The 71,883-nt window shown below is 42.4% G+C and overlaps 4 protein-coding genes across 6 annotated transcripts in view; 1 reads left to right on the forward strand and 3 right to left on the reverse strand.

Annotated features, from left to right (window-relative positions):
• Positions 1-6,944: 6,944 nt before the first annotated feature.
• On the reverse strand, positions 6,945-7,998 carry LOC119652439. Its single transcript, XM_038056582.1, has 4 exons — positions 7,823-7,998; positions 7,625-7,755; positions 7,454-7,566; positions 6,945-7,366 (listed from the first exon to the last, which is right to left on the reverse strand). The coding sequence occupies exons 1-4, from the start codon at positions 7,913-7,915 to the stop codon at positions 7,215-7,217; spliced, it is 489 nt and encodes a 162-aa protein (XP_037912510.1). The 5' UTR covers positions 7,916-7,998; the 3' UTR covers positions 6,945-7,214.
• An 11,076-nt stretch (positions 7,999-19,074) lies between these two features.
• LOC119652282 (serine/threonine-protein kinase ATR) lies at positions 19,075-39,754 on the forward strand. The gene is made up of 6 exons (XM_038056275.1): positions 19,075-19,465; positions 19,524-22,005; positions 26,663-26,755; positions 26,811-27,011; positions 27,074-31,714; positions 39,502-39,754. The coding sequence occupies exons 1-6, from the start codon at positions 19,215-19,217 to the stop codon at positions 39,628-39,630; spliced, it is 7,797 nt and encodes a 2,598-aa protein (XP_037912203.1). The 5' UTR covers positions 19,075-19,214; the 3' UTR covers positions 39,631-39,754.
• LOC119652285 (pyruvate dehydrogenase E1 component subunit beta, mitochondrial) lies at positions 39,748-54,019 on the reverse strand. Of its 3 annotated transcripts, none has more exons than XM_038056280.1 (7): positions 53,564-54,019; positions 41,398-41,559; positions 40,933-41,344; positions 40,763-40,882; positions 40,610-40,690; positions 40,392-40,543; positions 39,748-40,260 (listed from the first exon to the last, which is right to left on the reverse strand). In XM_038056280.1, exons 1-6 carry the CDS (start codon positions 53,750-53,752, stop codon positions 40,440-40,442), a joined length of 1,068 nt encoding a protein of 355 aa, XP_037912208.1. In that variant the 5' UTR covers positions 53,753-54,019; the 3' UTR covers positions 39,748-40,260; positions 40,392-40,439. The 3 variants fall into 3 exon arrangements, with proteins under 3 accessions (XP_037912208.1, XP_037912207.1, XP_037912206.1); XM_038056279.1 differs by having other exon boundaries at positions 39,748-40,331; XM_038056278.1 differs by having other exon boundaries at positions 39,748-40,543.
• A 9,292-nt stretch (positions 54,020-63,311) lies between these two features.
• The window catches only part of LOC119652283 (melanization protease 1-like), a 21,823-nt gene continuing 13,251 nt past the window's right edge, over positions 63,312-71,883 (reverse strand). The window contains exons 3-6 of the mRNA XM_038056276.1: positions 70,467-70,789; positions 64,803-64,987; positions 64,255-64,350; positions 63,312-64,187 (exon numbers count right to left, since the gene is read on the reverse strand). Coding sequence (XP_037912204.1) covers positions 63,874-64,187; positions 64,255-64,350; positions 64,803-64,987; positions 70,467-70,789 — 918 coding nt within the window. The 3' untranslated portion in view covers positions 63,312-63,873. The remainder of the gene's footprint in view (positions 64,188-64,254; positions 64,351-64,802; positions 64,988-70,466; positions 70,790-71,883) is intronic.

The raw sequence follows: 71,883 nt of genomic DNA on the forward strand, positions 1-71,883 counted from the left end.
CCTTGCCACTTTAGCTTTCCGATCACATCCCCTAGGAAAGACAGACCTGTGAGCCGAACAAGTTCTCAAGCTACGCCCATATAGCAGCACAGAAAGATCATAGACACATTGCGAAAAATGAAGCGTAATTTTGTGTTCGGTTGGAAACACAGCTCAAAGTTTAATTCATTAAGTAATAGCGGCATCCAAGAAATACATACAACAAGCATCTGAGAAATACACGCTGCATTCTGTAGAATCCCTGAAGCCTACTCTTGTGTGAGACAAGCCGTTGCACAGGCATTCGAAATTCTAGGATGGTAGCAAATAATCTCGCATCAGTGGTGCTGTGCTCTGCTGTGGTGCGCCATTTTGATGCACAAGCTCCTATGACCATGACTGCTGATATGGGAGCAAGGAGGTAGAGTCCAGACAGCCCGTAGCATTAACGAAGGAAAGCAGCTCTCGCCTCCCGCTCCCCTCCCCGATAGAAATCTCTTTGAGGTCCTCAAAGAATGGTTTATCTAGTGTGAGGGCACTATCCACACTCTAGCTAAAACTGGGCAATCCCAAAGAAAGTCCCTCAGGGTTTCCCCGTCTTCTCCACCGTTTCGGAAATGTAAATTGTAGTGTATCCCGAGCCTAGCAGCATGGTCTCCTATAGGCTAGTGCCCAATGCAGACCGCGGGAGATGGAGTTCGGATACCCTTGTCTTGATGGTGAATAGCATCAGTTCCATTTTGGTTAGATTTATGTCGAGTCCGCATCTTGCGACACACAGACACACCTTCCCCAACACTCCTCCCTCTCTTCTCTGCCATCAGGGTGAAATCTCCCTCGAGGTTCAAGAGCAATCCCAACTAGAAAGTATATAATTTCCAGAAACGGATCGTTTACAAAGACCAGGCTCTTTGCGTTCCAACAACTTCGAGAATTATATCTCAAATTAACAACGAGATTACATCTTGACAGTGTGCTATATAACATGTCTTTATTGCAACTACAGTCAACTTTGTATAACAGAAACCTTCTACCACATTCAGTCGGTTCCGATAACATAGCGAAAATTATTTCAGCCCTACTCATAATGCAACCTACGTACATTACTCAACGAATCGCATGAGAGTCCAGGGAAATTATCCCACCAACACTACCCAAGACACCGGCCATACCGCTAAGCGACAGAGGAACGTCTTGAAGAAGTAAAAGGAACCCAACTTGAATTAGGTGCAAAATTTCTGGTAGAAACATTCTACCAGTACGCATCATTAGTCAGCGAGAGAAATTTCCCCCCTCACTATGATAATTAACTACCTTCTCCTCAAAGAGGACATGGTACTCCCTTTGCAAATTCATAACGTCCATGGTTAGTTGACGTTTCAGTGCATACCTCTAAGTTAACAAAATTCAGTCCAAGGAACAAAAGGGCTGCCGAATTCTAACAAGACGTCACAAAGAGCAACCCACTATCGAGTTGCTATATGGATTATACCGTTTTCCATACGTGACTCAATATCTTATACCTTATAATAATAATAATGTATTTCTTATCCCTTCCATTAGCTTATGCATTCGGAATATTCGGGTGGACGAAAACCAATCTGGAAAACGTCCAGGGGCGGATGCTAGCTACTATCTCAAAATTTCATAACATGACCCGAATTCAGCCGTGGAGCGGATGAACCTACCTTGTAACATCGGAAGCGGGGGCGAGGTTGACGTGAAGGCACAACACCACCTCCAAATCGACTCGCTACGTGCTCAATTTTACTGAAGGGAGCTGACGAATCCCTTATATGCTGGCTGCACTATTTCTGGCTGCACTATTATGGCTCCCATGTAAGATACGGACAACCATAACGCTGTATGTAAGGTGGCCCAAAACCTTGCATATGAGCATGGATTGATCAAAAAAAGAAAGCGATGGCGGCTTTACGGTTTCTTACCAGGACAGAGGCAAATCGTCAGACGCTGTCTCACCTCTGCCCTGGGAGCAGCGTGACCGTAGCGGCTCGCAGATGTTTGCCTCTGCCTGTTAAGAAACCGTAAAGCCACCATCGCTTTCTTTTTTTGAAAAGTTTGGGTGCAAGCCCTAAGCGAGGGGTCCGTGGACCAGGAAAGAGGGAGTAAGTTGCTCCCCATTTGGTCCGGTCCAGCATTAAGTTGATGCGGACTTAGGACCCCATCATTCTCAAAACATGGATTGATCATATCGGATTTACAGATATGAGTCGCAAACAGTACCCGATAGTTCTGCTAACAGCATGTATCGGAACCGACAAGGCGTATATTATTGATGTTGCTATCCACCATAATACCAACATTGAACGGAAATACTCGGGGAAGAAGGTGAAATACGAGGAAATCGTCTTGAAAGAATGGTTACAGTTCCCATAATATTGTCAGCTACAGGTATTGTACCCAAATCCCTCACGACTTCCATTTGTCCGAGCCTAAAAATTTTCCACCTAATGCAAGTATTAGCCAAAGTCACCATCTGTCGAGATTCTGACAATTCGGGGAAATAATATTGCCAAGGTAGTCAAACTGCGTCCTAAAAGAACTATTGTGCCCCTTTGCTGCTTATAGTATACCTATTAAATATAGTAAGTTACACAAGCCTATTACTAAGTGACTGACTGCCTTATATAAAAGTGTTTCAACCTCGCATCTAGTATTAAGTATTCTCCCAGGTGCCATAACCTACTTTGCACTAGTACCAGACACAGTCCCAAAAAATACATAGAGGTTTCGGCACTCTGCCAACAGAGTCACCCTGGACAGTTCCATTCCTGGGAAATTCGCCCAATCAAGTTCCCTCAGCTTTCTCTCTGTTATTCGGTGTAGCAGCCTTGAACCCTTTTTCACAGAAATCCGAGCCTGCATCTGTAAGATGGATGGATAGGAGTCAATCCAATATGGACCATCGACAACGTTGGACATGTTCGCATTGCCCAAACTGATACACACGCAAACTTGTCTTTGAAGTTTGTGTAACTTCCAGTCTGTCGAGCTGAGTTCAGTTTTTCTGTCAATACTACCGCCCCCTTAGTCTTAATATTACAGTGTATATCCAGTACAGCATTTTCGCGGAACATCCCCACTTTTTCCTTGCCATGAACCTGCAAATCATCAGAGCCCTTGTAACTTTTGGAAATATGTTCAACATATGCTTTCCTGAGTAGTTTTGCCTTCCTTCCTTCCTTCTTCAAACAGGCAGAAGATATGTTCGATCTCTTCACTGAATTCCCTGAAGCTGTTTCGTTGTGCAATTCTGTACTTCCACCAGTCCCCGGTTAGTTGCCTCAAATCTTCGTTGTTACTCAATTCTTTCTCTCACTAATAAAACCTAAGGTGTGCCTTTTGCTGGGAATTGCATAAGTCTTTTGCAGGGTCTGCCTCTTCTTTAAACGAAAGCCAGACTACGTATTTCCCAGATACGTGGTTCCTTTGCATCTCTCTTCTGCCGCTGTCTCTGCTAGTGTTAAAACATGACTGATTGGTGATTCCGTGTATTATTCAGTTCGTCTGCTCATCGGTGGCAATAAGAGATACTATCCTTGCTAGATAGTTTGTAGTTGATGTTGACCCAACCAGCACCCAACCATATTTCGTGTTGAGTGCACATGGAGATCCTTGATGAATCCTGACAGTACCACCGAACGGTAGATGTCTGCTCCTAGCAGGATATCGATGCGGAAAGGTGTGTCGCAAGATTGGTCTGCTAACTCATCACGGGATAACTTCTTTGGGAGAGCCACTTGAGTGTGGACCGACCGGGCCAATATTTGTAATATTTGGTACTACCAATGCCGATGCGCTAATCACTTCACGTCCAGATCTTGCATGATTTTTTAATACTACAATGCCTTTGGTTCGAACTTTCGATACTACTCCAAGAACGCAAATTTTGAACCTAGCAAACTTGCGTTGTGAGCCCGAGTCGATAAGAGCTCTCAGCGTTACCAGTACATGTGAAGCATTTCTCACCTTTAATTGAGCCGTGGCCAATAGCACTGGTCGTGACCGAGCATTGAGAATTGGTGGTTGGAACAAAGGATAATGCGTCGGTTGATAGCTTGTTAGCCTGGGTAGTAGGATTATTATTGTAGAGTAACGTGTGGTGTGGTTTACTGTAGGTTCGGCATCTCGAAGCAGATGGGCATTTGCTGAACACATGTCTTTTCTTCAGGCAATTGAAGCACAGCCGATGTTTTTCCACCGAGTTTCTCCGCTATTCCATGTTCAATGCCTTGAATGTGTCGCATTGATTTGCATAATGTGACTTTTCGCAGAAAATGCATACCTCAGTGTCTTGAGCAGTTAGTCTATCTATCTATCTATCCATGTACTGCCTTATGATTGAGTCACGTTCTTCCCTGGCAGTAGGCAGTTTGTAGAATTTGTGCAGAATTCCACTTGATTGCTAGTTTGTTGTGAAACCTACAGCAGCAACTCTATAGCTGTATCGTAGTTGTTAATATCGATGTCCATTTGCTGGATAACACGTGCTGCTTCTCCAACCAAATGAGTCTTGAAATACTGCATTTTCTCGACTGCAAACAATGACTTTTTGTCCACCATCCAGGTGAACAAGTCGATGAACATCCTCTACTGAGTATAGTTCCCATCGAATCTCGGGATCACTAATCGTTCAAGCTGAATCCGGTTCGTTCATAATCCGACCTCTCCAGTGTAGCTTTCTTCGTTGTTCGTGCCGCTTTGATATCGCCTGATACCGTCTTTGAATGCTAATAGAAGATCCAAATAGTACTTCTCATGTCGTTTGAACTCGTCGAGGTACGAGTCGTGTCGGTCGGAGTTGGTGGCAGTCTCAGCAAGAATTAGCGGATGTTGCCCCTGACATGCCGTCCAGAGTTCCTCCAGTCGTTGGAGCCTTACTTCAAAATAAGCAAAGCTATGTCGCTCTGTGCTGTCTTTTCTATAGTTCGTCTTCAACCTGGTGATGCTGGAAAAGTTGTCGTAAAGCACAGTGGTGCTTGCTGATAGCGACTTGTCAATCCTTGTTTCTGGCATACTGAATCGCTCAGAAACCATTACTTTCTCGTTCTTTTGTCGACGGAACCAAGTAACTCGCCTGCACCTAATTGCAATATTGTCAATTTGTCGGCGGAGAAGATCAGTATTTGTTGCGTCAGAACTCGAGATTGTCTGTATCCGGCTCGACGGCAAACTGGCTAAGAGCCAAGAAATGTGTATCAAGCGCTAGGCCATGCTACCGCTAGCTTTAAAAGAACAAAAGTCTTGCTTACTTGATCAGCATTAAAACATCACTGTATTGAACTGTACTTTTATACATAAATTTTCCTTACGTTGCTAAATTCTTACTTTACTAAGCGCGTCATACATTCTGCCAATGCCCCAATCAATGTTCTCCGGCAATATTAGATGGAAGAATGTTAACCTCTGTTATACAATCCAAAAAAGGATTCAAATTACTCGTAAACGATAAACGAAATATGAGAAGTTAATTTGTGTTGGCAGTACTCTCGAATGCAACCTGTTTACGTGTTCAAGTCTAATATTGCTGTGAGTGAGCTTTATACTACAGGTGAGCTGCATCAATCGTACTTCTAACTAATTCCTCTTACTTATGATACTTAATCCTAAACATCATGTTTCCCCATTACATGTTCGAGCAAGGTATTATAAGAGCCCAACTTGATATTCATATCACCTATCATGATTACAGTGTCACCTTTAGGAAGGGTCTTCTCGAGTGCTTTGGGCTGTCATAAAAAGCCGTCTTCTCCTCTGCTTCGGAATTCTTGTTGGTTCGTAACACTGCGCTATTGAGATATTCTCCATTCTAAACCGGAATCTCACAGTTAGTATACTGTCTGATAACAGTCCACAAAATAATAGGATGCGCTTAACGAATGCAGTTAGAATTATTCCAACACCGGATCCACGCTCGCTTCTGGCAGACTTACCAAAATGCAAAACCACAACAGGGAGAAAAGTGTTCTCCAGAAAGTACCAATCTACCTCGCTTAATCCCAGAATGTTCACTCTGTATCCTTGAAATTCTGGCTGAAGTTGGAGCAAATGAAAATTCTGGGATCCTCAACATTCTCGTCGGGAAGTCCTCGCACATTCGAGATTCATTAAAAGAAACAAAAAGTCATAGCCGAAAAATCAGCTCGATTCCGAGGCGAGGTGACGCTTTTCCGAGGCAAAATTCAGTTCGAGAGTCAGAGGTTGGTTCACAAATCTCCATCCCTTTTAGTCGCCTTAAACAGCGAGCGGGAAATACTTTGAGTGAATCGTAATAGAAAATACTATTAGTCCGGATGGGGTTGTCACCTAGGATGCAAAGTTGTTACACGGACAACCATTCAGACTGTAGTGACCCTTCAATCTGCCTTTTTCAAAGGGGCTTGAGACGTCTTTGTTGACACCGAACTCGATGTAAGCCGACGCATTAACAACATTAAATCCACCTTCACTGTATTATCAAAAATTTGCATATATAAATACTTCAACAGCAACATTAGGTTAAGATTGCTCCGCGGCAATGTTGTCTATATGCTGTTATATGGGACCGTGAGGTTCAGGTCAGAGCTTGATGGTAAAGCCATCGTCATCGGAACCTGACTATATCATCAAATTAAAGGAGTCTCCGCACAACTCTTCCTTTATTAGTTGGTGTATCTACCATATTGTTGATTGATGGATCCATCTTCCTCACCTTTGAAACCTTTACACTGTCCTCACCTAATCCTTGGGACGTTTTTGTTATGCAGTCATTCCACCTGACCTTTCTTATCTGGTTTCCTTGGTTTCTGGTTTCGAACTATTACAAATTAGTAATTAAAAATTATTGACCAATCAACGCATGGAAAATTTTAGTTACGCATAGGATCCTCCAAAAGACTTCCATCAACTGCGGGAGGAAGTGATACTTAAGCCCTGACCAATTCAATACAATGCAGATTGTTTAAATGGTTTTGTTATTTCATTATGCACAATTTTTGTTACACTAAAGATATAATGATAAAACATTCCCAATTAACTGTTTCATAATTTTAAAGGGAACTCACAAAGATATATCTTAAATCACAATTATTTTCCTACAAAACTATGCCTCTTTGCTTTTTTTTATATTTTTTCGGGCTTGAATTTTTACGCTTTCCAAAAGATAGTTAGTTTTATTTTATTCGTTTCCTTTTCTAAGTCCTTTCGAAATATTACAGCCAAATGAATCAGTTCGTTTAACATTTATCGTCATACGCCTGTCGTCCCATTCGTGGTGTCAGCGGTGCTGACTTCTTCCCGAGTCTTGGAGCGAATGGTGGTCTGGACCGTTGGCACTCAATGTTATCTTCAATATCACGACCTAGTCGAGGGGTAATGTAAATCTCTCCTTTAAATAAAAGAATCATTTCAAAATTAAGGACAAGTCAGGGGTAGAAGAATTATAGCAGAATGCTTTGATAAAAGAGACACGTACTCAATTTTTTCGCGACATGTTGCAGAACTAAGTTCATGTGTTTCTCGAACTGCTCGTTCGCACTAGGGTTGGAATCTCGTACATCCACAATTTCGTTGTTGGTCCGTTTCTCTCTGTAAAAATTTGAATTTTTACCTTTTTATAATTATAATTACTCAAGCAAGAAATTACTTCTCCAAACGGCGTGAGCCCACTTCCAGAAGGTTTTGCAATTCGTCCTTGGATTCGTGCGTGTCCATTCCTTCCATGGTTTCGTATTTTTGCAAAGGGTACGGTAATAGTCTGTTCAAAATGTTGTGTCCCTTGAATTTGAACCAATCGTGATTATTAACTGATTGTTATTATAAGTTGCCTCGAAGGACTGCTTACATCGTCAAATGGAAACCGCTGTGTTGAGACAATCTGGTTAGCATAAGTAACCAACAACAGGGTTGGCACCCAAAACCGCGTTATACTTGTCATATTTCAATAAAACTCGGATCACTTTACTATTTAACTATTTGGGTTTATCCTCTCCCAGGCCCGGTACTAAGCACTAGATGGATGCTAACTGATTTCTGATTCAATCCCGGCTACAGTGTGACTTTATATAGTCTAAATCATTTTCAAAATCTCAAGCGCATGAGTTTCAACACCTACATCCCTTCTGAATTTTAAGTGTGAAGAAAATTCGAGTTTAAGCGTGCCTTAACACTCATTTACTTATGTGATCAATTCATCAATCTTAATCGACAGCAAAATATCCTGTTCAAGGGAATGATTTACATTCTGCCACTTATTTTTAGTCATGTTTGTCACCTAGTAGCAAAACAAAAGATTAAGAGGGATTAGGAAGGAATCCTTCCCGTCAATGACATGCCAGTTGAACCGAAACAGACACCTTTCTTGATACATTGCTAACCTGTTGCCCTAGCTCCATATCGTTTCAAAGCCATTGCATTGCAAGGCATTTACGCTTCCTATGAGTTTTATATTGCGTCATGGTACGTCCGTTATCCGTTTCTTGGCTTATCAGCTAGGGGAAAGAGGGTTGGCAGAATTCTTTGAAAAGCTTATCATTGGAGAAACCACCTTAGCTTCAAAGGGATACTCACGATACCAATCGTACTTCCCCATTTTCGTGGTTATTAAATCACATTAATTATAACCTTCATTTAAGCTTAGGGTGGGGTGTCGATATCAAATTAGAAATGAATAACTTATAGTTATCCTAATTCAATTTGGAATCTGCACCAGGAGGCATCATTCCCCTATTCAGTAAATGGTAATATTTTTCCTTGAGAAAGTATAGTATGCAACCAACCAATCGGAAGATATCAGCTGAACAGATTCAGATAAAACGAGTTAAGTCATTGAAGTAATTATGTCTGTATTATCGGAGGGTTAATCGATAAGGACTGGAGCGGAACCGATAAAGAGTGATTGACTTTCACCTCTGCAGTACTCTGATGAGAATGTTTGTTTGTCTGTGGTGAAAGTTCACCGACCGTACTCTCCTAAAGACGCTATTTGCACCTTGCTCTGCATGCTCCTTAACCTTGGAAGTTCAAGTTTTACATAAAATTTCTCCAGCTGATTCCCGTATTGCTTCTATTTGGTCAACGACTTTGTAGTTTGTAGTTTGGGTTTAGTTCCTTGGGAAGACAGAATGAGATTTGGAGAATATAATGAGACGGTTCTGCTACAATATTAGTTGCTGATAATTCGTTTACGCCATTGGCTAGACAACATATGACTGGCAGATTTAGTGTATTAAACCAACGACCTTCTCATCCTGATGTGAAACACAACTTTGATTGTCATTGTCGAGTCTCGCAGTTTGGTTTTTGATATATTTTGAGCATCAGTTTCTACTTTTAGTGCAATAGTAGTTAGGATGAGTCTCACTTATAAAAAAACAAGTTGTGAGAAATGAGACTGCATTTAATTAAATTGAAAAATTTAATTTCTTTTAAAATATGAGGGAGTTCTGAGTTCACCAGCCACTTGATGGCGGATCGGACCATATGCGAGGTAACTTTCCTTCATGTTTTTTGGTCCACGGACCCCTCTGCTCTGGGCTAAAAACCCAAAATTTAAAAAATCCGGTTTCGTCCAGGGCGGAGGCAACTCATCAAACGCTGTCTCTGCCCTAGGAACAGCGTGACCAAAATGTTTACTAGGTGCTGTTTGTAATTGTTCAAACTCTTTCCGATGCAACAGCAAGCTTCTGATAGTACAGGACCCACTTTTCAGAAGATTTGGGGAACTAGTAGTGTTGATGTGACGCTGGACATCATGCTTAACTGGGTAAGAAAGACTACATTCGGTAGTAATATTGCGATATTTTTTGAAAAATGAGCGAATGCATTGATCGACAACATCTTCAAAAATAATAGAACGAATGTTGTTGTTAGAGTAGGTTGAAATTTTCCCTGATGACCAAAGAGAGAGAGGTCTATCAGGGACCTATTTACCAGCAGCCCATAGTGACATAGGAAGTCTACGCCTAAAGTGGGGACACTGATGTCAGCCAAAATGAATCGCCACGAAAAGGTCCTACGCAAGCCAAAACTCACATGTACTTGCCTGCAACCGTAAGTTGCGATGGACGTGGAGTTTCCTGCCGCTAATCTTAGCTCCTGGGGAAATAGTTTGTTGGGTCTGGAGACGGGGATGGCCGAGACTTCCGCGCCTGTGTGGGGGTCGTATACTGTAAGACATCGAGTTGCTGCACTTCGGGAAGCCGTCGCCACACCCCCTAGCGAACTCAGTTTTTTTGAATCGCGTAAGAGTGCATGGAGTATTATTCGCGGCTTGATCTGAAACCTATGGTGGTACCACCACACGCCGGAATTCTATGTGGACCGCGACACGCGACTACCCGAACGCGTGTTTCTCGAGGCGGCCGTTGAATGAGTTCAAGGCCGCTCTTTCGAACGCAAAACATCCACCGCCGGCGCATTGTTCGCAAGCACGGCCAATTGTCTCCGAAGTTCCGTCACGTCGGCGGATTCGCGTGATACCTCCATGATCATGGGGCCCGCGTACGCTTCGCGTATCTTATCCGCAATCGCGGCTAACACCTTAAGAGAGTCCCGGTCTACACACGCTAGGATTGCCTGTGTGCCATCCAACAGTCGCTGAAGCCACAAGGACTTTAAAAGCTCCGTACCGGCCTTGTCCCCACTCAACTGCTTCATTTCCCAAAGCAGCTGGTTGGGTGTGCCGTCGCCAAGCGTTATCTGTCAGTAAGTGATTCAGCTTGGCTGTCTCACTTACCGACGTCCAGGCCGACTGACGTGTGATTGAATTTAGTGGCGTCCGTCGTAACGCTCGTCAGCGCAAATTGCGCCTCGAATTGAAGAAAAAACGTATCCGGATTTCGCCACGGCGGTCAAGAGGGCAAAAGGGCCTGTGATATCTTTCGTCTCGCATGACATTATTAGCAGAGCAACACCAGTAGAACCCGAAAGAGGTCGGACAAGAAAAACCTAGACCACCTTTTGACCTGGAAGATTCTTGCGGCCTAAGGTGTTTTACTTTCATTTCTGAATATCTATATATGATATGTATACCGTTTCCACAAGAAAAATTAATATTACTGTCTGTTATTGTCTAAGTTCAATAGAAATGATTAAAATTGATAGACACGGGGTAGCCTCCTCCGAACTACAACTTTTAGTTTTCAATGTCAATATATATTTCGGGAGCAACTTACCCCCTTCATCGGTACAAAGCTAGAAATGCTCTTATTTCACTAATTCTTGGTACGACCGACAAGCCCAGATCAATTTTTTTTCAAACAGGGGCAACAACATTAGCCGCAAAAACAGCCCACGATGCTCTTCCTTTTTATTTTCATCGGGGGCAGGTTGCTGGAATTATTGTAAATCCATAGACGATGCTTATAAGTTAAAAACGGGTCCAGTTTGCGTAAAATTGCTTTGTTCAGAAATCGATGAATAATTGACTTCACTCGTTTGCAGTTGAGGGGGAAATGTGATATTCGATTTTGAAGTTGGCGACAGCTCCGGATTTGATGGTCCAGAGACTGCTAAGCTTGTGGCCACAGTTTGCGATGATTCCAGAACTGTTGATAACCTTGCCACCGCTTGCGTCCTCGAAATTAGCAGCCTTATCTACGTCGACAGCGAACATGAATAGAAGAAAATATTGAGCTGTATCTATTTGTTCTTAATGCGACCTGTATCCATAAGTTGTGTGGAAACTTGAATTGCTGGTTGTCTGATGTTCTTGGTTGGGCTAATTCGCCATCGATTCCTGGTCCTGCTGATGTTTCTTCTCACCTGACGTGCAATCGACCTTCCCCTTGATTTCGAAGAATATGCAGGCGATGTGATGTTCGAGATCGCTTTAGCTGCGCGCCTCGAAATTCACTTGCTCCTGTGGTACTTCTCCGTTCAGAAACCATGGTAGAAGCTGCTGTCAGCAAAAAAACGATGCAAGCATTCAATACAACTTCTCATGGAATGCACGGCCCGATGCACAAGCAAGCCCACGTAGTGGGAAATTATGGCGAATTTTCCATAGAAAACACGTTTTCCACAAATTCTGCGCTACTATCGATTGACCAATAACTAAATTACGAAGGTCTCGAACTAACTTGAGACGGCCCACCGATGACCGCCGCTAACCTTGCAACTGCTGGTGATTTCCTTTGACTCTTGGCGAAAGTTTGTTTCTTAATCGGAGTCAATAATTGTAATTTTTCAATTAAGAACACATTTTATTCAATTAAAATATTTTACTTATGCTGTTTTTAATTAACTTAAACTATAACTATAAAACTAAATTTAAAGAATCACCCATTCCTCGAGTTCGGACTTCTCCCATTTATGTAATTATTTTTTCAAAACATTTTTAAAAATCAATTGAGGCCTACTTCAAACGACAGGGGTTATTCCGCGTGAAGTCTCGCTTTTCAAATCCGCCTCGTGCAGGTTGTGCCCTTTTCCAGTGCACCCGATACCGCTTCGCCACAAAAGAATACTTTTGGGATGGCCCCCGTCAAGCTATATAATTTACGTTGTCCTGAAGATACTATTCTCCACAGATTGTTCTCTCAATTGGTTCTATTTAAGATAGGGACAATAGGAATAGATACAATTACGAGCTTAAGAGCATCTTCATAGGCAAGAAATTAGTTTTTCAGGATAAATCATCGAATGACAACCACCATCTGTAGTATAGAATTGACTCACAGCAACTTGTGTATAAGGTATTAAACGAATATTGCAAACACAAACTGACTTCTCAGATTCTGTTTATCATTTTCAAGTTATTCAAAATCCTTTGTATCATCATCATCATCAAAGGCGCAACAACCGGTATCCGGTCTAGGCCTGCCTTAATAAGGATCCCGGTTTTGCACCGAGGTCCACCAATTCGATATCCTTAGAAGCTGTCTGCCGTCCTGACCTACGCTATCACTTCATCTCATTCAGGGTCTGCCTCGTCTTCTTCTTCTACCATATCCACAACCGGACGGTCATGGTATCGCTCATAGATTTCGTCGTTATATAAACTACGGAATCGTCCATCCTCATGTAGGGGGCAACAAATTCTTCGAAGGATTCTTCTCTCGAACGCGGCCAAGAGTTCGCCATTCTTCTTGCTAAGAACCCAAGTCTCCGAGGAATACATGAGGACTGGCAAGATCATTGTCTTGTACAGTAAAAGCTTTGACTCTATTGTGAGACATTTTGAGCGAAACAGTTTTTGTAAGCTGAAATAAGCCCTGTTGGCAGCCAACAACCGGGCGCGGATTTCATCATCGTAACTGTTATCGGTTGTGATTTTCGACCCTAGATAGGAGAAATTGTCAACGGTCTCAAAGTTGTATTCTCCTATCTTTATTGTTTTCGTTTAGCCAGTGCGATTCGATGTTGTTCGTTCTTTGCTTTTTGGCGCTGACGTTGTCCCCATATACTTTGTCTTGCCTTCATTGAGCCCAAGATCTTGCACTAGTCGCCGCCTGCTCGATCTGGATGAAGGTAGATTATACCTCTTGGGTTGTTCTCCCATAATGTCAATATCGTCAGCGTAAGCCAGTAGTTGGGTGGACATAAAGAGGATGGTGCCTCTCGCATTTACGTCAGCATTGCGAATCACTTTCTCCAGGGCCAAATTAAAGAGGACGCATGATAGGGCATCCCCTTGTCGTAGACCGTTGTTGATGTTGAATGGTCTTGAGAGTGATCCTGCTGCTTTGGTCTGGCCTCGCACATTGGTCAGGGTCAGCCTAGATACCGAATTCTCTCATGGCCGTGTACAGTTTTACCCTAGCTATGCTGTCATAGACGGCTTTAAAGCCGATGAAAAGATGGTGCAACTGATGCCCATATTCCAACAGTTTTTCCATCGCTCTAGGCGTTCTAGGCGTATGGGGCTATCTGGCCTAGCAAGATAGAAGAGAATAACTTATAGATGGCATTCAGCAATGTGATACCTCTGCAAAGCATTGTAAGATACGTGCTTTTAGTGTTTTGTATCTCTCGGCTTCGGGAGGTGGGTGGAAATTTCCTGAAGACCAGGACAATCTAATGCGCCCACTGTCAGATGGTACTTCAAATCGTCGGACTTAATACGGTTTACCACGAACCATGAAACCATAACTGCGACTTGTCATCCCAAAATGGTTGAAGCTTGTACGACGCTACTACTGCGACATCTCTGCCTCATTTCACATCATCGTCGCCTACCGTGCGTGGGATGCGCTGAAATGGTGCGATTCTTTTGCAGAGGTTACTGAACTACAGGCAGCGGGATCACTTTACGTCGTGTAGCCCTGCGTCGAAATGTAAATTAACGAGATTCGATTTTTGTTTGCTACTTGCAGTCTAGCCTAAAATTGATAGACAAACTACAATTTTTAATTTTAAGTGTAAATATATATATTTCGGGAGCGACAAAAAACAATTGCGATTATAAGGTTCTCTTCTACTTATTCACCAAATACTTAAATTACTTTTAAACATTTTTGTAAACTATCAACCTAATTACCTGCTAATTACCGCGGCGAGTTTTGTTAATTTCGAGGGGTAGTTACTTGAATCTTTGTTTAATAATGGCGTCGTGTCTTCTCTCAAGATTTCTAAACTTTCCCAATCGTCCAAGGTTGTCGTTCAGTTTACATGACGCAAGAGCTCAAGATTTTCCCGTTGAATCGTATGGCCTTCTTCGACTATGTGCGCTGCAACTGATGATCTTATGCACGACTTTTGTTTCCAATCGAGCGTTGAAGGAAGCTAGTGCGGTATTCCTGAACATTGGGTGACTCCGAATGCCTAATCTTGCGGTTCCAAGAATCAAATGTCAACCGAAAATCCACAAGAAGGGGGACGAGATGCGAAAAATCATTGCGGACTCAAACCCCCCGACGTAGAACATCGGAAAGTGGTTGATCAAGGAGTTAATAATAAGTATTCAGTGGCCAACTCCCATGAACTAATACAACGTTGCGGCCCATTGAAGGATGGGTGAGGACGAGATGATGGTATCATTCGAAGTGAAGCATTGTTTCCCAACAAGCCAGTGAAAGAATCAATGTTCGAACTCGAGAGATGGCTGAGCCAGTTTGGATCTGGCCCGGAATGGAGAAGAAAAGTTTAAATCTATGCAAACCTTGCCAGACTCTACATGAACGAAAACTATTTTACGTTTCGGGATAGATTCTACAAAACTACTTCGATACCAGGAGCTTCACACCATACATTTTCCCAAAAAAGGCAGCTTATAATTGCAGGATTCACCGACTGATCACATATCCTGTTTCGGAATCCGACTTCAATAAGGAACGGCAACATATTATTGACACCGTTATTAAAAATGGGTATGATCCTCAAAGGGTAGTATAGGTCCCAGGGTGAATAGTGGATTGGTACCCACGATGGAGCATAAAACCTGGGAAACGCCTGCCGAACTAACACCAACAGCTCTACTACCAAACCCTTTCTCTGCCTACACGCGGTGACCGCTGGGGGCTTTTTCTTAACGAAAAGCTGCAGACGGAGAAGGATGAAGGCGAGTCTCCCGCGCCTAAAAACGGGATAAATTGTACCAACTGTCCCTCCAGGTGGGGGGTTGGGTAGGGCTGACAGCCCTACACGGAAAACAACTTATTACGAAGCCACAACAGGAGCCTCGACCAGGACGGATTTTAAAACGACGAACCCGGCAACAACGAAGGAATAAAGATTTGCGCGTTTTCTCATGGAACGTGCGCTAGCCGATACCCTGTCCCAATCTAAGGCTGATGTAACAGTGTTACACACAGGGCAGTTGCACAGGGACTGGTTTCCTGGAAAAGAGCCGCTACACCATATATTATAGTGGCCATCCAGTAAACCATGTGCTCGAAGTAGGTTTCGTAGTCAGCCAAAAAATAAAACCTGCTGTTATTGGCTTTGAAAACATAAGCGAACGGCTATGCACTCTGCGCGAGGCAAATTTAGAGATATAAGCCTCATTAATGTTCACGCCCCTACAGAGGAGACTGCAGAGCCGGAGAAGGATACCTTCTACGAGGCAGTAGAACAAACCCTCGAAGACTGTCCCAGATATGATATCAAAATCATACTTGGGGATTTTAACAGCCAAGTAGGGAAGGAGCCTGTATTCAGGCGATACGTTGGCTCCTATAGCTTACACCAAAATACAAATGATAACGGACTGCAGATAATTCAATTAGCAGTGCCACACGAAATGGTTGTTGGAAGTACCTGGTTTGCGCGGAAAGCGGGCCACAAACATACGTGGGCCTCTCCAGACCGGAACACTTTCAACCAAATTGACCATATGTTGATCGAACGCCGCCACCTCTCAGCCTTGATGAATGTCAGAACATATAGGGGGGCCAATATAGACTCGGACCACCTCGTTGGCATGGTGTTCCGAGCTCGAATAACAACACCACCTAGAATCCTCTCTGACAATCAGGTGAGAGTTAACACTGAAGCCATCCACAACACAGCCATCCGCAACACCTATAAGACGGAAATGGATGCCGCAATAACCACAGTCAACAGAGATCCTGGAGATGAAGAATCGACAAATAATCTTCACAACCACCTAATACGGCTAAAAAGATACTTGGCCTCATCTGCAAAAAAGTTGGAACGGGTGGTTTGACGATGAATGTAAGCTAGTAACGGAACGGAAGATTGCATGCGCAGAGACTTATCACGAACTCCGTCGAGCGGAGAAGCAACTTCATAGACGGAAAAAGGAAGCCTGGGAGAACCAACAGGTCGAAAAGTACAGGGAGCAACCGCACCAGGCGCGCAAGTTTTACCAACTAGTCAGCAGGATCAAGCCTTTCACACCTCGATGTTCATCCTGCCGAGACAAAGACGGAAATCTGATTTCCGGCAAAATGGGCATATTGGAGCGATGGGTTGAGTACTTTGATGAACTACTGAACAACCAGAACATCGGCGAGTCGAAGGTCCCGCCAACTGAAGACGACGGACAAATACTACCACCATTAAGTATAGGATAAACAGTCCGTGCAATTCATCGGCTTAAGAATCATAAGTCGTCAGGAGCCGATGGAATTACAGCCGAATTGGTTAAATATGGAGGCGACCAGTTACACTTGTGCTCAAGGTATGGGATATCAATGCCTGACGATTGGCAACGAGGTATTATCTGTCTCATACATCAAAAGGGAGATATTACACAGGGCAGCAATTACAGAGGTATCACGATGCTGAGTACCATCTAAGACCGGATAACCCCATACGCCCAGAACATCATTGGCCCATACCAAAGAGACTTCACCCCAGGCAAATCAGCAACAAATAGGATTTTCTCTGTGCGGCAACCGATGGAAAAACTGTTGGAATATGGACATCAGTTGCACTATGTTTTCATCGACTTTAAAGCCGCCTATGATAACATAGCCAGGGTAAAACTGTACACGGCCATGAGATAATTCGGTATCCCGACGATATTCATAAGCTTGACTAGGCTGACTCTGACCAACGTGCGAGGCCAGATCAAAGCAGCAGGATCACTCTCAAGACCATTTGACATCAACAACGGTCTACGACAAGGGGATGCCCTATCATGCGTCCTCTTTAAAAGTGATTCGTGATGCTGAGGTAAATGCGAGGGGTACGATCCTCTTTAAGTCCAACCAACTACTGGTCTATGCTGACGATATTGACATCATGGGAAGAACCACCCGAGGCGTACAAACTGCTTTCATCCAGATCGTGCAGGCGGCGCGAGATCTTGGACTGCACATCAATGAAAGCAAGACAAAATATATGGTGGCACCGAAAACGAACCAACCAACAACATCAAACCGCACTGGCCAAAGAAGAAGAGTAAGGATAGGAGAATACAACTTTGAGGCCGTTGATAATTTCTCCTATCTAGGGTCGAAAATCACAACCGATAACAGCTACGATGATGAAATCCGCGCACGGTTGTTGTCAGCCAACAGAGCTCATTTCAGCTTACAGAAACTGTTCCGCTCGAAACGTGTCACCATAGGGTCAAAGCTCTTAATGTCCTCATGTATTCCTCGGAAACTTGGGTTCTTAGCAAGAAGAATTGCGAACTCTTGGCCGCATTCGAGAGAAAAATCCTCCGAAGAATTTTTGGTCCCCTACATGAGGATGGACGATTCCGTAGCCTACACAGTGACGAAATCTATGAGCGATACCATGACCGTCCGGTTGTGGATAAAATCCGGCTCAATAAGTTAGGGTGGGTGGATCACTTAATCCGTATGGATGAGGATGATCCAGCCCGGAAAGTCTATAAGGACAATATCTATGGTAGAAAAAAAAGACGAGAAAGACTCTGCCTGAGATAAAGCGATGGCGTAAATCAGGACGCCAGACAGCTTTTAGGGATATCGAATTGGTGGACCTCGGCACAAAACCGGGATGTCTGGAGTTCCTTATTAAGGAAGGCCTAGATCGGCTACCGGTTGTTGCGCCGTTGATGATGATTTTACAGGCACTTTCCAAATTATTGCGTAAAATGGTGTACGAATACGGATTTTTCATAGTGTACCTATACAACCTTATTCTTGCATTATAAGGAGTCGACCACGAGACGGATAAGTATCCCGTATTCCTACCTATTTAACCACATCGGGAATTTAATAAAAAAGTTTCAACTGTAACTCGTAAGTTGGAGTCAATCGTCCACTTTGCGGAATTTACTGGGAAGCATCAGGGATCCTTTGACAGTGGAGGCAAACAGCGGGATCTACCGAATAATGTGCAGCGATTGCAAAAGAATACTCCCATGGAAACAATTGACTTCGGAACCGGAGGTGTTCTTATAATCTTGCACTGAGAAAAGTTTTCTGGGATTCCCCCAACTTACAAGAAAATGTTTTTAGCATATAAAGTAAATAGAATAAATAGGAGTGATGCTCTAATTATGATGCAGACTATATAATTCAAGCTGTTAACGTTTTAATATTAATCCATTGTTATCCCCAAGGCATTGTTTTCCATTTGTAAATGGTCACATATTTGAAATGGAAATGGATCCATGACCACAACCAAAATTCTTCAACGCCTAAAACAACTAAATTCAATCGTTTGGCGCGAAACCATACGTCAAATGCTTCATTCATAAGTCAGTATTTGTTTTGAATTTCACAAGTGGTTCTACGCATTATCGGGTTGTGATTCTGGCCGGCGTCCGTCTTTATTTGTTTGTCAACAGTTGTAGTTATAAGAAAGTGTCTCCCAAACGAGTGTGTCTTAAATGAAAACCAAAAAATCGGAAGATGACGGACTCTGCCAGCAATCCACGCCAAACAATGTGGCAAATGCTAGCCCACACAATCGTGGAAAATATCGACAGTTCCCACTTGGATAGGATCCTTGGCATGGTGAAGAAGAACCTCACTTTCGACGATCCCGGACTGTTCTCCACAAAAATCCTCGAAGACGGGGAGGAGCGGGCCCGCGAGCAGGCTACGAACAGTTGGTTACTGAACCAGCTAACGTACAGCCTAAGCATCTGCGGGAATGCGAAGTTAGTGTGCGGAACTACTGCCGTCCAGCAATTATTAATGGAGTTGTCCCCATTTCAGATCCATTCAGAGCAATGTAGCCCTCCAAAAGGAAATACTCTCAGCGAGTATCGTCAAGCAGTGTTGGTTTTTCAAGGAAATCGTCGGGCAGTACATCAAGTACGTGCGAATCTTACTAAGTAGTGAAGCAAGCTGCGAAATTGATGCGTTTGTGGTGGATACATATCCAATGAGTAGGATTGACCCGGCTTGTACCTTCCAGAAGATCAATGTGGCCAGTGAAACCAAGAAGCAACAACTGCTTGAGTATTCGCTGAAGATTCTGGTGCACGCAATGGTGCTCGGCCAAGGGCTGTACAAGGATTTATTCCGAGAATGCACCGAGACCGTATTAGAAGTCTTCAATGATTCGGGAATAACGGCAAGGCTTGTTTGCATTGAGTACATGGCAAAACTCCTACATTACACAAACCGCTTCGATCCCGAAATTTTAACAAGTGCTAGCCTCACCCTCCAAGGTACTGCGACAATTTGTGAAAAGATCCCAATTTGGTTGGAAACTGATTGTATAAGTCGAAGTCAGGTTGCAGTTTTTAATAATACTTTGATCCAGTTATTCAAGGCGATACGGCCCATTCGCGAAAACGCTGAAAACTCGGAAAGCTTTGAGGCAATTCTGAAGTTGCACGTGAAGCATTTGCAGATCCTGTCGATTTCCAAGTTTCAACAACTCGATGTATCTTGCTTAGAACTGCAAATTGTCATCCTAAGGAGTCTTACTATTCTCCTAGGAAAGCTGGAGTCTACGCCAGAATCTTCTTCAGTTCGGGAGTTAGAACAATGTGTTCCGAATTTTACCGAAAGTGTTCGAGTGTTGGAGTTTTGTGTGCTTGAGGATCTGAAAGCCACCAACAAGTCAAAGAGAGTCATGCAAATAAGTCCCACGTGGAAACTTCTCCACAGCCAACTGTTGGACTCGTTGGCATTCATTGCTGGCCAGGGAACTACATTCTCTGAGGAGTGCACAATTCACTTAAAGACTGCCGTCGAAATCATAAAATCCGCCAACTCAATTCTTCACAATTACATTTTGCATCACCAAATAGCTCACATTTCGCAGGAATCCGAATGTGGCATTTGCAAATCAGCGGCCAGTAAAGCTTTGGATTACAATTGCTTTGGCAAGTATCTGCTGAAGGTCGAGGATCTAGATTTCTTCCAAAAAGAAAATACACTTGGAACTTTGCCAATGTTTCTGGAGACGTTGATGAAGCTGTCAACGATTGGAATTGATGACTACTGCCTCCTGATCGAGTTAGCGGCAAGTTTACTGAAAAACAAAATTACTTACAATTTCTCCAGCGCCCAGCAAACCAGATTGATTGATGTGATCGTGCAAACTATCAAAAATCGTTATGAACTGCACCTTCGAACCGAGCGCTTTGAAATAACTGAAGTTTTTACTGAATCTGAGGAGAAACTGCAATTGAAAAGTGTTTCCCTTCTTGTGAATTTGGATACAAGGTATTTGACCCTGGCCGCAACCGAGTATTTGAAAAGTATCCTAAAAAAAGTCATCACAAAGATCATATCTAGCGAATCCGGAACCCAATTCGAAACGATTCTTATTGCTTCGATACTACACATTGCGGTGAGAAGCATTCTCCCAATGCAGTACGTGTTTGAAGACATTTTGAAACCTATTTTATGCAAGAACAGTAGTAATCCCGAATTTTACACAACTTTCAAATCTCTTTTGTGCATCGTGGATGGGGAGGCGAATGTTTTTTGCAAAATTGATGGCAATTACTACAAGTACACAATTCTGTGCCCAAAATGTGACTCAATTAAACATTGTTCCTGTTTGGAAAAAGCACGTGACTCCGAGGAATGGCTGAATGTTATCAGAGAAACGCAATCACTAGCCTTACCGCAACGGTCGGACCGAAATTACACAATCAAAAAATCTGAATTTCAGAGAATATTTGACCACGTCCGGCTTTCGGAAAACATATCTGCTCACTTAGTCAATTCTCTTCCTTCATACTTGGTTCACCTCAACTACAATTCGTCATGGATACAATTATTTGCCTCTAAGGATATTCACCTTCGATTGGTGTTCTCCACTCAAATACCTGCAATTATGAAAATCATTTTGAGTGCATCGCCTGAGATTTATACTCCAATTATTGAAGAATGTATTCGAGCCCTTTTGACTGCTGTTAAGGAATCGCTAAATGAGAGCAATCGACCACTGCAATCAGGAGTGGTCAATATGATATCCAAGGTGGCTTTAGTGGAGAATATTCCAGAAAAGACGCTTCTGCATTTGTTTCGGATGACGTTCATGTTTTTCATTAGGAAGGAGTCGTGCGTTTCATATGAAGCTGCTTTGTGCGCTCAAGAGATGTGCACGCGAAACGGTGTGACGCCGAGAAATTTGCTGAATTGGTATAAGCAAGATGTGCTGGGGCTCATCGTAACATTATGCGTGAGCATATATCTGAGGAATGGAATTGGATTGAACAAGGCATTGAGTTTTGTAAGTATTGCTTTTAAGTTAAATTTTAGTTTTATAACCACTATTTAGTATTTTCACTCCTTATATATACGGTTGGCATTTACTCCTTGGTGGGGTATAACGCAATACTTCGCGGTTACCTAAAATGCGCTTCTACTTTTCCCACTATTTCCCCGAGAAACACCACCCACTGCATACGGCGCACTCCTCCAGCTTCGTATGTCGGAGTTGGCCGCAGTTGCGAAACTGAGCAGATGGAGCATGCTCGAGTCGCTTAGTCCTGCTCTGATATCCAGTACACTCCCCGGCGAGGAGTCGCAGATTCTCCCCGTACACCGTCTGCGCGAGACTGGCCGTGAATTCCTCTCGGTGGGCTGTGCGAAGGCCGAGAAGGGCGGAATGCAAGGATTGCGAATACGACGGATCGACGCCACGTTCTAGCATCCCATTGGACTGCGGGGTTGGTATGCTATGGTTCTGAGGCGTTTTGAACCCTGAAGCTTGCCTAACTTCGAGAAAAGAATAGACTCAAATTGCATTCCCCGGTTCGTGATGATTGCGGCTGACATACCAAACCGCAGGATCCACTCGAGAGAGAGGGCCTTGGCACATGATTGCCAGTCAAAGGTAGTACGGCTTCAGGCCACCGCGTAAATCTGTCGATGATTGTAAGGCAATACTTGTATCGGCGCGAGTCTCGCAAAGGGCTTATGATGTTGAGGTGGATGGTGTGAAAAAGCTTGGTCGAACGAGGGAATACGCCTACTTTCTTTTTTACGTGCTTGTTGATTTTACACTTCTGGCACGCGATGCACTGTCTGGCTCAAGAGTTTGCGAGCTTGTTCATGGACGGCCAGAAGTATGTTCCGGGGACTAACTGGCTCATTGTTCAGATGCTTTGGTGCGCAAAATCGTGTATTGCCCGGAATATTTCCTTGCGAAAATCGTTCGGAATAAATGGCCTAGTTCCCTTGTCTGTGGTCTCGCAGAGTAACAGGAGTTTGAGTCAAACATAGGAGACTCCTTGAACTTACATTTGGAGTTTGCCCTCAGGCTCTGAAGTTCTGCTTCTTCCTTCTGCGTCTCGGCGATTGCCGTATAATCGACCGCGGCAAGGACTGCAGCCTCCGAAATTCGTGACAAAACGTCCGCAGCGACGTTATCTTTTTCAGATACGTGTTAGATGTTGGAAACAACTGACTTTGGCGCTTTGTCGGGCCTTTGTTTAAGCGTGAACGTAAGGGGCTTGTGGTCTCTAAACACAGTGAACGGCCTGCTCTCAAGGACGAAACGGAAGTATTTAATGGAAACATACCCGGCGAATAGCTCACGATCGGAGGCGTTGTAGTTGGGTTGAGTTGTTTCGAAAAAAAGCTTAAAGATTGCTAGGTTTGGTTCAACCGTTGGTAAAGAGTGGCGCCTACCGCTGCGTCTGAGGCATTGGCGAACACGATTAGGAGTCCATCTGGCCCAGGAAATGCCAAAAAGCATCAACTAGCTGTTATTTGACGGTTGGTTTGGGGGTGTTTTGGGCTCAGATAAATAAGTGCTGAGGATCTCGGTGAAACGACGATCGAAGTTTAACATGCCCAAGAACCTTCGCAGAGCCTTCACCGTGGTTGGCAGGGAAACAATTTTTGATCCCTTCAACCTTGTCTGGATTTGGTTGAATTCCATCAGGGGTGATCATGTGGCCGAGAAATTTCTCTTGGCAGGAATTTGCATTTTTCAACGTTTAACCCGGCGTCAAGGAGACGTTGCAAAATGCACTCGAGATGGTCCAAATACTTAGATTCGGAAGAGGAGGCGACTAAAACCTCATCCATGTAGATGAAATAGAAGCTTAAGTTTCGTAAGAAAACCCAAAATTGTCCGGATAGATCAGTGATTAGAGCACAAAGCTATCGCACGAAAGGTCGCGGTTCAAATCTCACTGGTGGCAGTGGAATCTGTATCGTGATTTGATGGCGGACACCAGTCGACTCAGCTGTAAATCAGTACCTGAGTCAAATCAGGCTAAGAATCTGGAACGAGCGCAATGCTGACCACATTGCCTGCTATAGGATACTATAATCATGTAGTGTACTGTTACGGTCTTGAATGAAGTGGTCTAACACGCTTCAGGGCCCAGATCCAATTGGATTGTTGTGCCAATGATTATTATTATTAAGAAAAGCCAAATGTCATCTTGGTGAACTCAAAGAAGCCGTAAGGTGTACAAATAGCCATCTACGGTATATCTTCGGGAGCTACAGAAATTTGGTAATACGCCTTGGCCAGATCCAAGGTCGTAAAAATTCGGCAGTTTGCCAAGGCATGTGCGAAGTTATGGATGAGTGTTATAGGGTACCGGTCGGGAATGGTCTGCATTCATACGCCTATAATCTCCGCAAAGCCTCCATTCGCCGTTTGGCTTAGGAACCATATGGAGTGGAGATGACCAACAGGTATTGGAAAGTCTACTACATATATCTTGTTTTATGAGATCAACGAACTCTTTCTTTGCAACAGCTAGCTTCTGGGGTGATACCGGATCCCCATATGAGAAGATCGGGCCACCGGTAGTGTTAATGTGGCGGTGAACGTCGGGCTTAACCGGCTGGGAGAAACTTCTTTCAGTGGTGATGTTATGACATTTTCAAAGGAGTGCCTGAATATGATGACCGGCAATGTCTTCAAAAACAATCGAAGGAGTGTCGTTTACGCAGATGAAAATTTTTCCTGACGACTGAAAGAGGTTGCGGGGTCTATTAAGGCTTTATTCCGCAGGTCCGCGAGCAGTCCATAGTGCGCCTGAAATTAAGTCCACCAAAACGAATCGCCACGAAAACGTTCGGCGCAATCCCAGATTCACGTCCACCTACATGCAGCCGTAAGTGCGGAACGGTGAGGAGTTCGTGGAAGCCAGTCGCAATTTTTGCGGTATTCATGTGTTTGGGCGGGATACGGGGAGAACCGACACCTCCGCGCCCGTGTCGACCAGAGACAACGTCTGTTCAGAGGGTCGAAAATTGTAAAGCGAAGTGGTACTGCGTTTCGGGTAGCCGGCGCAACAACCGGTATCCGGTCTAGGCCTGCCTTAATAAGGACCTCCAGACATCCCGGTTTTGCGTCGAGGTCCAACAATTGGATATCCCTAAAAGCTGTCTGGCATCCTGACCTACGCCATCGCTCCATCTTAGGCAGGGTCTGCCTCGTCTTCTTTTTCTACCATAGATATTGCCCTTATAGACTTTCCGGGTTAGGTCATCCTCATCCATATGGATTAAGTGTCCTTATTCTTTCTGTTTGACCAGTGCGGTTTGATGTTGTTGGTTGGTTGGTTTTCGGTGCTGACGTTGCCACCATATACTTTGTATTGCCTTCATTGATGTGCAGCCCAAGATCTCTTGTCGATCGCCGCTTGCTCGATCTGGATGAAAGTAGTTTCTACGTCTCGGGTAGTTCTTCCCATGATGTCGATATCGTCAGCATAGGCCAGTAGTTGGGTGGACTTAAAGAGGATCGTACTTCTTGCATTTACCAGCATCACGGATTACTTTCTTCAGGGCCAGGTTAAAGAGGACGCATGATAGGGCATCCCCTTGTCGTAGACCGTTGTTGTTGTCGAATGGTCTTGAGAGTCATCCTGCTGCTTTATCTGGCCTCGCACATTGGTCAGGGTCAGCCTAGTCAGTCTTAACAATTTCGTCGGGATACCGAATTCTCTCATGGCCGTGTACAGTTTTACTTTGGCTATGCTATCATAGGCGGCTTTAAAGTTGATGAAAAGATGGTGCAACTCATGTTTCAACAGTTTTTCCATCGCTTGCCGCAGAGAGAAAATCTGATCTGTTGCTGATTTGCCTGGAGTGAAGCCTCTTTGGTATGGGCCAATGATGATGATCTGCTGTAACGCTGTTAGATCAGCCCTATATTGGGACAGGGTATCGGCTAGCTGCTTGACAGCTTCATCTCTGTACAGGGAGCGAACGTTCCATGAGAAAATGCGCAAATCGTTATTCCGTTGTCGTTGCCAGGTTCGTCGTTGTGTAATCCGTCCAGTCCGAGGCTCCGGTTGTGGCTTCGCAACAAGTTGTTTTTCGTGTAGGGTTGTCAGCCCTACCCAACCTCCACTCTGGAGGACCAGTTGGTACAATTTGTCCCGTTTTTAGGCGCGTTTCGGCTTATCCCTTGCACATAATTAAAGGTGGTTATGATGAAATTGAAGTCCTGTTGTCAAAAGAATGTCTTTTGGAAGCGAATGGTGGACACAGCATTGCTGTGGCAATAATGGCATCCCACGTGCTCAACTCCTTATTTTAGCCGGCTTATTACTGTACTGTTGCAATCATCAAAGTCGACTAGGCTACAGGGTCATTGCCATGGAATTTGGTTTTGAGACTTGGACTTATTGCGAAAAAACTGATGAGAATCGTTTTGAGTATTTTACTGCTCGTTATAGGAGATAGGCAATTTAAGGGATCGGAATGCTCGCTTTTTGCAGTTTGGGAAGAATTCCAGGGAGACCCCTGTTGGGTATCGCCTTTAGCCATCCAGGGTGGCAAGAGATTATTGTAAGGTTTTTCTCTCTCTCCGTCAGTCATCTGGAAGTAATCGCTCTCTAAATGAATATCATGTTTTTAACTTTATTAAATTAAAGAAATTATATTATTTAATTTTTTATTTGTATCTGTAGATAACAAAAATGTTAGGTTTTGGTGGACCAAGAGATTTTATCGCAAAGAATTATAAATTGCTTATTGCGATGTTGCTTCCATGGTGCATAAAGGTAAAATACAAACATTTATTTGCGGTTTTTATTCAGTGCATTATTTTTGATTCAGTATCCGAAATGTGAGCAACTGTTGGAGGAAATAGCAATTACACTCCAAAAAGATCTTCCAACGTGTTTGACATCTTCATTTCTTACCGTTTACCTGCAACTCTTCCTCAACGAAACATCTGATGTTAATAGTAAGTGCATTGAATTCGTTATTCGTAACACAGACAACAGCTTGCATAAACTGCTTCATTCTGACATTAAGGTAATATTAGATGTGGTCCAGAGAGAAGAAATGGGTCGTAAAAACAAACTTTTTATTAACAGAGAACTGTTGCTGAAATTCTCATCTACTACCATAAAAATCCAAAAAATGTAATGAACGCCTTTAGATGTTTGATTTTGAAGGACACCGAAGGGACGAGTAAAGTCGAAATGCCACATTCGAAAGTTGCCGAGTATATTGCCACCAGGTTCTTAGGAGTACTTACATTTTTTGAATCGTGTCTACTGGACACTGACTTTGAGAAATCTCTCAAAGAAGAAACTCTTCTAAGTTTTGGCGAAATTATGCGATTCATCGGACCAACCTACATCACTCCATTCCGATTTAAAATCTTGGCTATGTTGAGAACCGCCTTAACGATTGATGAAGCGCATTTAAAGAAGAAATGTGTTGGCATCTGGAACATATTTGTGCACACTGTCGACATACAAGCATTAGGACCACTTCTCGGTACCATAATTGCTTCTCTTGAACCGTTGTTAGCCGAGCATACCCAGGAGGTGAACTCGATTTATCGATACCTGATAATGTCAAATGGCAGTCTTTTAAGTTTATATATTCCCGAGTTGTATTTCATCGAGAACATGGACGTTTCTAAAGAAATCAAAGACTTCGTACACTATCAAACCGAGAAAAGGCGTGGAAAGAGCTTTATGGAGCAGTTCGAGTTCTTCTTGAATCAGATTGGTCATGAAAATCCATCTGTGCGTGTTTATGCACTCACTTATCTCACTAAACTTTTTTCTATGAATCGTAGCAATTTGAATAACCTTATAATGGAACAGAACACATTGAACGAGAATGCCGTTTTGGAAGGCCTCCTTCATAATCTGATAACGGCTTGCTGCCATAATGATGTAAATTTACAGTTGGCCTCAGGCAAATGTTTGGGTGAGTTGGGAGCTATTGAGCCGAGTCATTTGTCACCAAACTACGCTCCCCAAAGAAGTTTCGCTTTGTCAATTCATACGGATGCTTTTGCCATCATGGCCTTGGAGGAGCTCTGTCGAGCATATCAATTTCAAAAAGACACCAAATACGTCGATTCCTTTTCATTGGCGATTCAGGAAATACTTTTAGCACGAGGCGTTTGTCCGAAACTCAAGAAGAAAATGGAAGTTTGGGAAGCGATCCCAGAACGTATGCGGCAATTGATGGAACCCTTATTGACGTCTTGTTATACGGGACTAAAAATGACGACAAATATTAAAATGCATCCAATCTTTGGGAGCGCTAAATGTCAAACTGCAGAGGAATGGGCATTCATTTGGGCTTCGAAAATGATTGAAAACGTTGAGGACTCAGAAACATCCCATTTGCTGAATTCATTTAAGCCTAGCATCAAACGAGATGTCAACACTTTAGGACTTTTCTTACCTTATATTGTGCTTCACACTTTGCAATCCAGTAATTCCGATACCTGTGAACATATCTACGAAGAACTTCAATGTGTCCTTGAAGCAGCAGAAAGCCAGCAAAACGTCAACGTAGATGACTTCAAGAATACGCGTCAGCGAGGATTGAAGACATTACAATTCGTGCCTGCAAAAACGTTGTGCAAAACCGAAGATCCTACGGAATACACTGGCGTTAAATGTGCCAAAATTGCATTTGAGCAATTGGACTTTTTAGAACGGTGGCTTCGTGAATGGAGACGAGTCTACCTGGGGCACACGCCTGACACTAATTTCATCAAGATTGATAGCTTTGTGAAGCGCTTTGAGAAGAAATTGATAGCAAAAGCAAATTTTAATTGCGGCGAATATGCCAGGTCCTTGATGTATTTGGAAGCATATATTGAAGAGAATCCAACGATTTTATTACAGGAAAATCTCTCTATGCTGGCCGAAATCTACGCTGAACTAATGAATCCTGATTCACTTGAAGGTGCAATTGGTTTGAAGAAAACTGACCTCAATTTATCGGAACAAATTCTCGTGAATAATATGACTGATAGATTCATGGAATCAACTGCCTGTTTCGAACAGTTAATGCAGTTTGAGGATATTCAGCCCAGCCAAATTTGTGATATTGTTCAATGTTACTTAAGGCTTGACACTCCAGAGACTGCTCTATTGGTTTCAGAGGGCCTCCTCAATCAGCTGGGTGAGAAATACATGGATGATAGCCTACGAGCAATTCAAGCTGAACCTCTCTGGAGACTTGGACGGTTCGAAGAGTTAGAGAAACTTCTTGGAGTGCCAGAAATAAAGGAGTCAAACTCGTGGGGTGTACAATGCGGCCAAGCGTTGTTACATTTTCGCGAGAGTGATTTAAATGCTTTTAATGAGAAAATTGAAGGTATTCGGTTGAACACTTTAAATATGTTGAAATCGGGGGGAATAGAACAGAATTCCTATCACAAAGGATATCACCACATAATGACATTGCACTTAATTTCTGAGATTGAGAAAACAAAATCATTGACCGATATGTTGTCTAGTGCTTCTTCGTCCGCTAAATGTCTTCAGTTTCTAGATGATTTCTTCAAAGATTGGAACTACAGATTAGCATTGCTTCAGCCCATACCTCGTATTACTGAACCAGTCCTTTGTCTTCGTCGAATTTTGCTTTCTGAAATGATAAACCTTCTACAGCGAAGTTCAAATAACTCTTCAAAAATGGAATCAGTCTTCAAGGCAATTGACGAAGAGATAGCCAGGATGTGGATACAAAGTTCAGAGCTTGCCAGAACAGCTGGACTGTTTCAACAAGCTCAACTTTGTATCATGAGCGCCCAAAAATACAATCCCCCAAATCTTTTCATCGAGAAAGCCAAATTACTGTGGAAAAAGGGAGATCAGACCAACTGCTTCAAAGTATTGGAGCAGAAAATTGAAGAAATATTACAATCAGCTGGACCTTCACAGTCGGTGCAAAGCCTACCAAAAGCTACGCGTTTATTATATGCAGAAGCCAAGTTCCTGCAGGCCACATACAATGCTGAGTCCATGAACATAAGCACAGAAATGAATTTGAAGTATTTCAAGGAGTCATTAATTGGAAACCCAAAGTCGGAAAAATGCTTGGTTCATTTAGCCCAATATTTAGACAGAATGTTCGCTTCAATGTCAGAAACAGAACAAGGAAGCCAGCATGGAAGAGAAATTCTTCTGGAAATCATGAAACATTATGGAAAATCAATGTCATACGGCTGCGAGTTCATATATCAATCCATGCCAAGAATGTTGAGTGTTTGGCTAGATTTCACAGTCCAAGCAAAGAAAGATGAACATTCCAGGAGAGTGTCTCTGAAGATGAATGAGATAGTAGAAAAACTATCGGACGAATTGCCTTTGTTCGTCTTCTTTACAGCGTTCTCCCAGCTGGTAAGCCGAATTTGCCATCCAACGCAAGAAACTTACAATGTCATGAAAACCATAATTGTCAAGTTAATTCAGAAGTTTCCACAACAGTCATTATGGCTGATTCTTTCGGTATTCAAGTCCTCATACACAGGCCGAGTGAAGCGCTGCACCGAAATATTCAACGATCCACGCCTAAGTTCCAAACCAATGCAGAAGCTAATCAGTGACTTTAACTCTTTAGCTGAGAAGTTGATTGAATTAACGAATATAGAGATTCCAAGCACCGAGAAAAACCCACGTGTGAGTTCTTTGGTCCCACATTTACCCAAACTGTTTGCGACCCCAGATTTCTCACAAATAATTATGCCTTTCCAAGAATTCACACAACCTATTTTGCCACCCATCAGTGAGAGAAGTCATCCAGCCTCGTTATTCGACGCTTTTCCAAATAAATGTATTTATATGGCAGGAATCAGGGAAGAGATTGTTATACTTATGTCTCTCCAAAAACCACGAAAGGTAGTCTTTAGAGGAAGTGATGGAAAAGATTACACAGTCATGTTAAAACCGAAGGATGATTTACGTAAGGACTTTAGATTGATGGAGTTTGATGCTGTAGTGAAGCAATATCTTCACCAGGACCCTGATGCTCGACACCGACGACTAGGGATTAGAACATACGCCGTTCTTCCGCTAAATGAAGAATGCGGTCTTATAGAGTGGCTTCATAATTTGCAAGCATTCCGACAAATTCTGATGGGATTTTACAAGCAACGTAGCCTTGGAATGCACGCTAAAGAGCTACGAAGTAATGCCTGCCAGGTTCGCGATCCTCCTGAAAAGAAACGTGAAATCTTCTTGAAAACATTGCTGCCACGACATCCACCAGTTTTTGCTGAATGGTTTCGTTATCGGTTCACGACTCCGCATAATTGGTATCAAGCCCGATGCTCTTATATAAAAACTTTAGCCGTTATGTCGATCGTAGGCTATATTCTAGGGCTAGGCGACCGTCACGGGGAAAATATTCTCTTCGATAGTACAAATGGTGATGCGGTTCATGTAGATTTCAATTGCTTATTCAACAAGGGAGAAACGTTTGATTATCCAGAAAAGGTTCCCTTCCGTTTAACTCACAACATGGTTCATGCTATGGGTCCATTGGGGACTGAAGGATTATTCAGGAAATGCTGTGAAATAACAATGAGAGTTCTACAAGCTCAAACCCCAACGTTGATGTCGGTGTTGCGACCGTTCGTTTATGATCCTTTGGTTAGTTGGAGTCGTAATTTTAGGGCGGATGGAAACCCAGAAAGAACGGATGCACAGGCCATGGCAAATATCAAGAGGATTGAGGAGCGACTAAAAGGATTTGTAAGTATTTTTTAATGTTTTGTTTTGCGTAGTCGTAGTGTGTAGTATTCATATAATTAATATAGTTACGTACTTGCTTTACGTAGATCCGCATCACTGGCTTGCGTAACACTAGACAAAAACCCGCTCTATAACTTTAATGTAACCGCGTATTTCACCCTAAATTATGCAAAGTGATTTTCGTCACAATATATTCCCATGGAAACACACGGCTTGCGGTTTTTCATCAGATGCTATTTGAACTCTGCCCTGGAAGCAGCGTGACAAAAGTGGCTATATGTGTTGTTCGCTTCTTTATATATAATAAATTCACAGACACGGCATGGGTCCGAATTATATTGAACGAAATCTTTTTAGGCCGAAATAGAAAGTATTTTTTTTGCGATTGAGAGAGTTCTGAGTTCGCCATCCAAATTGATTGGCGGACCGTATCAATTGGGGAGAAATTTTTCTAGCGGCCAATGACCGTGCGCGGCTTTAATCGTCATAGCTGTTATCAGTGTTGATTTTTGATCCTAGATAGGAGAAATTTTCAACGGGCTCAAAGTTTAGTCTCCTATCTTCATTGTTTTCTTTTACCCAGTACGATTCGATGTTGTCCATCGCTTGCCGCAGAGAGAAAATCTGATCTGTTGCTGATGACGTATGGCCAATGACGTATGGCGCTATCCGACCTGGCAAGATAGCGCAGAATATCTTATAGATGGTACTGAGCAACGTGATTTTTATGTATGGGACAGATAATGCCAGTCGTCAGGCATTGGTTCGCTGTCCCATACTTTGAGCATCAGTTGATGAACCGCTTGGTCGTCTCCATATTTAACCAATTCGGCTGTAATTCCATCGGCTGCTGGCGACTTATGGTTTTTAAACCGGTGGACTGCAAGGACTGTTTCTTCTATGCTTGGTGGTAACAGCATTTGTCCGTCGTTTTCAGTTGGCGGGACCTCCAACTCGCCGATATTTTGGTTGTTGAGCAGTTCATCAAAATACTCAACCCATCGCTCCAATATGCCCATTCTGTCGGAAATCAGATTTCCCTCTTTGTCTCGGCAGGATTAGCATCGATGTGTGTAAGGCTTCATCCTGTTGACTTGTTGGTAAAGCTTCCGCGCCTGGTGCGGTTTTTCCCTGTACTTTTCGAGTTCACAGACTTGTTGGTTCTCCTAGGCTTCGTGGCATATTGCACCATCATTAACCCTTTCTGATAGTAGTTATTAATTTCTTCGGGAAGGATTCAGATCGGAAACCTCTCCAGTTTTGTAATTCGTTATTGTGTTTCGCTGTACATGCTGTCTGTCGTAATTCATATCACGCCACTCCTTCCGCTGTTATTTTGATAGCGCCTTTAAGGTCATACCAGGTGTCATCCATGTATTTGCCTATGAAATTCTGGAGAATAGGACCCAATTGTTCTTCCAGTTTTACCTCTTCCGCAGTTAAATCATTTTTTAGTTTTTCAACCTCAATTTTTTTTTTTTAAATTTAAAAAATGATTTTTGTTTTAAATTCGTTCGGAGACGCAGTTTGCACCTCGATGTGATTTCACGTCGAGTTTGCTGGATGACGATATTTTGGTGATGAGAACGTGGTCCAACTGCTTGAAATTAATGTCAATTCTATAATTAAATTTCTACTGCTTGCAAAGTTAATGAGGCGCTGGCCGTTGTTATTTGATATATCATGGAAACAGTGCTCACCAGTCATGTGTCTTCTCGTTCATAACCTTGGCGTTGAAATCACCGAGCAATATCTTGACGTTCTTCGTAGGCCATGAGTTCCTCCAGGGTATCGTAAAATATCTTTTTGACTTCGTAATTTTTTTTTTAATTTAGGGCGTGTATGTTGACAAAAAACTTTCCTTTGATGCTGAGCGTACACAATCTTTGGTGTATAGGTTTGAAGTCAATAACATTTGCTTTAAAATCCCTATCCACGCTAAAAAAGACTCCAAACTAGTATTTCCGTCCGGATGGCTCAAGTGGTTAGAGCGCTGGGCTGTCGTAGCGGAAGTTTGCGGTTCTAATCTCACTGGTGGCAGAAAGATTTGTTATCGTGACTGGATGTTGGATATCAGTTGACTCTGAATGTGAATGAGTACCTGAGTCAAAATCAGGGTAATAATTTCCACATTGCCTCCTACAGTATACTGGAGTGTACTATTACGGTCTTGGATGAACTGTTCTAACATACTTCAATACCCTGATCCAATATGGACTGTTGTGAATACCCGAGTCAGTAGTACATAGTTCACCTTCTCCACGTATTTCCGTTCATTATGGACTATTATGGAGAATAGCAACTTTACTTTTCGGATCATGGGAGAGTCATTTAACCCAGCGCACGAGTTCTCCTGACACTGATGTGTTGTCGTAAAGCATACCAGATGAGTTCGTGTGGCACACGGTCAAACGCTTTCTCTAGATCCAGAAATGTAAAGAAGGCGTTTCCCTTTGAGTAATCGCGCAGAGTGTATTGCGTCAGTAGTTCCGCAGTTCCTGACAAATCCGGCTGATTCACGGTTATTTCAACTATTTCGTAATGGTAATTTGAACATTCTGCTGGACTACCTTTCTTTGAAGTAATAAAAACTTGTTGTTTCTTTTTCGTTGGTGTGGGTATTTATTCTTGCAAATACCGATATTTCGGTACCGATATTTCGGTATTTGCAAGAATAAATACCCACACCAACGAAAAAGAAACAAGTTTTTATTACTTCAATTAATTAATCGTTGGAAACACCGCATAATTTCACTCTGAATACCTTTCTTTTTCTGTATTGGAACTGTGACATTTTCTTGCCAGTCAGATCGTGTTATACCTTCCTAAATAACTCGATTGAAGAATTCATAGAGCCACAGTGTTCGGTCCCAGCTCTTCGCTTTCTGGAGCTCAAATGCGATGTTGTCAGGTCCTCTAACTTTCCCCGATTACACGTATTTTATTGTTTCCTCGACCTCAGTCGTACTTACTGATGGAATTGCTCCAAGTGTCGGCAATGCTTGTAGAAGTGGAGGATGAACAAATTATTTAGTTGAAATCGAGGTGCATGTTGACCCTTTCACTAATAATGGACGTTATGAATTTTTAGAGGGTTAGTAAGCAAGTAATTGGTCTTGTGTCTGCGAAGTCCTATATTATGTCCTTAGGGATAAGGTGTTGGTAGCCCCCAATATTCTTTCGCTTCCGTTACCGAAAACTGCACTGTTTGGACGCTCGGTTGGGATTCGGTGAGTGATCTAAAAAAGCTCAGCTGGTTCCTCGCGTACGTTGCATTCTGGACACGCCTGGATTGATTTTCGCCATACCACCGCAACCGAATTCATGCTGCAGAAAGTTTCGCTTTAGTTTGTCCAGAATTTCAACTACGAGTGTTTCACTGAGGATGGCATAGTTCTTGTAAACCCTCGGCACTTTATTCTTCATCCGTCTGCTGGCATTGCCAGAACTGGTTTGAGTCAGCCTAGCAATGTGCTGCCTTAGAGAGTCACGCCGACGTTCCAGGCGAATTTTTCATGGTGATCTCTTCGGTCACTAAAAACAATAATGCGAAAGCGAATCTTCTGACCGTGCAATCTGACAGCCGCAACTGAACCGCAATACCTATGTAATTGTAGTTGCAGCAGCGACATATCAGTACACAGTCGAGATGCAATCTCATCATTGATTTGAGGTAGAATTCTCGGGGATGCATAGAGCCTAATACCTGGTCTGCAAAGGATCCATTTCCGCAAATTCTATACACATTCTTTGGAATTCGCTCCGAACCTCAGCGGAGACTTAAGCCGGACAGTGAAGGAGAGTGCTTCGGCGAGTACTGAAACTGTTGCCTGCAGTGTGGCGTGGTGTTGTTGATGACGACGCTTCTGCCCCCATCGACTCTTGGTCACCAGTTTCCACGATGACCTCAAGTCGAACACGCTCCATGATGATGGCCGGGATTGTGTCGCTGCAAATAATGAAGCGGTACTGGTCTGCGACCCGTGGCACAGTCACGTACGCGTATTGCGGGAAGCGCTTGACGAGTCTTTCGTGTAACAAAGGGCGATAAGATGTCATACCTGCCCCCGCCGTTTATCGTAGTAGGAGCGGATGATAAAGAGGTTCATATCTTCAGTCCATTTCATCCGCTGTCTATGCGAATCTGCTGAAGTCGCCACAAGCTATGACGAAACAACTGCACCAGGCGGAGCAATGCCTCTCGTTATTGTGGCGCCTTGGCGTCGAACCGCCCCACGATTAGCGGTTTCAACATCGCGCGGTCCATTACGGGAGCCCGACCCAGTCACCAAGTCAGACGACTCCTATCGGTTATCCGTACCTGACCTCAAATTTCTCCTTCTCCTCATTTTTGGGTGTACATTTTATACCTAACTACCAGGTGTGGTGATAGCTTCCTCAGTGAGTAATCTGCAAGACTGCAAAACTTCTTCACTTTCCTCACCTATCCCTTGAGACCCTGCGGTGGCGGTTACCTCGCAACCATTCCAATTCGTTTGGACTGCTAGAACCATGACTTTGTGCTGGCCTATTGAAATACGTTTTTGGCAGCACCAGATTTGTTTAGTGATCTTCCACCTCTACTTTTTCCTCACTTTCCCCGACCACTAGTTCTTTTACTGAGAATTGTGCTAAATACGTTGACTCAAACCCTCCTCGTTTGCCTGGGTTTGGGACCAGCATGATATTTACATAACGTGTCCGAGTTAGTTTTCCAATGGATACAGCAAAAATATAACAAAGGGTATGAGGCAATTTCGCTGGTTAAAGGAAAATTTTTCGCCCAGATTTCCCCAAACCTTACAATTAAATCATGGGAATTCTCCACAACACCCAGCGTGGCAGCGATCAACACGATTAATAGACTATCCACCAATCATACACACAATAAACCTTAGAAAAGTTGGAGTTCCTTCTTCGGACAATTGCATTACATGTGAGGTCAGTTACGTCTTTGATGGTTTTACGTGAATATCTGTCGCGTAGACTTAATCCTTTGGCCTTAAGACACGGACTGATTTTGTGATCACAATCAGAACCCCATTGTGACAAGCAACAACGATACCAATCTGAGTGCATGGCTCAGTATTCACACTGGTGGATGCAAGACCTACCTAAATCTCTACCGAACTAAGGAGGACGACACCTGAATTGAAACGCAACTACACTTTTGAGCCCCGAAAATCTCTGTGTCCGCTTAGACGTAATCACAACTCCCATGAAGCCTCCACTAGGAGGCCAACTGCTACCACCGAGCTCAAAATACATGAATCAGGAATTCTCCTGAGATATTCAGAGACCTATCCTAGTTTTCATGGTACCAGAATACCCCTGGAAAGGTTTCGTGTTCGAAGCCACTCGAGTCTGATTGCCTTAATTAAGCCTTGGAGCATTCGCCTACTGCATCACGGCCAGCAAGCCAAGTTTCATGTTGCCACCACGTGGACATTCTCTTCGCCCCCTAGGGGATCCCAGCTGCAAGGACCGCAAATTAAAACATGAATTCAATGGGTTATATAAAATGACATGTCCACATTGTACGAAGTGCTACATAGGATAATAAATAATATACCCCGTTTCAGGAAAAAATTAATTGTATTTTATTCTATTTAGATTGATATTGAAATTGATGTTTACAAAACGTTGCCAAATTACTTATTTAACTTAAAGGTGAAGTGCTCCTTGGGTCTCTTCGACTGCTCAGTATCATTACATTTAATGTTACGCTGGTGATAAACACATAGCCACTAGGCACAAAGACGAGTACAAACGTCCAGACGACTGGGATTCGAATCCAGGGCAATGAGGCAAGAGGGGATAAATCCATCCTTTTGTGAAGTCTCATTGCTTCCACAACTTTGATCGATGGTTGGTATTCATTTACTCTGGAGGATAGTGTGATCTTTTCAATAATTTCAAAACAAGTAAAGTTGTCGGGAATGGTGGTGTGTAGGATGTTAATATTGTTGGCTTACATGACAAAAGAGCTGGCGGTATTATCAATTTCAAAGAAAATTTTATACCCCATCGTCAGGCTTGCCAAAATTCAACTTCAGCAGATTTTCAAGCACTTGCCACCGAATCCGGTTGAGTGTCGGATTTGCTTGCCTTCTCAAAAAATACTAACGCACTTACAAACGACTGGATGGCAATGTTTAGCCCGCCAAATGTCTGCGGGAAGCATGTGCAGCGTAATGCCGGAACGACATCTAAAATTTCCTACAATTTGAAGTCTTTGATTAGTTGGAAAAACTGTATGCTATCTAGATTTACTATTCTCAAGAGCCAAATTTATGTCAAATAAAATCTTATGCTTTTCTGTCCGAAATGGGATCGATCATATATTAGGTTGTTGCAAATGAAATGGCCGTTTTGGTACTAAAACTTGAAACGACTGTAAACCTTACAAAAATTTATTTATTTAATCAAAATAGGTGCCAGTCGATTGATAAATTCGTCGAAGGCAATTTTGACAGCCTCTTCGTACCTAAATTGTTTTTCCGCCAAAAAATGATCCAAATGCTTAAAAAAGTGGTAGTCGGTTGGCGAAAGGTCCGGTGAATATGCTAGATGAGGCAGAGTCTCATAATGCAATTCATTCAACTGTTGTTCTGGATACATGTTGTCGTGCATTGTCGTGAAGGAGTATCACACCATCTCTGTTGACCAATCTCTGCCGTTGAATACTCAATTTTTGGTGCCTTTCCTCGAGTTGGGCACAGTATTTCTGTGCATTTATCGTTTCTCCAAGCGCTAAAAGAATAGTGGATAACTCCAGCTGTAGACCACCAAACAGTCATCATTACCGCCGAAGATTGTCGAATAATATCCACTTTTCATCCCATGTCACTATTCTGTGCAAAATGGGATCGCTTCTGTTGTGGGTGAGTAAAGAACTGCAAATTTCCATTCGAAGTGCCATGTTTTGCTCCGTAAGGACATGTGGAACCCATTTGTCGAGCTTTTTCACCTTTATAAGTTGTTTCAAGTGCCGGGAAACTGTCGAATAGTGTACACCCAGTTTCTCTGCAATATCTCTCACAGACTGACGTGTGTTGGATTCGACTAGCAGACGCAGCTCGTCGTTGTCAATTGATGGTCCTGGATGTCCACGTGACTCACTTTGAAGGTTTACGTCACCTGGCCGGAATTTTTTGAACCACCGCCGTGTGGTTCGTTCGCTTATCGCATCAGCTCCAAATGCGCTGCTCATGTTCTTGGTCGCCTCCGCTGCTTTATGACCGAGTTTAAACTCATACTGAAAAAGTATACGTTTTTGGCTCTTTTCAATCCTTTTTTTCTTTCTATTCACTGTTATCACAACGATGGTCAAAGTTGAAATGACTCCTTCATTAAATGTGGGAGTATTTATACTTCATTATCCGACACTAAAAGCGCCAACCGGTGGTGATTTGATACAGCAAAATCGCAACTACTTCTCTTGATTGCCAAATCAGCCATTTCATTTGCAACAACCTAATACAATTACATTGTGAGACGGGTCATAAGTGTTGATTGGAACAGATTTTTCTTTGGTAACTCAAACTTGAGATGTGGTCGGAAGGAAACTATCCAAAGAGCAATGCAACAAAAGAAACCATATTGGTTGGTAGTTGTTTGTATCCATGTCAAGATAGCTAATTTGCAAATATATAGTTTGGCACGAGTTGCGTTTTCATTAGACTTTGTTGCAAATTTCTTAGTTTTCTTGTTAGCAATTACATAAAAAAATAACAGATTCTCTATTTTCATTTACGCAACGCATTACTGCATGATTTTCTTTGTAGGTGAGGATCAAAGGTCGTACCACGAATATGCCTCTATCTGTGGAAGGTCACGTTAACTTTGTCATCGAGGAAGCAACAGACATCGACAACCTCGCCGCAATGTACATTGGATGGGGATCGTACATGTAATCTCCTGTGCCTTTACCTCTGAAATATAAGTCAACAACAAAGTAGGTTTAGATTCTATAGAATAAGGGATGAGAAACTGTCTTCTGAGCTTCTACTGTAATAAACATCACATTGATATTTTCAACATATTCCTTTTATTTTTAAAACATTCTTCTTTGTCGCTTTTGAACATACAATTCGCTAGATTTTATCCTTTCACAGATCAACATTTTCGTTTTGTTTCAGTGTATTGTAAATATCACGCCAATATCATCGTTTTATTATATTGAATTAATTTAAATGGTTTATGTATCGTTTTTTAAATAATAAATATACGTATTAAGGATCAGATGAATCGTTACTTCCTATGTTGTCTGATTTCTAATCACCATTGAGATAAAAAAGAATGAAATAAATGATTTACCTAAGTTTCGTCTTAATTTGTCTTTAATTCGGATTCCACATGATAGACAGGATTGAACACAGTTCGAGAGAAAAATGCCATATTTTGTAAATAAAGAAAGAAATAATGTACTATCAAATATAATGTTTCTAACAACCAAATAATAAGAGATTAATTTCGATAAACTGGAAGTACATCCTGTAGAAGCTTCTTTTTCTACAACCGATAATCAATTTTCATATTTTCACCTAGAAAATAGCAAAGTAGTTTGTAGAGGGGAGAACAGTTCATTTTCGACTTTGTGAGGTGGTTTGTGGTTCTATAAGATTGTGTAGAGTTTCGTTTAAAGAAATTTATGCCGGCATCATTTCTTCATTACCTTAGCAATTTCTGATTTTCATTAGGGCTATGATGGATAAGTTCAGCTTCACTTCTTCCCGACGACTTTCTCCACAGCTTTAACAACATCCTGCACTTGGGGAAGAGCGGCAATTTCCAGAGATTTTGTGTACGGCATTGGAACGTCAACTCCTGTAATTTTTTTGGATGTTAGAAATCAGATGAACGAAAAGATAATAAATTTTGTAGAGCACTAACCACAGCACCGCCATACTGGAGCGTCTAAGTGGAAGAATGTTTCATTCTCCATTATCCTGGCACATATTTCAGCTCCGACACCTATTGAGATGTTGAACGTTTTAAACTTTTAGAACTGAGTAATACCAACAACGATTTATATCTACAACTTACCACTTTGTGGCCAACCGTTTTCAACCGTTACTAAATGATGTGTTTTCTGCACTGATTTGAATATTGTTTCTGTATCCAATGGTCGAATGGATCTTAAATTTATCACTTCAGCCTCGATACCTGAAGAATTAATTGATTAGCCTTTGCAACACGTTCCTAAGCCAACATACCTTTCTTTGTTAATTCAGCGGCGGCCAGTAAACACGTTTCCACCGCTTTCGAGTGGGCAACCAATGTAACATGTTTGCCTGGCTTCATGATTTTCGCTTTGCCAATTGGCACTAAAAAGTCTTTATCCATCATTTGTTCAGTTACAGGAAATGGAACACCGTATAAAATTTCGTTTTCCAGGAAAACTACAGGATCAGGATCACGAATGGCAGATTTTAAAAGCCCCCGAGCGTCTTCACTGTCGTAGGGCGAGATTACTTTCAGTCCTGGACAGTGTGCATACCAGGCTGCAAAGCATTGTGAATGTTGGGCGGCAACACCAGCCGCGGCACCGTTTGGTCCACGGAACACAATAGGTACGTTCACTTTACCAGCTGACATGTAGTAAGTTTTCGCAGCCGAATTTATTACCTAATATCGAACAAAAATCAATAATTTTCAACATAATTTCAGCTTTTACTTACATGATCAATGGCCTGCATTGAGAAATTGAATGTCATAAATTCGCAAATTGGTCTAAGTCCTGCCATTGCAGCACCTACTGCTATACCAGCGAAACCCATTTCTGTGATTGGTGTGTCGATAATTCGTTTGTCTCCATATTTCTTCCACAAACCCCTTGATACCTGGAAACGATAGAAGCATATTCAGATACTTTGTAGGATAATTAATTTATCTTCATGAAGTTATGTTGTGCAGTATCGAATTTCGTATGTTTTACAGACTCAGCAAAATTAATGCCACTCTACCTATAACGATACTCCTTGAGATCTCTGGGATCCATTAAGCTGTGGTTCAAGGTTAAGGGTTCACTCAAAGCAGAAATCTGTAAATTTCGACTCTTTCTTGATACCGAAACATCAACTACGATTTTTTTAGGAATTGGGGTGTCCTAAGTCCGCATCCACTTGATGCCGAACGGGACCAAATGGAGAGCAGCTTACTCCCACTCTTTATGGACTACGGACTCCTCTTTTTGATTTAACACTCAAGGTTCAAAAAGTAAAAGATGGACGAAAACGGCTACGGATTCGTACCAGAGCAGAGGCAACTCATCAGACAAGGGCCTCACCTCTGCCCTTGGGACAATTACGCTTCGGATAGTGGTTGATCTGACGGTTACGAACTATCACTATCGAAAAAAGATTTTCATTGGTTTTTGGAACACGTGCACGATCCGTGCACGTATGCACGCTTTCTCCAACTTGAGCAGCAATTGCGGCGATATAGGCTAGACATTCTGGGCCCATCGAACTGAAATTGTGGGAATCTAGAAAGTTTTTCCACTTACTCTCTCTTGCGGCATTATACATCATTGCAAGCGACCTTAATGGTCATGTGGGTGAAAAGGCGGACGGCAACAGGTGCCATGGGGGAAAAGGATTTGGACACGCAATTAGGGCGGCGAGGGTATATTCGATTTTTCCGACACTCTTGACCTTGTACTTGTGAATATATAATTCATTCCTTCTTTTTATAGTAGGAATAGTAAAACGCAAATCGACTATATTCTCATAAGACGCCGACATTTATCACGGTCACTGATTGCAAAGCCGTTCCATATGAGATTATCGCACCGGAAATTATTTATTGAAAAAAAACATAGCGAATCGCAAAAATTCTATCCGTGCAATTTACAGTTAAAATTTCGTCAACCAGTCAAGATTTGTTCGAGTGATAAGTTCGGCCAACTTGAAAAATGTAATTCGTCTGAAGTTTTCGGTACGTTCACATCAGGCAAAAGCATACATATGTGCATATTTAGTACGTATATTAAATACAGCTGGTTTAATGTATAAATATATCTATCTCAATTAGATACTACCCGCAAACTTCATTAGCATGCATATACTATATACCTGCATACATATATGTCTGTTTGGAGTAATTGATATTCATATACAAATGACTAAAAAACTAAATCAAAATAATTCTTTGCGACCCCATTCATATGAACTTACTTCGTTGCGATACTGACGAATTGAAATGGACTGATGACGTCATACACGTTGTAGAATGCAGGAAATTCGCACAAAATGGCAAAGTTTCACCCCCTATAACCTAATAGTTGGATTTTCTTCAAATCTGACCAAGTTGTGCATTATGTTATCCCTTATTCCCGTATCGAATTTTGTAGCTTTGAGATGAACATAAGGGGGGTTGCTGGGTAAATTTCTAAAATGTGAATATATACTATATTAACTATACTATATTTTTTAGGCCTAGATTTTGTAGAGATGCACCACTGTGATTTTTTCAGACTTCTGTTAGATAGGTTCCGAGAACGAGATCTGTTACACTTTTTGGTGGTCATATTTTGAGCCCTCACTCCCCTATGTTTCACCCGATATCAAATGTGGAACCAGTTTTGGAAAGTACTAATTGAGCCCTTTCGTTTGATACCCCACATTCTGAGAAAAAAAAATCCTTCTTAAACTTAATACAAAATAGTGCCACTTGCTGTATGTAAAGGGAAGAACAGATCACACGCTCTCGTCAATTTTCGTGACAATCGGTCTAGCCGTTTCCGAATAAATCGGGTGTGACAGACAGACAGACCGACACCGACTCGATTCTAATAAGATTTTGTTTCAGACAAAACCTTAAAAAGGCTGGGTAGAAGGGAGGTTTTCCAGTTGGTATTATACTGTTCGTAAGCCTATTTAAGCAGAAATTGGAATGGAGCATATTTTGAGGCTTAGATTTCATACAAGCCCATCGCCTTGATTTTTTTGGATTTTTGGGTTTGGTAGTTTTCGAAAATGAATCGTGTCTCATTTCGAGCGTGCATATTTTGTCTCCTTACTTCCGCATTTCGCAATTTAGATCAAAATTATGCGTGGGATTTCATAGTTCCCATTTGTGTACCCGTGTTAGAAAAAGGTGGCAAACTTTTAAGGCGATTAATCTATAATAGAGATTAAAATGCAACATTGTCTTCGTCGCTAGTAATGATTTTTTGCTCGACATTTATTGATATTTCGAAAACAACTTGTTCCCTTCTTCAATCTATAATATAGTACCCATAATCGCGGAAAAGGAAAGCGGTAAAGCGAAATCAACGATCGATATGGTCAATTTGATGAAAAATCAGGCGAAATCGGCTATTGAAGGAAACAAACGTTGTGCGATGGTAATCCTCGACGTAAAAACGCATTTAACTCGGCGAAGTGGAAGGGAATCATTGAGGTACTTGCCAGGTTGGGTGCGCAACGTACCTTATACGTATTTTTCTCGAGTTTTTCATAGAAAGGCGGCTTTGTTGCGACTCAGATGAGGGCCCTAAAGAATACCGAACAATCTGTAGTATACCACAAGGCTCAATCGTCGACCCTTTATTGTGGAATATAATATATAACGGAGTGCTAACGTTGCGTCTGCCAGGACGTGTTAGCTCCATTAGAATCGTAGATTACATCGGAATTACAATGGTAGCAAGTCACGTTGACGACATCGAAATATACGTCAACGAAAAAATTTCCCAGCCTGCTCTCAAATATCTCGGAGTAATTTACGATCAGAAGTTGAACTTCAAGCAACATCTGCAATATGCAGCTACAAAGGCGTCTAACATCAGCTCGTTGCTCGCTGGAATGCTACCGATTATAGGAGGTCCAAGACAAAGCCGTTCACAATTCATTTCAACAGGGGTTACTTCTGTGGTATTGCACGCAGCACCTGTGCGGGCAATCGTACTAGGTAAACAATAGAAGAAAAATAGCAGCGGCTTATCGACTTGGTGTTCTCCGAGCATGCTGCGTTTACCGAACGACATCCCACGACGCAGCATTTATAATAGCCCATCGATATCTTGGCGACTGACGGCAAGGGATCTGTCACTGGTAGAATGGCATAAACGATGGGGCGAGGGCAAGAGGGACTCATAGATTGATACCGGACGTCACTTGATACAATTTCTAGGCGGACACGATGATTATGCCCGATTTGCGAATACTTAATGGAAAATGCGGAGCGAGTAATCTTCCATTGCCCAAGGTTCGCATCATAAAAAACGGAATGGAAGCGGTAGCAAATATCGACTTAGCAGCGGAAAACATCTGGGATCACCATCACGAATAATAGTTAAATACTGATCCAGCCGCGCGGCGTAATACCATGTGGCGGGGAGAGAGTGGATGGATAGGGAAGTAGCTTTAGTGAGTGAAGGTCCCACATAACCATTGGACAGAAGTTAGCGGTAACTTTTAAAGCTTTCCACCTACCATAAAAAAATAAAAAAGGCAGACAGACTGAAACGATTTTAGTAAGGTTTTGTTTTACAAAAAATCGAAGCAGTGGCACATCATTTTTCATTGAATTAAATATAACTATGATTATACTCCGTTAATAAAATTATTTTAGTTTTTTTTAATGGGGGTTATGAACAGTATGAAGACTAGCGCGGTACGAACCAGACTGTCTCCTAGTGTACCGACAGGTTCTTGAACGAAGTGTTTTAACATTTTGTTTTTGCTATACACAGAAGAAATACGATTTTTTCCTTATCCCTTGAATTTTTGCTCGCCATTGTAGTAGGTCTATTCAATTGTCGCACGCTGTATAATGCAGAGTACGTAAAGATCATGTTTCGTACTCATGAATGGTTACGGTTACTCATATTATACAGCTAATAAAAAAAACGAAATTTTTAACCTTGTTCAAACTATCTCGGATATGACTTTTTGATTTGATAACGCAGACGTAACGAAGATCACCAAATAAAGTGTACAGCTAACTGACCATTCCAATTAAGAGCATCTTGAGACTCAGTTTAATCCGTACAGTGGAGCCAGACGCCAATGCGTGATTATCACGATTCTGCACATGCTAAGACCATGAGGGAAGCATTTGAAACATTTCTTCGATATTTACGCTTGAACATACGACACATGACTGGTGATAACAGAGCGTCGAACGGTAGCCATGAGAATAATTTTTTACGACTTGCCGGTTAAAGTAGTCACTGATAACAATACTTCTCAGTCGGGTATTTATATTATAGACTAACACGGTTATTAAAAGGCCCTTTCAGTGCATTGAATAGAATCATATTCATTAATGACATAAATTCTCAGAGAATGTTTCTGAATTGTAAACGTGTGAAAATATGCCTGTACAAAGGCATATAAGTAAGTAAGTAAGTATATAAGTAGTGTTGATTACTATTTTTAGGGTCCCTGTCAAATTTAGGATGGACTTGAAAAAGTGGCAAACGGAAGCTTGCCCCTTTTTATGAAATAACCACTGGACGATGACAAGTAATCATTTGACTGCGTTGATTATCTTTAGAATTTGTAATTTCCTATAGATCGCTTTTAAAGATCCATTGACTATAGATGGAATATTCGGTGATAAACATTCCAATTGAATCGCTTTCAGACCGCTTATAGCAGGATGGGCTGGACAATAATCGACTAACTATAAAACTTTTCCCTATCTTTTTAGTGTACAATCCCAGTTTTGAAAATATTTTTCAAAAAGAATGGAGGCAATTCGAATGGCTTAATTACTCTCGTATTGGGGGGGAGTGACCTACACTTTTAGAAGCATTTAGGATTCTTATATTTTCCAATAACTGTCAGGTTCATACTTCCTCCAACCAAAACTATTATCCTCTACTTCCTCATTTTCCTACCGGTACACTTTTCTCCTCTAAATTTGAATGTTTTTGTTATAAAATTGGTTATCTCAATAATTTTCTCGGAGCTTTATCCAAACTATTCGCAGCCGGTCTTCTACTACAATTGAAACACTAGCAAACTTCCCAATGCATTGTCCGGGAACGATTCCGTGAAGTAGACGAAAAAGTTGAATCCATTCCTGTGAGCACACGAAATCTGTTTTACCCTTTAGTTTCCTTACTCCTGTAAAATCGGTCCATTCATCAGAATATTGGCACCCCTTTGGCTTTCATACCACCTGAGCAATGCTTCCTCAATATGGAAATGTGCACTGGATTTGACTTTTTTAGCTTGATCCAGTTCGTTCTATATTTTTTCTTTCTTTTCCCCAAATGATAGAAATTGTTCACGCTGTCGGAAGCTTTGTCGAAATTGCAGGAATTAAACTACGCACACTTGAAGGTTGTTAATATAAAAGGTAGAGATGAATCCAGAGCGGAAATCAACCTAATATCAGTCGATTAAGTTGTCAAGATGTTCTTTGATGCGTCCCAGAATTGTTATAGCTGTTATCTTCGGAGGCGGCAAATAACCCTCTAAATTTGCGCTTCTTCAGAATCTTAACGATTATCCACTCTTCTACACCCTTAGGAAAATTTCTAGAATTTGCAAATAAATGGAAGTAGCAACAAAGCAGAGGGAGAAGGAGTTCCAAGGAAAAATTCCACAGACAAACAGGGAACATTCGCGTCCATGCTCCGCTAGCGTGCATTGATGGCAATTGTGGTCTTGCTTTTGGAGATGCCTTCCCGAGAGGTGAAACTTTACCGGATATTATACGGTTGAGAACCGTGGTGAAGTGCCACCTCTTCAACCGATCGGGGATGAGAAGCCTACCATTAACGACCCCTACAGGTCTATCAAAGTGTCTACGGCCATTTTCTAGTTCTTCCATGCTACGATATACGGCAGGGAAACCATTTTTATTAACAGATGTCTAGCCAACGCTATGTTACACAGCCATTAAAGAATTCGTTATCCCGACGAAATTGATAGGATTGACTCTAAGCAATGTGCGAAGTCAGATAAAAGCAACAAAACCACTCTACAGATCATTCACCATTAACAACGGTCAAAGGATGTCCTATCAAGCGAGGGACAAGGGGATGCTCTATCATCCATCGTTTTTATCCTGTACCTGGAAAAAGTGGTCCGTGATGCCGATTTTTATGCGAGAGACACCATCCGCTTATGCTGACGATAATGACATAATGGGAAGGCAACTCGAGGTGCACAATCTACCTTCATGCAGATCGAGTAGGTGGCGCGATTTCTTGGGCTACACATTAATATAGGCAAGACGAAGTAGATGGTGACAAAATTAATAACATAAAATCGCACTGGTCAAATGAGAACTATAAAAATAAGAAAGTACTACTTTGAGACAGTCGATAGTTTCTCATAACAGCTACTACGATGAAATCCGGGCACGATTGTTGGTTGCAAACAGAACCTATTTCAGCTTACAGTGTTTCGCTCGAAACGCCTATGTGATCTTGCCAGTCCTCATGTATTCCTCGTAGACTTGGCTTCTTTGCAATAAAAATTGACAATCCTTCTCCGCGTTCGAAAGAAGAATCCTTAGAATTTCGCCCCCCAAAGAAGATGGACGATTCCGAAGATTCCTCCCTTTTGGCCATTACCTTGTTGTGTTGGGGTAGCCTGTAGTAGCAGTCTACATTAAGGGTATTCAAAAACATTAATATGGAAGCTAAGGTTTAACTCTCCAAGTGGTGAGAAGTCATAGACTTCGTATTCACCCACGATCATGAGCAATCAAAACACGGCCGAGAGGCAGATTTTGGAGGGCTACGGAAAAATCTGTAAAAGGTATGCTTTCCAAATCAATGGAAAGCAAAGGGTGAATCCTGAATGCCAGAACCCTCTCCTTCACCCTTACCAGAAAGAGCGGAAGAAAGCTAGTGACGTATACGCTACTAGTTTAATACCGGTATGCGGAAATAGAGCCAAGCGGCCCGGACAGCGGAAGGAAGATGATGAAGTACATTGGGATTAAGTCCGGTTTGCCGGGAGGTGACCAAATTAGCGAGAGAGATATCAGCACATCTAGTCCCTGCCAAAGGAAGGCAGACACGACGAGAAGGAAAAGGACATATGTACAAGCTGCAGCCTTATTTCTGACCGCTGCCGTGGGAGTTTTTTCCAAGGATAGCAAAATGCCAGAGAGACAATCTATCATCCTCCAGGAATACCTGTAGAAAAAATGCTGGAGCCTGGATGAGGCTCCTGTAAGTAAGCCTGGTTTTCAGTCCAGGCTATCGGTAAAAGTTCTCTAGTGTAAACATTGAGGTGCGCAGGACAACATGTGGGATGTTGGACAAACTCGAAGGAAGGCAGGGGACATCATCCGCATGTTGGATGAACAAAATCCGGGCATGGACTGCAGACACTGGAGCAAAAAGTTTATGAATACCTGGAAAGACCAATCTACAAACGCGGAGGATTTCAGCTTGGTATTCGAACTGTACCAAAAGAGTCTGCAGATGCTCAGCGATAGTCACCATATAATGTAACTCTTTTTCCTCGATAGATTGAAATTCAGTCATATCGGGAAACTGTAGAACATCATCTCCACTTTGACAGCGAAGAACAATGATGTCTTCAACTCACACAAGATAGAGCAGGGGCGCCCCTACGTTCGTGGGACTGAGAATAAGTGAAGTAATTGACCAAACATTCTGTACTTCAAAGGTACCAGTGTTAATTAATAGTTTATAATACAAAGACGGAACGCTGGGAAAACGGATTGAACAAAATTCATTCAACTTCTTGGTAATAAAGTGCAGCTCTCTTAGCGACAAAGGAGACCTAGAGGTCAGAAGATGAATTGGAAACTCTGAATCGCACCCTTTTAGATTGGAGGTTGACCTATTTTCCGAGATCAAAGCGGTAAAACGGTTCCCTGGTAGAATCGCGAACTGGAAAAACTCCTGAAATCAACTAGGCGACTTCTGAACCATGCTTGTAAAATCAATAAGAATTAAGATGGATTAAACTTCCGGAGCTCACAGGTTGATTATAAGAAGCTCGTTAAGCGTTGGAAACGAGACTTCCTTAGAGCTTACTGTGAGGAACTGGAAGGCGAAAAAAGACTTCGAGGCTGTGCAGAGTCCGAAAAAGGGATGAGTCGATCAGGTTGGACTATCTTAGAAAACTCGATGGTACTTTCACGAACTCTAGATTGGAATCAGTACATACCCTCATAATCCGGGGGAGCTGGTGAGAGAAGTGGTGACGGTTCCACGTAAGGTTTGGAAGGCGAATTGGAATACTGCGAAAGCGACTGTTACCAAGGAAAAGGTGAGAACTGCCCTACGATCCTTTGAACACTTCAAAACAAAGAAGTATCTAAACTAACTACTATCTCTTGGCAGAAGGTTAAGATAGTTTTCATACCGAAGCCTGGGAACGATCACTATTCAAATCCGAAGAACTTCAGACAGATCAGCTTGACATCATTCTAGCTGAAACGTTTCGAGAGAGCGGTTGTGGGAAGGCGCTTAGATCGCATCCACTAAGTGAAAATCAACATGCTTATCAACGTGGAAAGACCTATGAATCTGCTCATAATTTTTTGATTTCAAAGATAGAGGATGCAACTCTGAAGGGTTGGTACGCCATGGGAATATTCACGGACATTGAAGGGCGTATAACTGTGCGCCTTTCCAAAAACTTTGTGATGTCACTAGAGCGCAAGGTGTCGATGATAATTAAGGGGACCGATGCTATGCTAACGCAGAAATGGCTGTGTATTGGAGTGGGTGTCGATCACTATCTAACAGCAGAAGCAAGAAAAGGCTGCCCCCTAAGGGTTGCACTAACGCTATTTCTGTGGAGTATTTTGATCAACTCAGTACTATGTGAACTGTAAAAACTGCCATTACACGCTCAAGTTCCCACTGATGATGTGGACATCTCGGAACGGCATGTAGAAATATACAACGCACCGATGATTTGAATGACAGTTGATGCCTCAGGCATGAACTTTCAGTTAATCCAAATAAAACCACAATGTTATTATTTACAACGGTATAACCCTTCAACTCTCCGAAGAAGTGCGATATGTGAAATCCACCCTAGATAAGAAGCTTCTTTGGAGCAAATATGTAGAGGTGAAGTTGAAATGAACTGTCACAGCCTATGGTCTTTACTCAGACCTCATGTGCTAACATGGATATACTACACATTGCCATTATTAGGTCGATGTTATGCATCCTTAGTATGGTGGGTTAAGGTGAGGCAAAAAGTTTTCACCAGCCGCACTACAAACAACTGTGTATCTAGGTATACCCGGTGCCATGAGCTCAACATCCGACGTAACTCTAAATGCATTGCTCAGTTGACAGTTTACAGACCCTGGATATATTTATTCAAAGCACTACAATAATAGCAGACAAATTCGCTTAGATCTATGGGGAAACAACGGACTTGAGGGCACAGAGCATTGGAAGAGTTACTATACATCTGCTTGATAAAAGGTATGAAGTTACCGTGAAATGTTGAGAGAACTGGGAAGTCACAGAGGAATGCGTGGCGGGATACACGGAGGTCTTCTGGAGCAGGAGTGTATCTTTCGAAGACAAACGAGAAATGGGTTTTTCCTATGGAACAATATGCAACAGTTTTTCAAGCTGAGGCATATGCGATCCTAAGGGCGGCAAACTGGCTGATTGGCGAGCGTTTGAAGGGCATCGCAATCTGCAGCGATAGTCTAGCCGCACTGGGGGAATTGAATATTCCTTTGATCATCGTTCAGGAATGTATAAACCATTTGAATTCTATTTTTAGATTCAATACGATTGAACTACCTGGTCACTGTGGTGTAGAGGGAAATGAAATCTCAGATTCCTTCGCAAAATAGAGTTCAATCTCTCCCACGCCCACAGCAATTGAAGTGTCAGTAGCGTTGGCTGAGGCTGTCTTCATAAATTGGGAACATGCTTCCCATATTGACAGGTGTCAGAGCCTAGAGCCGCAAAGATTATCTTGTTGAAAAGTAGGAAGACTTACAGAAGTATTGTAGGCATTCTGACTGGATATAATTCACTAGCTGGACATTATGTTCAGAATAGCGATTGTACAAGTAATACGTGTCCATGAGGACAAAATCGTAATGAGGAAGCGGGATCTACAGAACACTTTCTACGTGAATATTCCGGGGGATACAATGGGCCATCACGGTCTGAGTGCTCAGAGCTTCTCCCTCACCACATACACACACATCCATACACACAGCCTATATAACGATGAAATTTGTGAGCGATACCGCAACCGCTGAGGATGATCCAATCCAGAAAGTCTAGAAGAGCAATATTTATAGTAGAAAAGGAAGACGTGGCTTATGTGGAGGGATGTCGTAGGGTAGGACGCTGGGCAGCTTCTAGGAATATCGAATTGGTGGACCTCGGTGTAAGCCGGTATGTCTGGAGTTCCTTACGCTTACGCTTAAGCCGGATACAGGTAATGCTGCGTTTCACTTATTTATGGGATATATTTTATGCATTTAATTCAATTATGCTTCCTTCTTATTCCCTGATTCGTACTTACAACACCCTTACGAAGGTGAGATACTATTGAATCATAGTTTAGAAGGTGATATCATTCGAACATCCATAAAACAAATCCTATTTGTACTAATTACCGCAATGACGTCATTCTGATAAGATACATGAAAGCCGGGCGTAAGCTAACTCCATGAAATGTTCTTTTATTGAAGAAACTTCTTTTCAACATCCCGTTCGGACGAGCAATCTGGAGAGCCTTACCGTGTGCATAAGAATCGTAAGTTATTATTCGAAAGGAAGAAAGTGTTCCTTTCTGATGTTGATGTCAACATAAGTCCGTCGTTTTCGTTTTGCCTAAGAGTCACTTTTAAGAAAAACGAAATGGAAAAACAACATTTTAGAAGATAATGCTGCAGCCATCAGCTGGGCATAAATTTTAAAGGTAGTATAGTTTTCATTGCTTTCATATAAAATGAATGGGATCGTTGCCAACCTCCACCGATTTAACCTTTTGTTAGTTTATTTACGATATCCTTTTCTACAATGATGCCAGATGAGAAGTCGTATTGAATCAAATTCATATAATAAGGAAAGAAAAACCAAATTGAGAGATAACTGAAATTATCTCTTCAAATGAAATGATCCAATTTAACTTTTGCTATCGTCAGGAACAAAACAATGCGTAAACGCGATAAAATGTGGACTAAAATATGATCAAGGTCGATCTATTTCGGGTCGCCATGGTGATCAGTCGCGCTTCTTGCAGAATCGAATCAAACCCGATACCGGAGCCAAAAAGTCTCAACACAAAAACAAATTGGCAGGCGGGAAACGAAAAGCTGTTCCGAAGCCTTAGAAGTCAACAAAGCAAAATCAATGCAATTTGGATATCGCCAATCTGCAGAACGTTGACGACTTTGTAAACAAATTGTCACTCAGCCAGTGGCCGTCCGTGTGGGAAACTGTTCAGGTGGCATGGAGTGGCGGATAGACAATTAGCATTCTGCGATAACGTCCCATTGATGAAGGCACTTGAAATTTTCACGGCAACTATTATTGAATCTGACAGCTGCCGCCACCAGCTTGAACGCATGTGCGAGTCGTTGCCCCTAACATTTGACCGGGCTAGGGACCCGCGAGTAGCGAGGCGCCCATTTGTCAGACACAGACTCGCGGGTCGCGAACTGCGAAAACTATCGCGAATTACCGGTCGGGCACTGTCTCACACGCTCTGACCGCGTCACGAACCACTTCCACACAGCCATTGCCAATTAGATAACCTTCAGCTGTTACGCGAATCCGCAGCTCTGCTGACTTTGTTTACGTAATCACAAGTGACAAGTGGATTTTCACGAGAATTTGTCCCGTAAACGAGGGCCACTGTACGCCGATTTCGGCGATTTTTTGTCTGCTAGGTCAGTTACCTTATAGGCTCCATCGTACTGAGCCACCTCCTCGCCCAGCAGGAGCACTCTTTCGTCCCGGGCCATCTCGTCGTCCATGGCACTGTTGAGGGCATCTCGCACGGTCATTTGAGCGGGCGCCGCCAGATTTTTCGGGGTTGTCGAGAACGCCCTCCGAGCCACAAATCCACTGATACCTCTGGCCAACATTTTGCTGTCGTTGCCACCGACGGGCAGTTACCTCGCGAGCACCTCTCGAACAAAAAGGACGGATGACAGAAAATGCGAACTGACGCCGGAATGATCACTCCACGGTTGCAGTCCACACACAAACGCACGGTTCTCGTTTATTGTCGCGCACGTTACTCGCCGGAATGGCTCAAACTCCGGATTTTGAACAACTGAACCAACTCACGCCGTGGCCGTCTGACACGAACTCGCCGGTGACAGATTCAAAGGAGGATTGGAGGTCGGTGTCGGCAAGATTTGCGATTCTGATGCATTGGGACATTCGGAATTCTAATGTTGGCTATGCTCTCGGCTTCGCTTGCGCTATGTAACGCTTGGCGGCGCAGGGTGCAATATTAGATTATTTAGTCGGAATGGGAAGTTCCCGCTTTTGTAACGCAAGAGTCGAATATTTGGCGGGTTAAGTCCTTCACATTCTTATTGAAAACAGTTAGATCTTCATGTAACTAACTGGAAATATAATAAAATTGTTGGATCACTAATATGTAACACAATTTTTAAAAATTGATTTTTGAACTACAGTCGAACTTCACTAAACAGAATTATTCTCTAACTCTCATTCTCAATGATCTTCCCATCAATTTTCCTTATAGGATTCAGCCTCTAAGTCGAAAATTCTTCTTAATCGAAACATATTTTATCCGGTCTAGGCCTGCCTTAATAAGGAACTCCAGACATCCCGGTTCTGCGCCGAGGTCCACCAATTCAATATCTCTAAAAGCTGTCCGGCGTCCTGACCTACGCCATCGCTCAATCTTATGCAGGATCTGCCTCGTCTTCTTTTTCTATCATAGATATTGCCCTTATAGACTTTCCGGGCTGGATCATCCTCATCCATACGGATTAAGTGACCCGCTCACCGTAACCTATTGAGCCGGATTTTATCCACAACCTAACGGTCATGGTATCACTCATAGATTTCGTCGTTATGTAGGCTACGGAATCGTCCATCCTCATGCAGGGGGCCAAAAAATTCTTCGGAGGACTCTTCTCTGGAACGTGGCCAAGAGTTCGCAGCTTTTCTTTTCCTAAGAACCCAGGTTTCCAAGGAATATATAAGAACTGGCAAGATCACAGTCTTGTACAGTAAGAGCTTTGACCCTATGGTGAGACGTTTCGAGCGAAACAGTTTTTGTAAGCTGAAATAGGCTCAGTTGGTCGCTAACAACCGTGCACGGATTTCATCGTCATAGCTGTTAGCGGTTGTGATTTTCGACCCTAGATAGGAGCAATTATCAACGGCCTCAAAGTTGTATTCTCCTATCCTTCTTCTTTGGCCAGTGCGGTTTGATGTTGTTGGTTGGCTGGTTTTTGGTGCTGGCGTTGCCCAAGATCTCGCGTCGCCTGCTCGATCTGGATGAATGCAGTTTGTACGTCTTGGGTGGTTCTTCCATTCTTCTTGCATTTAGCTCAGCATCACGGACCACTTTCTCCAGCGCTAGGTTAAAGAGTGCGCATGGTAGGGCATCCCTTTGTCGTAGACTGTTGTTGATGTCGAATGGTCTTGAGAGTGATCCTGCGGCTTTTATCTGGCCTCGCATATTGGTCAGAGTCAGCCTAGTCAGTCTTATTAATTTCGTCGGGATACCGAATTCTCTCATGGCGGTGTACAGTTTTACCCTGGCTATGCTAGCATAGGCGGCTTTAAAGTCCATGAAAGGATGGTGCAACTGGTGTCCATATTCCAACAGTTTTTCCATCGCTTGCCTCTTTGGTATGGGCCAAAGATGTTCTATCTGGCGTAGCAAGATAGCGTAGAATATCTTATAGATGGTACCCAGCAACGTGATACCTCTATAATTCTTGCGCTGTGTGACATCTCCCCTTTTATGTATGAGACAGATAATGCCTCGTTGTCAACCGTCAGGCATTGATTCGCTGTCCCATACCTTGAGCACAAGTTGATGAATCACTTGGTGTAACTGGTCGCCTTCATATTTAACCGATTCGGCAGGAATTCCATCGTGATCCATGATTTTTTAGCCGATGAATTGCACGGACTGTTTCTCCTATACTTGGCGGGACCTCTAACTCGCCGATGTTTTGGTTTTTCAGTAGCTCATCAAAGTACTCCACCCATCGCTCCAATATGCCCATTCTGTCTGAAATCAGCTGGTGGTAAACTACCACTACCACTACTACTACTACTACACTGACGGTGTCCAAACAAAAAAACATGAAGATGGAAGCAAAGGATTGCAACTCTCCAAGTGGTAAGAAGTCACAGACTTCAAATCCACCCGCAATTTTGAGAAATCAGCTCGTGGCCGCAGCACAGCTTTTGGAGGCCTTACCAGATTCATGTTTCCTTACGGAGAAATCTGGGGAAGACAAGCTCTCCACTTCAGTGGAAACCTACATTCGATGTCTACGGTGCGGTCAGCCAGAATGGAAAGTACAACAACTCCCTTAATGAGAGGAACTGGAAACCCAACTACGACCGGCCAGTCGGTGACGCTGTTGTCTAACTCTTCTAAAAAACAAGAGAGGAAGCCTCGGCAGAAGGAGAAGGGACTAATGGCCTGCCTCTACCATGAAAAGCGGAAAGAAGGAAAGCTGGTGATGTGAAACCAATTGGTCTAATTGCGGTATGCGCAAACAGATCCATGCAACCCGTACACCGTGAACCTGGGAGGGCTCCAGCCGATGACAACGAAAGGCACTGCGAAAGAAGGTGAAGTGTCTTGGAAATGAGGACACGGGCGTTGCTACTCCATCAAGTGTAGCGATATCCAGAGAAATCGGAAGGTGAGGACAAGCTGGTAACCCCGGTGAGATCCACACTAAACGTAGCAGACTTTCCAGTTAGCGGCGGTTTTCATATTAGACTGCACTTATGTCTAAAAACATTAGATTTAGTCAAATTAACCTGCAGCATGTCAAAGCCTTTTCCTATCTACTGGCAAGGCTGGCAAAGTTGCAGGACTGTCCTTATATATTTCTGGTTCAAGAGTCATGGGTTCGTTTTAACAAAATCTGTGGTATTGGATTAGTAAAGGGGACTAGGATCTTCTTCGATGAAAGATCCTCAAGACCGAGGGCCTGCATTCTGATGTCAAAGTTGTTAGAGATAACCATGCTGAGAAAATTCTGTTCGCATGACCCTGTTGCGATCAACTTACAATACCAGGTTAATGGTAAGGGGAGGAACGTCATAGTTGTCTCTGCTTACTTACCCTAGGATTCTTTGTGTCCACCGCTGACGCAAGAACTAAGGGATCTGGTTGTGTATGTAGAATCAAGTGACCTCTTAATAGGTTGCGATCCGAACGCTCAGCATTTTTGTTGGGGCAGTAACGAGAGAGAAATAAACTGTTTGATTTTATCACTTCAGCTTGTCTGGTGACCGCGGACGTAGGGTGCGCCCCTATGTTCGTGGTGCCAAGAAGTGAAGTAATTGACCTAACAATCTGCATTTCAATGTTGTTGGAGTTGATTAGAGACTGGCAAGTGCTAGGTGAAGTCTCACTCTCAAATCACCGTTACTTAGAATTTAGTCTGACTATTGCAGGCGAATAGTCTATAATACAAAGATATAATAGAATCCTAAGAAAACGAATTGGAGAAAGTTCAAGTAACTTCTTGTCAACAAAGTGGAGCTCCCTAGGAGATAGAAGAGCAATTGGAAATTCTGAATCACACACTTTTAGAGCGCTTTGAAGAGGCCTGTCCTATTTCCCGAGGCCAGCGTGGGAAAATGACTCCATGGTGGAATCGAGAACTGCGAAAACTCAGGAAATCAAGCAGATGATTTCCGAATCGTGCTCGCAAAAGCAATAAGGATGAAAACTGGTCAAACTTCCGGAGCTCAGAGCGTTAATATAAGAGGCTCGTAAAAAATTCCAAACTAGACTTTTTTAGAGCATACTGTGAGGAACTGGAAAATGAAAGAAAGACTTCCAGGCTGTGCAGAGTCTTTAAAAAGGATGAGTCGGCAAAGTTGATGGTTTCTAGCCAGCGATGCCAACGAAGGGTATACAGCACTTAGAGCGACTTCTAAAATCGAGAACCTCTTGGCAGAATAAAAAGTCTGCATATTGAACCCTGGGAAAGATGACTATTCGAATCCAAAGAACTTCAGGCAAATCAGCTTAACATCATTTTCGCTGAATTGTCAGGAGAGGCTAGTTTAGCGTCATTTCCGCGAGATGGCCCTAATGTCGCACCCACTAAATGAAAATCAACATGCTTACCAACGTGGAAAGTCCTGTGAGCTTCTCTTCACTCTTTGGTTTCAAAAATAGAGGACGCAACTCTGAAAGGCGAATACGCTATTGGGGTGTCCGTGGACATTGAAGAGGTGTTAGACTGTGTGCCTTTCTAATAGCTCTGTGATGCCGACAGAGAGTATGGTGTTGATGAAACTTTAATTAAGTGGATATGCGCTATGTTAACGCAGAGATTGCTGTGTGCTGCAGGGAATGTTGGTCACTACCTAACAACGGCAACGAAAGGCTGTCCCCAAGGAGGCGTGCTATCGCCAGTTCTGTGGAGTATGTTGATCAACTCACTACTACGCGGATTGAAAAATGTGCCAATACACGCTCAAGCTTATGCAGATGACGTGCACAGCGACGAGTTGTTGGTCGAGAAGTCAGAACGTTGTGTAGAAATACACAACGCGCCGTTGATTTGATTAACAGTTGGTGGCTCAGGCATGCATTTCAGGAAATCCAAATAAAACCACAATGGTATTATTTACAAAAAGAGGGAACTGAATGGTTTTTGCCTTCCAGAGATGAGGGGTACACACGTTCAACTCTCCGAAGAAGTGAAATATCTGGGAGTTATTCCAGACAAAAAAGCTTCTTTGGAACAAATGACTAGAGCTAAAGATGAAAAGGGCTCCCACAGCTTATGGGCTGTGTAGGCGAACCTTTGCCTTGATATGTGGGCTTAGGCTTCAGGTAGTAATCAACGGTGCCATGAGCACAACATCCGGCGCAGCTCTGAATGAATTACTCAATTTGCAGACCCTGGATTTGTTTATTCAGAGCACTGCAATAAGAGCAGCTCATAGTCTAATTCGATTAGATTTATGGGGAAACAATGGACATAAGAGGCGCAGAGTATTGGAAGAGCTATTGGGAGAACTGAAACCAATTTTTGCAAAGCTTTCTGATTCTCGGATCACAATATATCTAGAAGATATGAAATTATCTTGAAACGAAGAGAAAACTGGGACAGAAGAAGGCTCAAAAATAGAACAGGATTCTGGAACAGGAGTCTACCTATCGAATAAAAGCGAGAAGTGGTCTTTTCCTTTGAGACAATATATAACGCTCTTTCAGGCTGAAGTCTATGGGATGCTAAGGGCGGCAACCTGGATTATTGACGAGTGGTTGAAAGGCAGGCGGATCTTAATCTGTAGCGATAGTCAAGCAGCAGAAATTGGGAGCAAGCTTTCCATAATGACAGGTAGCTGAGCCTTAATACTGCTAAACACACCAACACACCGTCAGAACCAAAAACCATACTTCAAAGTTTATCCTGTCGAAAAGCAGGAAAACTTGCAGAAGAATTGTAGACATTCTGACTGGCCATGATTCACTAGTTGGGCATGTGTTCAGAATAGGAGTTCTCCAAGATGATACGTGTCAATTCCCGCTTATCATCATTATCAACGGCGCAACAACCGGTATCCGGTCTAGACCTGCCTTAATAAGGATCTCCAGACATACCGGTTTTCCGCCGAGGTCCACCAATTCGATATCCCTAAAAGCTATCTGGCCTCTTGGCCTACGCCATCGCTCCATCTTAGGCAGAGTCTGCGTCATCTTTTTTTTCTACCATAGATATTGCCCTTATAGACTTTCCGGGTGGGATCATCCTCATCCATACGGATTAAGTGACCCGCCCACCGTAAGCTATTGACGGTCATGGCATCGCTCATAGATTTCATTATTGTGTAGGCTACGGAATCGTCCATCCTCATGTAGGGGGCCAAAAATTCTTCGGAGGATTCTTCTTTCGAACGCGGCCAAGAGTTCCCAATTTTTCTTGCTAAGAACCCAAGTTTCCGTGGAATACATGAGGACTGGCAAGATCATAGTCTGATACAGTAAGAGCTTTGACCCTATGGTGAGACGTTTCGAGCGGAAAAGTTTTTGTAAGCTGAAATAGTCTCTGTTGGCTGACAACAACTGTGCACGGACTTCATCATCGTAGCTGTTATCGGTTGTGATTTTCGACCCTAGATAGGAGAAATTATCAATGGTCTCAAAGTTGTAGTCTCCTATCTTTATTCTTCCCGTTTGACCAGTGCGGTTTGACGTTGTTGGTTGGTTCGTTTTCGGTGCTCACGTTACCACCCTATACTTTGTCTTGCCTTCATTGATGTGCAGCCAAAGATCTCGCGCCAATTGCCGCCTGCTCGATCTGGATAGTTTATACATCTTAGGTCGTTCTTCCCATAGTGTCAATATCGTCAGCATAGGCCAGTAGTTGGGTGGACTTAAAGAGGATCGTAGCCCTCGCATTTGCCTCAGCATCACTTTCTCCACGGCCAGGTTAAAGAGGACGCATGATAGGGCATCCCATTGTCGTGGACCGTTGTTGATGTCGAATGGTCTTGATAGTGATCCTGCTGCTTTTATCTGGCCTCGCACATTGATCAAGGTCAGCCTAATCAGTCTTATCAATTTCGTCGGGATACCGAATTCTCTCATGGTCGTATACAGTTTTACCCTGGTTATGCTATCATAGGCGGCTTTAAAGTCGATGAAGATATGGTGCAGCTGGTGTCCATATTCCAAAAGTTTTTCTACCGCTTGCCGCAGAGAGGAAACCTGATCTGCCGCTGATTTGCCTGGAGTGAAGCCTCTTTGGTATGGGCCAATGATGTTCCATCGGCGCCTGGCGACTTTTGATTTTTAAGCCAACGAATTGGACGCACTGTTTCTTCTATACTTGGTGGTGGCATTATTTGTCCGTCTTCTTCAGTTGGCGGGACCTCCAATTCGCCGATGTTCTGGTTGTTCAGTAGCTCATCAAAGTACTCAACCCATCGCTTCAATATGCCCATTCTGTCGGAAATCAGATTTCCCTCTTTATCTCGGCAGGATGAACATCGAGGTGTGTAAGGTTTCATCTTGCTGACTTGTTGGTAAAACTTCCACGCCTGGTGATGTTGCCACCTGTACTTTTCGAGTTTGCAGACTTGTTGGTTCTCCCAGGCTTCCTTTTTCCGTCTGTGAAGTCGCTTCTCCGCTCGCCGGAGTTCGTGATGAGTTTCTGCGGGTGCCCGCGTTTTTTGAGAATGCAATATTACTCGGTATGCAGCATTCTTCCGTTCCGTTGCTAGCTTACATTCATCGTCAAACCAGCCGTTCCGACTCTTTTTGCGGCTGGGGCCAAGAATATTTATGGCCGTATTTATGATAACGTTCTTCAGGCGATTGTGAAGATCATTTGTTGATGCTCTATCGCCAGGATCTCTGTTGACTGCGGTTATTGCGGCATTAATTTCCCTCTTATAGGTGTTGCGGAGGGCTGTGTTGTGGATGGCCTCAATGTTAACTCTCGCCTGATTGTCAGAGGGGATTCTGGATGGTGTTATTCGAGCTCGGAGCACCATGCCAATGAGATAGTGATCCGAGTCTATATTGCCCCCCCCCCCCCCCCCCCCCTATATGTTCTAACATTTATCAAGGCTGAGAGGTGGCGGCGTTCGATCAACAGGTGGTCAATTTGGTTGAAAGTGGTCCCGTCTGGAGAGGCCCATGTATGTTTGTGGATCGCTTTCTGCGCAAACCAGGTACTTCCAACAACCATTTCGTGTGACACTGCTAATTGAATAATCCGCAGTCCGTTATCATTTGTATTTTGATATAAGGTATGGGAGCCAACGTATCGCCTGAATACGGGCTCCGTTCCTATTTGGCTGTTGAAGTCCCCAAGTATGATTTTGATATCATATCTCGGACATATCCTTCTCCGAATTTACAGTCTCCTCTGTAGGGGCGTGAACGTTAATGAGGCTTATATTTCTAAATTTGCCTCGCAAGCGCAGAGTGCATAGCCGTTCGCTTATGTTTTCAAAGCCGATAACAGCAGGTTTCATTTTTTGGCTGACTAAGAAACCCACTCTGAGCACATGGTTTACTGGATGGCCACTATAATATATGGTGTAGCGACTCTTTTCCAGGAACAGGACCCTGTCCAACGTATCTCCTGTAACGCTGTTACATCAGTCCTATATTGGGGCAGGGTATCCGCTAGCTGCCCAGCAGCTTCATCCCTGTACGGGGAGCGCACGTTCCATGAGAAAATGCGCAAATCGTTATTCCTTTGTCGTTGCCGGGTTCGTCTTTGTGTTATCCGTTCAGTCAGAGGCTCCTGTTGTGGCTTCGTAACAAGTTGTTTTCCGTGTAGGGTTGTCAGCCCTACCCAACCCCCAACCTGGAGGACGAATTGGTGCAGTTTGTCCTGTTTTAAGGCGCGAGAGACTCGCCTTCATCCTTCTCCGCTTGCAGCCTTTCGTTAAGAAAGAGCGCTCAGCGGTCACCACGTGGAGGTGGAGATAGGGTTTGGTAGTAGAGCTGCTGGTGTTGGTTCAGCAGGCGTTTCTCAGGTTTTATGCTCCATCGTGGGTACCAATCCACGTTTCGCCCTGGGATCTATACTACCTTTTGACCACTATGGTGAAAATTACTCCATGAAATGGCCATCCTATCTTTTACCGTTATAGTGTTCTAACGTTCTTCGTGAATAGTGTTAAAGAGGTTGGTCCACCTAACAAAATCACAATTTTCCACTCCCCCAGTCATTTCATCCCCGATTTGAGACCATTTTCGGAAACTATGTAAAATTTCATATAAATGGGAACTTTTCCAATTACAAAAGTCAGTCAAAGGAAATTTTAAGTTGAGATAATTAAATGAACTGATAGAAGTACCATACCTAAGTCAATTTGTTCCACATTAGGACAACATTTTCTCCCATTTATTGTGCAATATTCGTAAATTTCTCATAATCTAACCCATCATGCCATTCGAAAGCTAACATAATAGGGCAATTTTTGCCAACTTTACAGGTTTGTAAGTTTAAAGTACCGTTATGCAATATTAGATTTTGAAATTTAGATGAAAAATAAATTTTGAAATTTCTCTAAAGTTTGATCAGTTAACATACATATATCCCTGAAGTGACGGTGACTTCTGCAATTTGAAAAATACCCGTTTATGTGAATTTTTATGTAGTTTCCTAAAATGGTGTCAACTCTGGGGTGAAATGTTTGAGGAAAAATGTGATTTTATTGTGTAGGTCAGGCTTTTTGTAACAATTTACGGAAAACGCTATAACTCTGTAACAGTGAAAGAGAGAGTGGTCATTCCATGAAGCAATTGTCCTCAAAAGGGTGGTTTTATCCACCATTAACATTTCTGCCATCTTTAATGAAACATCCTATATAATCTGATGATTTTTTTAAAGTTGATGCTAATCAGAAGAAGTTGACGTTGAAATAAGTTTGGAATTGAAACGACAGTAAGGAAGTAGGAGTAATAAAATAATAGCAGAATTGATTGATCAGCATTAATTGTTATATGACATCCTAAAAGTCTAAAGGCAGATGGTGAAGTGGAACCGACGATTATTCAAGTGCTTGAATTGTGTTATGAAGTACTTTATGTTAATACGCTGATCCATCGAACATGATACAAATGATATCGAATTTAAGTTCTTTAAGATAATTTCTAAATTTTGACCTTTTTAAGATAACTTCTCACAAGAGCAATAGTGAAGAATTTTTTTTATAATAAAAATTAACTTAGAACCCAAATAAATTTTTACGAAAATTTTTTTCTAAAAAATGACGATTAACGATTTTTATAAAAAAAACAGTCAACATTTTTATTACATGACTATGCATTCGTACAATTTTTCGGTAGCAAAACAAGCTATATAAAAATATTTAATACTTAACCAAATAAAATAAATACATGTTTATTTATTTAAAGTATATTTCTATGTGTGTATATTTTATTATTATTTATTATGTAATATATTTTAAATATATGTAAATACTAAAATGTGGCGCAGAAGGGTATGGCAAGGATGAAGGCAATCAATGCGTGTGTGAGTTAGGGTCTCATTTGATCTAATATCCATTTCATGTAAAACGAAACACGAGCGTAGACCCCAGGAATTGATTCTATGTCCCCACATTCACCAATACCAGCCGATACCACTCCATATTGAACATATCTGATTCCTTTTACAGAACCTGTGAAAAACAATGGACCGCCTGAATCTCCTTTGCAGCTGTCCACTCCTTTTTCACCACCAGCACATAACTGAGCTCCTGTAATTTGTGTAGTCCTTTTATATAGCATTTGGCAATCTTCGTTTGGAACAATGGCGATGGTTGCTTTTTGCATGATGACTGCCGCCTTTCCTGCAAATTGAAAACCATTAGTAGTTAGTATCGATTGTGAAAAATATAAAGAAAATCAATCACTTACTCTCTTCTGTTAACCCCCAACCAGCTATCACCACGCGATTGAGAGGGGTATTCTGTAGATCTTTTGTAATTGGAAGACAGATTGGATGAATACTATCTGAAAATAAAAATAATAAATTAAAAATCAATATAGTCTAGAACATTTTCTGCACATATTGTATATAAAGTTTTCATTTCAATATATTAACATCATATTTTCAAAGTTATCGAAAAACTTCCGACAACGGGTCAGGTCACCTTTGAAAGACGTGCAACCAATTTAATTATACCCAAAATAATCTAAATGATAATTGGAGAAAAAATCCCCGTTCGAGTTCAACACTTTGTAACTAATAATAACACAAAGCCATGCGATGTTATTCCGAAGCGGGTATTCACCGTGTGTTACTTTCATGGCCAAGATCACAAAGCAGATATGAATCATCTCAAGAAAGCTAGTTAAGACCTGGTCTACTAGCTTTTAAAATGCATACAACGTATAATAAAAATAATGTGCAAATATTAGCGGTGAAGGTTCGCTGAGAAATTGTGGAATTAAATGTTTGCTACCTCTTGTTAGATCAGCATCATAGCGCAGGCGGAGAACTGCAATGTCGTTACTAAAGCGGGGCTGGTTGAATTGGGGGTGGAATTTTATTTCTTCGATAGGGATATCCTGAACTGGTGGCATGCATTCAATTTCATCGCAATCTGGATCTTTGCTAGTATCGTGTTCTCCCAGCCGCACCGAGACCCTGCAAATAACAATAATAGTACAGCATTAATATATTAAAGTATCAAGCTTACATTATTTAATTCATTAGAGTGTGAGGTTCGCGCCCTCTCGATTGGTTTTTTAACGTTTTGTGAATAAAAGGAGTGTTACTCCCATATGACTAAAATGGATCGAATAGTCTGTAATTGCATACAATGCTATTTTTTAACATTTAGGATCAAAACTCCATACGAGTATAACTAACTGAGGCTACTGTATATTTTGCAAGTATCGTAGAACGAAAATATATGTACATATATATAGTATTAACCAAGCATACCAGATTCATCTCAACCTGAGTTACAAAAGTTGCAGAGAATGACAAGACCCAACAGGTCAGCTACGAATATCGCCGCGAGCAAGTAGAACGTTTCCATTTGTGTTTCTTTTCATAAACCTATTCCTCTTTTCTCGGGGAGTAAACCTCTTTTACAAAAAAAAAAACAAAAATCATAATCTAGGCTGAAGGAATCGTCGCGACTGTCGGATAATTCCCCCGAAATATCTTCCCTACCTTTGGAGGTAACCATGGGACGTAAATTTACCGGACTGATCAAAGGAGTAATACGAATCATCATCATCAACGGCGCAACAACTGGTATCCGGTCTAGGCCTGCCTTAATAAGGAACTCCAGACATCCCGGTTTTGCGCCGAGGTCCACCAATTCGATATCACTGAAAGCTGTCTGGCGTCCTGACCTACGCCATCACTCCATCTTAGGCAGGGTATGTCTCGTTTTCTTTTTCTATCATAGATATTGCCCTTATAGACTTTCCGGGTGGTATCATCCTCATCCATACGGATTAAGTGACCCGCCCACCGTAACCTATTGAGACGGATTTTATCCACAACGGGTCGGTCATGGTATCGCTCATAGATTTCGTTGTTATGTAGTCTACGGAATCGTCCATCCTCATGTAGGGGGCCAAAAATTCTTCGGAGGATTCTTCTCTCGAACGCGGCCATGAGTTCGCAATTTTTCTTGATAAGAACCCAAGTTTCCGAGGAATACATGAGGACTGGCAAGATCATTGTCTTGTACAGTAAGAGCTTTGACCCTATGGTGAGACATTTCGAGCGGAACAGTCTTTGTAAGCTGAAATAGGCTCTGTTGGCTGACAACAACCGTGCGCGGATTTCATCATCGTAGTTGTTATCGGTTGTGATTTTCGACCCTAGATAGGAGAAATTGTCAACGGTCTCAAAGTTGTATTCTCCTATCCTTATTCTTCTTCGTATTTGTGTTTGACCAGTGCGGTTTGATGTTGTTGGTTGATTCGTCTTCGGTTCTGACGTTGCCACCATATATCATATTTTGTCTTGCCTTCATTGATGTGCAGCCCAAGATCTCGCGTCTTGAGAGTCATCCTGCTACTTTTATCTGGCCTCGCACATTGGTCAGGGTCAGCCTAGTCAGTCTTGTTAATTTCGTCGGGATACCGAATTCTCTCATGGCCGGGTACAGTTTTACCCTGGCTATGCTATCATAGGCGGCTTTAAAATCGATGAACAGATGGTGCAACTGTTGTCCATATTCCAACAGTTTTTCCATCGCTTGCCACAGAGAAAATCTGATCTGTTGCTGATTTGCCTGGAGTGAAGCTTCTTTGGTATGGGCCAATGATGTTCTGGGCCTATGGGGCTATCCGGCCTAGCAAGATAGTGGGAATATCTTATAGATGGTACTCAGCAACGTAATACCTCTATAATTGCTGCACTGTGTGATATCTCCCTTTTTATGTATGAGACAGATAATGCCTCTTTGCCAATCGCCTGGCATTGATTCGCTGTCTCATACCTTGAACACAAGTTGATGAACCACTTGGTGTAACTGGTCGCCTCTATATTTAACCAATTCGGCTGTAATTCCATCGGCTCCTGGCGACTTATGATTTTTTAGCCGATGAACTGCACGGACTGTTTCTCCTAAACTTGGTGGTGGCAGTATTTGTCCGCCGTCTTCAGTTGGCGGGACCTCCGCCGATGTTCTGGTTGTTCAGTAGCTCATCAAAGCACTCAACCCATCGCTCTAATATGCCCATTCAGTCGGAAATCAGATTTCCCTCTTTGTCTCGGCAGGATGAGCATCGAGGTGTATAAGACTTCATTCTGCTGACTTGTTGGTAAAACTTGCGCGCCTGGTGCGGTTGCTCCCTGTACTTTTCTAGTTCACAGACTTGTTGGATCTCCCAGGCTTCCTTTTTCCGTCTGTGAAGTCGCTTCTCCGCTCGACGGAGTTCGTGATAAGTCTCTGCGCGTGCCCGCGTTCTTTGAGAATGCAACATTACTCGGTATGCAGCATTCTTCCGTTCCGTTGCTAGCTTACATTCATCGTCAAACCAGCCGTTCCGACTCTTTTTGGGACTGGGGCCAAGTATGTTTGTGGCCGTATCCATGATAACGTTCTTCAGGTGATTGTGAAGATCATTTGTTGATGCTCCATCGCCAGGATCTCTGTTGACTATGGTTATTGCGGCATCCATTTCCCTCTTATAGGTGTTGCGGAGGGCTGTGTTGTGGATGGTTTCAATGTTAAGTCTCACCTGATTGTTAGAGGGGATTCTGGTTGGTGTTTTTATTCAAGCTCAGAGCACCATGCCAACGAGATAGTGATCCGAGTCTATATTGACCCCCCTATATGTTCTGACATTCATCAAGACTGAGAGGTGGCGGCGTTCGATCAACACGTGGTCAATTTGGTTGAAAGTGGTCCCGTCTGGAGAGGCCCACGTATGTTTGTGGACCGCTTTCCGCGCAAACCAGGTACTTCCAACAACCATTTCGTGTGACCCTGCTAATTGAATAGTCCGCAGTCCGTTATCATTTGTTTTTTCGTGGAAGCTATGGGAGCCAACGTATCGCCTGAATACGGGCTCCTTCCCTACTTGGCTGTTAAAATCTCCAAGTATGATTTTGATATCATATCTGGGACAGGCTTCGAGGGTTCGTTCTACTGCCTCGCAGAAGGTATCCTTCTCTGACTCTGCAGTCTCTTCTGTAGGGGCGTGAACGTTTATGAGGCTTATATTTCTAAATTTGCCTCGCAAGCGCAGAGTGCACAGCCGTTCGCTTATGTTTACAAAGCCGATAACAGCAGGTTTCATTTTTTGGCTGACTAAGAAACCTACTCCGAGCACATGGTTTACTGGATGACCGCTATAATATATGGTGTAGTGGCTCTTCTCCAGGAAACCGGTCCCTGTCCATCGCATCTCTTGTAACGCTGTTATATCAGCCCTATATTGGGACAGGGTATCGGCTAGCTACTCATCAGCTTCATCTCTGTACAGGGAGCGCACGTTCCATGAGAAAATGCGCAAATCGTTGATCCGTTGTCGTTGCCGGGTCCGTCATTTTAAAGTCCGTCCTGTCCGAGGCTCCTGTTGTGGCTTCGTAACAAGTTGTTTTCCGTGTAAGGTTGTCAGCCCTACCCAATCCCCAACCTGGAGGACCAGTTGGTACAATTTTTCCCGTTTTTAGGCGCGGGAGACTCGCCTTCATCCTTCTCTGTCTGCAGCTTTTCGTTAAGAAAGAGCTCCCAGCGGTCACCATGTGGAGGTGGAGATAGGGTTTGGTAGTAGAGCTGTTGGTGTTGGTTCAGCAGGCATTTCCCAGGTTTTATGCTCCATCGTGGGTACCAATCCACGTTTCGCCCTGGGACCTAGACTATCCTTTGACGAATGCTCCACCTATAAGATACTGTAGCAATCAGGAGAAGGTTAATAACTGGGAATGCCGACCCAATCTATAATGTGGCCTTGGTCACAGTCCTGGTCTCACTCACAGAATATGATGAGATTCTTCCAGGCGCTAGGTTAAAATATTCCAAAATTAAAGTTTACCTCGGCAACTAATAATATGATTGCTGATATTAATAAAATTTATGCTAATCATTTGGCTAATGAGTTTACTGCAACAGAGGTTCACAGCTTGATCTACATTGCGGGTGCTAAGGTCATTTGTCTCCACAATCACTATCTTGGAGTGAATAATAGAGATAAACGCAGAAGAATTTTAACATTCTGGGTATTTCGATTCAACAAAAGAGTCGAAAAGTTGAGAAGGGAGATTAGTCAGTTTACACAAGCACATGTGGGACATCTATTATCAAAAGTGCATAGGCGTATACCGAATATCATTGGAAACTACCGATAATACATCAATCACTGAAATACTTGAGGTACTGAAGCAGAAATTTGCGGTATGCTTTAATCGTATAAGTAGGTATTAAAAAAGCCTTCAGAGAAGAGCAGACAACACCTTCTTCAACCAAAGAGGATCTTACAAAAATCTGGCTAGCTCAGGTCGGGAAAGTAATCTCGATCTGGATCAAGCAGAAAACTTCGTAAGAAGTGGTTGGAGCGAACTTAGGCATTGCAATTTAGACGCATCGTGGCTTCCACGCCTTATGGGTTCATGCGAAGTTCTTCCCGAAATGACCATGCCTGATATAACTGAAGTTGACGTTGAAGCGGCCCTTGAAAAGGCAGGCAGACGAAAGACGAATATATAATATTCAAACGGGGATCAATAACAATCATTTTATAATCCACTGCCCAGGTCGATTATATCTATGTGATTAATAAGTCTGAAATTTATCTGAAAAATATGCATATAACCTGAGTTTGGAAAAACCAAAGCAAGAGCCTGCACCCAAGAGCCCTGTCAAAGTTTGTAATCTGGCAAAGGAAGAGTATTTCGAAGAAACATCTTTCTATCAACCCGAATGCAATTTCAATTATAACAATGACAGCTGCCAAAGTTTTATAATAAACCGCCTCTTTAGAGTAAATCACTGCCATATCTAGAGTGCATCGCTAGAGATAGTCAGGTCCTCACACTTTTAATAGACCCTGGGGATAAAAAATACTTTATTTCAATGTAGTTAGCTTAAACGTCAAAACTGGTAAGAAAGCCCTTTAAAATCTATAAGAGGTTTCGCTAAAATTGCAAAACCATATATTGTTAAATAGAAATTGAATTTGGTGGACAAGAATTTCTTCAGAAATACTATTATTTCCATTAAAATTAAACATATTTTGACGATCAAATGCCGTCTTCTTCAATGCTAGAATTCGTTTTTATTTCGTGCAGTTTCGGTTGTTTTTGACTTTCTAGGCTGCAAAGTTTACAGGCATCGAAAGTGAGGCAAGTGATATCTAATATAATGAGGTTAAGAGTTCGCAATTATTCTTGCTAAGAACCCAAGAAAAATTGCGAACTCTTGCCTGGGAAGAATCCTCCTGCCGAAACTGCAGGGATCAGTTGTCAATTTCTAGAGAAGTAAGCCTTCGTCGATAAGAAAAGTCGACTCTGGCAGATCACATCGCTCGTTTTTTTTCAAATTTTTCATGGGCTGACTCATTATATCGTTCCCTTTCATAAAATATTAATGCTCTGTAGTATGGCCATTGGTGTATACACCGTAAATGAAAATAAATACGAAGAGGTTACTTACACTGGATCTCTGATCCTAGTAACACAATGCGCTGCAGTTAAAACGTATCTTTTGCTTATGAGTGTTCCACCGCAGCGAGCCTGCAATCCTTCGGATGTATCATATTGCAGTTGAACAACCCAGGGAAACTCCGCTAAAGCTGTATCATTGCCGAAGGATATTCTATCATCTGGAATTTTTCCACAATTCGATTCTGATAATAGGCGTGCAGAGGGATGTCGGCTATAATCGGTACTGCCATCGTCTGGGTCCATTATAACTGATGTTGTAGTTCCACCACCACCATTTGATATTCTGTGCCTTGCGGCGCAGCATACAATATACTGGAAAGACAAATATTAACAATTAGTTATGATTGCGATGTAAGGTAACATTCCAGTAAAAGAGAAAATCTTTTTTTGCTTGATGGTCTGCACGAACTCAGTTAAGCTCAGCTTTAATTATCTTAAATTAAATTGAATAAAATCAATTACATTCACTCAACAGAAGCTTGTACCTTATAAAATTAATGGTAGTGGTTACTACGTAGTTCGGAATGGCAATTGCCTTTTTTCAAATCGGGATTTCGAAACTGATCCCATATTTGAAAAGTGGTATAGGGGATCACATAAGCCATAACTCTGGAAAGTTTGAAGGAAATCCAACTATTATTAACAAGGTTATAAAAAGTGAAACTTTTACATTTTGTGTGAATTTCATGTATTCTAAAACGTATATGACGTCATAATAACATATCAATTCGCCAACACCTGAGCAAATCTAAAAAGTCATAGAAAAAGGACGGTCGAGAAATGACAATGTGTCTAATCTCTAGAATATGACTAGGATGTGTAAAGAGTTTTCTAAAGTTGTGTAAACGTGCCAGAATGTAAAGTGTTCTGGTCTGACTTTCAGCATAGTCTTTCCCACGCTTTCAAAAATTGATGGGGGAAAAATGGTGCCTTTGTTCGAAAATAATTCTATGGACATACACATTATATGGTTCTCCTGTGTGGTAACCAGCGCGTAGGGAGTACAATAGTTCAAACTTAGTAAGATCTATAGAATTTCGGGTATCTATTTTCTATTTCCATATCAAATAGATTATATTGTTGAGCACTGGGTAACATTGGACAGCGAGGCCTTTTATAAAGGAATAAAAAAATATGAAAGTTACAGTAGTTTTAGTGCGCGCGCATCTTTGACTTTGTGCAGGTGCCAGCAACCAAGGTATGCAATACGTGAACTGTAACACAAAGTAGTGGTTTTAATAGCTGTAAGAGAAGAAAGGACTACACTCTTAGCTCTTAGTCTAGAGGTATGCTAGGACCATATTTAACCTGTTTTTGAAAAATTGGCCAGTGATGATTCACTCAAAAGTTGTTTGGGATAAAACACTCCAGATAACAAGTTTTAGAACAATTTTTTATATTTTATT

Source organism: Hermetia illucens, chromosome 3, assembly GCF_905115235.1.
Source record: "Hermetia illucens chromosome 3, iHerIll2.2.curated.20191125, whole genome shotgun sequence".
NCBI lineage: Eukaryota > Metazoa > Arthropoda > Insecta > Diptera > Stratiomyidae > Hermetia > Hermetia illucens.

Coding starts and splice junctions, on each gene's coding strand:
- LOC119652439 (XM_038056582.1), bottom strand. CDS start 7,915: ATGACAAGTATAACGCGGTTTTGGGTGCCAACCCTGTTGTTGGTTACT. Junction 7,567..7,624: donor GGCTCACGCCGTTTGGAGAA/GTAATTTCTTGC, acceptor AAATTTTTACAG/AGAGAAACGGACCAACAACG. Junction 7,367..7,453: donor ACATGTCGCGAAAAAATTGA/GTACGTGTCTCT, acceptor TTTTATTTAAAG/GAGAGATTTACATTACCCCT.
- LOC119652282 (XM_038056275.1), top strand. CDS start 19,215: ATGACGGACTCTGCCAGCAATCCACGCCAAACAATGTGGCAAATGCTA. Junction 19,466..19,523: donor AGCATCTGCGGGAATGCGAA/GTTAGTGTGCGG, acceptor TCCCCATTTCAG/ATCCATTCAGAGCAATGTAG. Junction 27,012..27,073: donor TGCTTCATTCTGACATTAAG/GTAATATTAGAT, acceptor TTTTATTAACAG/AGAACTGTTGCTGAAATTCT.
- LOC119652285 (XM_038056280.1), bottom strand. CDS start 53,752: ATGTTGGCCAGAGGTATCAGTGGATTTGTGGCTCGGAGGGCGTTCTCG. Junction 41,560..53,563: donor AGTACGATGGAGCCTATAAG/GTAACTGACCTA, acceptor TATCGTTTCCAG/GTATCAAGGGGTTTGTGGAA. Junction 40,691..40,762: donor AAACGGTTGGCCACAAAGTG/GTAAGTTGTAGA, acceptor ACATCTCAATAG/GTGTCGGAGCTGAAATATGT.